The 72,089-nt window shown below is 37.9% G+C and overlaps 3 protein-coding genes, 1 non-coding gene and 1 pseudogene across 4 annotated transcripts; 2 read left to right on the top strand and 3 right to left on the bottom strand.

Moving 5' to 3' along the window:
* The first annotated feature begins 31,701 nt into the window (after positions 1 to 31,701).
* Positions 31,702 to 35,832, top strand: LOC145785683 (dystrophin-like). Its single transcript, XM_082597377.1, has one exon. It carries the CDS (start codon positions 31,702 to 31,704, stop codon positions 33,487 to 33,489), a length of 1,788 nt encoding a protein of 595 aa, XP_082453503.1. The 3' UTR covers positions 33,490 to 35,832.
* LOC145764660 (BSD domain-containing protein 1-like) lies at positions 35,830 to 45,592 on the top strand. The gene is made up of 12 exons (XM_082576306.1): positions 35,830 to 35,949; positions 36,201 to 36,282; positions 36,766 to 36,888; positions 37,398 to 37,506; positions 38,079 to 38,143; positions 38,930 to 38,984; positions 42,335 to 42,423; positions 42,842 to 42,934; positions 43,179 to 43,248; positions 43,563 to 44,057; positions 44,374 to 44,477; positions 45,043 to 45,592. The coding sequence occupies exons 1-12, from the start codon at positions 35,936 to 35,938 to the stop codon at positions 45,073 to 45,075; spliced, it is 1,332 nt and encodes a 443-aa protein (XP_082432432.1). The 5' UTR covers positions 35,830 to 35,935; the 3' UTR covers positions 45,076 to 45,592.
* A 627-nt stretch (positions 45,593 to 46,219) lies between these two features.
* LOC145764677 (stromal cell-derived factor 2 pseudogene) lies at positions 46,220 to 48,314 on the bottom strand (annotated as a pseudogene).
* Positions 48,315 to 51,091: 2,777 nt separating this feature from the next.
* Positions 51,092 to 62,828, bottom strand: LOC145764845 (nuclear inhibitor of protein phosphatase 1-like). Its single transcript, XM_082576530.1, has 9 exons — positions 62,694 to 62,828; positions 61,237 to 61,297; positions 60,575 to 60,728; positions 59,088 to 59,198; positions 58,557 to 58,642; positions 54,497 to 54,694; positions 52,596 to 52,695; positions 52,089 to 52,174; positions 51,092 to 51,568 (listed from the first exon to the last, which is right to left on the bottom strand). The coding sequence occupies exons 1-9, from the start codon at positions 62,759 to 62,761 to the stop codon at positions 51,434 to 51,436; spliced, it is 999 nt and encodes a 332-aa protein (XP_082432656.1). The 5' UTR covers positions 62,762 to 62,828; the 3' UTR covers positions 51,092 to 51,433.
* On the bottom strand, positions 53,353 to 53,465 carry LOC145765756 (U5 spliceosomal RNA). Its single transcript, XR_014288632.1, has one exon. It is a non-coding gene; the product is annotated as a U5 spliceosomal RNA (small nuclear RNA).
* Positions 62,829 to 72,089: the final 9,261 nt, after the last annotated feature.

Below are 72,089 nucleotides of genomic sequence, written 5' to 3'. Positions count from 1 at the left end.
TGCCCCAGGGATATCTAGAACAACGGGATTGCTGACTCTGTTTTGAAGTGGACAATAGGAGGGTTACTGCATCATTACTGCACAAACTAAAATGTGGATTTCTCAACATACAACCCATTTCTTGTTTTTAAAATGATGCTTGAAGATGAACTAATTTAAAAAAGTAAAAAAAAACTTTGAAAATGTGGCCGTTTTTCCCCAAACCGCCACCAAGTGGTGAAAAATACACAAATTTTAAACACAAATATTTTTAATACCACTTACTGGATTTGAATTAAATTTTAACAGAATGTTTATAATTATCAAGATTGAAGCTCTATGGAAGGAAATGAAGATATTTGGAGAAAATAAAAAGTTATTCGAATTGTTGCATTTTTTCAAAAATTTTTGATCCTCGGACATGAAACAAATGGGTGCCGACAGCATCATGGACGAAATTTCCAAAATTCATTGACCAGAGGCTTTGCATGTTTACTCTGTCTGACAGTGTTAAAAATTTTAAAGCGATTGGCAAATAAATGAAAGAGATATTTGGGATTAAAATTTGGTACTTGGTCAAAAATCACATTTTACAAAAAGCAACAATAAACATTTTCAACACCTTAAAGCCTCCTTTATCATAAGTAGACCCTTTTTTGCCTCTGTTTGGGTTTGTAATTTTTTCTTAAGTGCTTTTAATGTTTTTCTCCTGGCCTTGGATGTGTCAAAGCTTCTTTTTCTTGATTTGTCACGTCAAAACTTGTCGAGTATTTGGCAGATTTCTGAATATGCAGAGATTTTGCTACTGTCTTGTTTTCCTAATTTTTTTTTGCTGAAGTAGAAGGTTGGCAAAAAGGGCTTTGATCTTCTGTTGTTGGATGGCTTTCTGGTGTTACAGGAAAGGTTACACTTGTGTTACAGTAACAGTTCATCAAGTCTACCACCATTGTTAGACTTACAACCAACCTTATCCAACTTTCTTTGTTTAGCAATACCACGAAATTAATTTTCTTACTTCTTTTCGTGTTTTTTTTTATTTCCTATTTTTGATGAGTAAAACTTGCCTAAAAGTGATGCAATAATCAATTAAATATGAAAACTAAAGCTGTGTTCAAAACTCAATAGTCTTGGATGACTAACAGCAAAAGTTTGCTTTAAAATGATGATCTTAAGTTATACTGTAGACAAGGCCAGCCATTAGTTGTTGCTATGGGCGTTGCTAGGGAAGATGCCTAGGAGTGCCCACTTTCAAGACCTTATTTTAGCTTCACAGCAGGGATATCTAGAAAAGGCGACTTCTCAACAGCGTAATTGACACGCGCTTTCGCCTTTTTCATTTTCGGGCGTTAACAGCGCTGACCCTTCTAGTGTCCATTGCTTTATCGAAATTTGAAAAGTCAGCAATCCCGTTGTTCTAGATATCCCTGATGTGCCCATTCTTGGTCCTGGTTTTTATATTTACATTTTTATCAGACTTTGCTATAAGTATAGTCTCACTGCCAGTTGTGTAATTTGGGGCCACTAGCCCATAGCTACAGCACAAAACCATCGTGGCCGGTACTACACAACAGCACGACCTTTTGTAATTTCTCATTTTCCAATCAAATATAAAAGTATTACTTCAAAACTTTCTGTTACATTATGCACAGATGTTCTGTGAATGTTTAAGGTTTCAACCATTTTTCTACCCACACTAGCTTCAACACTGTAACTTATTTGCGTTCAAGCAAAAACCTCAATTAATACACTATACTTTGACTAATTTTCAAATATCAACGAAAATGTTTTTGGCAAATATCTTCCAAACCATTGACACTAGACAAAAACTAGCACCCAATTCGGCATCAGCGACCCTAAAACATATAAAACACTGAATAAGATAGATAAACAAAAAATTGCTGTCTTGTGTTATTGTTGATTTTACAATGATGTCGGAATGATGATTCTAATTTTACTTGCCGGCTTTTGTCTGTGAGAAAATAATGTCAATTATTATTATTTTTTTTAAATGCCAGTTTAATTGGCATGATTTAATGTTATTTACTTTTGCGTGATCATTGGACTGAGATTAAATGAGGTTGAAATTCCTAGTCGTTTTCAAGTGCCTACAGACAGTATTGTGTCCGCAAATAGAAATACATGAGATTGTGAGTGTGGACAATTTGTCTAAAATATATTGCAAGGCAGAAACTTGTAGTTAACATAAAAATCTCAATTTATAGTAATACCAATATAGCAGTGCAGTAGCACCAACGTCCAACATGCCAATGAAAGGCCAAACATGTTTATACCAGTCAATTTGTCATTCATTAGAAATGTTCCAGTCGCAAACAAGGAAATAACCAGTGCTGTATTCGAAGGTATACGGCGGTATACGCAGTATACCCTCTGCTTTTTCGAGCAACTAATAGTATACCCTCTGGTTTTCCAAAGAGAGTGCCTATGCTATCCTTACTGATTCCTAATGCATGATGTTCTGCAAGAATTATCCATGTTATCCATTCAACTTCAGTGTCGAAGTACAACTTTACCTAGAGCCAAACTTTTAAAAAGGACAATACGAATTATTGAGAGTTTCAAGGAAAATCCGGGAGAAAAAACACAGTTGGCTTTAGCAGCGAAGGATAATTCATGTTATGGTAAAGTAAAGATTAGTATTTTGCAAGTTGTGTATTATTTATCATTTTGGCAAATCTGACAGTATACCTTGTGCTTTTTTTTACGAATACAGCACTGGAAATAACGCAAGAAAAGTTTGTTTTGGCTTCACAATACCAAAAGTCAAAATAACTGTTAGAAAGCAAATAGATTGTGCATTATAGCGTTCAGCTGACATTGTCGTTTGTCTCCATTGTTTCAGATCATTACGTTTCAAAGAAGTAAAGATGTATTCCTTTGTTTTGTTGAGTATTCCAACGTTTGATATCTGATTAATCATGTGTCGCTTATTTTTTATTCTTCTTTATGACGAAACAGAAACAAAACGACGACAATGTAAAATCTCGTCATCACGCGTTTCGGATGACGTCATTGCTTAGGTGATCATTGAAGAACGCATGCATTTAATTGTACGGTAGTTTATTATAGTAAATAATTATTACGATAGTTGAAACGTAACTTTTGCTCAGTAACTTTATGAAACTAAATTACGATATTTGAGTAAAAGAATTTCAGTTGAATGTTATTAAATAATGTTGAAAATTTGAAAAGTTAGTTATTCTGTTTACAATAAGTCTTTACAACTATCTGGAGAGAACACTTTGTTTTACTTTTTATATTCTATAATAAAATCTACGAACTCAATTGGTTAGCGCGTCACTTCTGGAACGAAGAAGCTTCAAGATCAAGCGGCGCTGGTTCGACTCTCGGAGTGTGCGCTTGAGCAACGCACGTTAAGGACTGCTCTCCATTCAGCGGCATCTAATGGATGGAATAATTCCTGGCAACAAGACTTCAACAATCGGAAACTTCACTCTGTCAATCTCGGTGACCGGGCCTGCGTCAGTGATTCAAAGCCTCTACAAGTATGCGAAACTGCCAGGATTAAGCTCTGCAAGAAGCTTTCCCAGTCCGAGGATAAAGATTCAATTAATCAAAAAAAATGAACTTCACTGTGTATTCCAGAAGAATTACCCTACTGCGATATGTTGAATTGCACTTGGAACGATGGTCAAACAAACATGATACTACATGACCGATGTGGTTATCATTGCGGGCCACCTCTTCGGTATGCATGCGATAAAAAGGCAGACTGCGACGACAAAAGTGATGAAATGTTTTGTCCTCTGAAGCATTGTGACAAAAACGATTCTTCATCACCAGTTTATCATGATCATTGTACAGGAGACAGGTGAATTGAATAATAATTGAATTGTGTGTAAACAAATTAAGGTTTCATAATTATAAACAAACAATAGCATTTATTGCCTCACATGCACTGCATTGTATTGTTGTAGGCAGAGATGTACGTATAGGCCGCAAATTCTACGTCGTAGACTTGCGGCGCAGACTTTTCGTTTACGCTAACGATTACGGCCACATTTTTTTGGATAGTTGTCGCTTGGGGCTACGCCGTAAAGTTTTCGCGGTTTTTTAGCGCATAGCGTCAACGGATACTTTTTAATGTCTTTTTTCGCTACAACACGCCAATACCTTCCAGCGCTGCAGTTGAAAGAATGTTTTCAATGGGCAAAGACATATTGAAACCAAAACACAGCAAAATGTCAGATGAACACTTTCAGATGCTTGTGTTTCTTCGTGGAAATTCAAAATAAAACTTGTTTGTTTCAAGTGGTTTATACCGTGTGAATGTTTGGCACCTAGCAAACAAAATTAGTTTACGCTGGTGTATGCGCTGACGTCGCCAACTTTTTCTACAAGTTGCGTTGACGCATACGCGTCAATATTTTTTGTATACGCGTACATCACTGGTTGTAGGTGAGGTCAAAGTTGCCAGTTCCGCGGTTTTTCCGCGAATTAGGCTAGTTTTGTTTCGCAGTTGCAGGAAAAATATAGCAGCCGCGAGTTGTGTTTTTTGTGCTAGTCTTGATTTGGTTACGGTTTTTGGGCTAGTCTTTTATATTTCGTATGTTTTTATGGCTTTTCATTGAAAGTGATGAGCTTACATTTCACTGCGTCATAAGCAAAGCTATTATTCTGTGTGATGCAACTTTTTGCTTTGCGCGTAGTCATGCGCATGACAAAAATCACATCGTTCACTGAGCACTGATTGCCTTACTCAGTGTATCTATAATAATAAATAGTTTTTGTAAAGCAAGTTACTCAAAATTTTGATATATTGCTAAAAAGAGTTTACAAATTCAAAACCTTTGCCCTAGTATAATTTTGCATTTGTTTAGGACAATGTAGTTATAGTAGGCTATACCATGGCCACCTTGAGATGCGGCCTGATTTGTCACATTTTGCAGATTTTGATTACAGCTACTGCTAGTGCTTGACTGACATTTTTTGAGATGTTTTTACTTTTTGCGGTTTCCTAATGACAAAAAACTTTTTTGTTGCCTTGGGGAAGCAGTAGCAAATGAGAAAAAGTGAGTTGAAAAACGCAAAATCAGACTGTTATTGAAAATTAACAGTCTGACTAAAATCTACAAAATCAAATTTTCTTTGTTTTTTAACATGTGAGGATGTTAAAACCTATTGTGTCATCTGGGAAAAAGAATAAAGAAAGCGTAAAAATCTAATTTTTAGAAAAATTTATTTAAACGTTCGCCCAAAGTTAGAAAAACCTGAAAATTTCTGCAAAATGTGACAAATCAGGCCGTATCTTTAGGTGGCCATGGCTATACTTATAACTAAACAATCTTAGAATAGTTAGAGAAGCTTTGGCGAAGGTTGGTCAGAGCAAGTGAGTTAAATGTAGCAAAGTTGTTAACAAAGTTAGAAAATTAATTGAATTTTGATAAATAATTTGAATGACAATGTTCTGGCAGAACATTGACTGGTTTGATGGGTTTGATGGCAAATATGACGTCAATGACGATCAACATAAACAATACCAAGGTCGATGAGACCTGAAAAAGCTTTCTTGAGACCTTGATCCTGGCAGTTTCGCATAGGCTATACTTGTACAGGCTTTAAATCACTGACGCAGGGACTGTCACCGAGATCGACAGAGTAAAGTTTCCAATTGTTGTTGAAGTGTCTTGAAATGGAAACAAGGAAATAATCGTGGACAATTCTGAGTAATTCTGGTTATGGCTTTCCTACACATCTCATCAATTTAATCCGAAGCTTGCTGTATACTGCCAGTGCCGGTCTTTGGGGTGTGCGAACCGTGCGATCGCACAGGGCCCGCAAATTAGGGGGCCCGCAATTTACTCAGAAAATGCAGTAATTTTTGTCATTTCCAATGAAAAAATTCAACAAGTGAATTCAACGAAGGAATTAGCAACAAGAAAACACAGAAAAACAACCTATTTCGTCTCCTGAACATTTCGTACCCTGAAAAGATCGAGAAAAAAACAAACTTTTAGCCGAAGTCCCTGATCGGAATTGCCGCAAACATTTCAAAATTTCTCCCGATCTTTTCAGGGGACGAAATAGGTCGAAATGCGATTTTGTTGACAGCGGACAAACGTGTCCAGTCTGAGCAGCTATCTCGGCGGACACACGAGATTTAACTTCGATCGTCATGCTTAATCACTTTATGTTGATAATTCTTCACTCTGAAAGGCCTTCATTAGACTAGACCATTGAAGAGTCAAAGCGGCCTGTAGCTGCCCAATACATAAAATAACTGATTAACTTCCACCGAACGAGGTCGTTTGGCTTCTTGCGTCACAATGCTCTGGGCAGGAGTCGGAAAACTGCTGCACTAAGGTTACTGTTTTCTGCTGTGCAAAGTTGCACTAGGCTTTTATCCTTAGGTTTATTTTTGCGTGTCATGTGAGCGAAAGTGATGGAGAGCAAGTACTGTAGGTTCATCGTATTCATTCTCACTTATAGAATTTTTCCTGAGCCTTTTCTTTCTTACTGTAATACCAAAACTTAGCCTACTCGTATAATTTAATTTTGTAACCAACCTTGCCTTATTATCAATATTACTCGGAGATCAAAGCCAGACATTGTGATGTAACACTTTAACTAAATTGCGCTGATTAGTGTAGAAGTAAGTACTCCACAATGGATGGGAGTCTCCCATCCATTCTTAGCGAAGAATTCACCGTTATATGCTGATTCAATGTCATCAAACGTTGAAGCAACCTAAAAATCCAAAGCTTTTCTGCTTAAATGGCAGCTAAGGGATACAGTATTAACATTTGGCCAGCTGTGGCCGAGTGGTTATAGCGCTTTGGGCTCGCAGTCGAGAGTCTGCATGTTCGATTCCAGCCACCCGAACTTGCTGTTGTTTCTCTGGGCAAGAAACTTTACAATAATTGCCTCTACCCGGTGATCGATTTCGAGTAATGGGTAGTAGCCTACCAAATTTAAGTCATAAGTAGAGTAGACAACCGGAAACAGACATTGTCGTCGGCTGCAGCGTGGGTCAGGTGTACGTCGGAAGGCGTACACCGATGCATAGCGCTCAAGTCCGCTTTCCGGCAATGCAGGATAAAGATAATAAAACAAACAAAACAAACATTTTCTACATGAGCCTTAGAATGTGCTGGAAATTATATTCTCTCAACAACTGTTCGTGCTATGCAATCACGGTTAGAAATGCTTAAGGATTCAACCTATTTGGGACCAGGGTTAGGGTACGAAATCGGGGTGCGAATTGTTCAGGAGACGAAATAGGTTGCATCCAGACTCAACATAGAGACATAGCTTTATTTTCGAAAAATGCCAAAGAAAACATGATCTTATCTTTTTGCTATGCCACCGGACAGCACCATTTTACAGTAATATTCATACCCAATTTTTTGTTAAACATGCTCTCAGAATGCCCCAAATTCAAAGTAATTTTTCAAAATTTTCTGGGGGAGGCCCCCCAGACCCTCCGCTGTTAGGTGTCGCCTTCGGCAAACACACCGCCAGGCTTCGTCCGTCGACTGTCAAAGCACCCCCTTTTCCCCTTTCAAAATATCTAGCTACCTACTGAATTGGATCATTGTCATTGGGGCCCGCAAAGCATATTCCGCACAGGGCCCGCAATACCCTAAGACCGGCACTGATACTGCTCATAAAGGAGCAGTAAGAACTGGAAGTGAATTCACCGAGTGGTTTTCTATTGGAAAAGGTGTCAGACAGGATGCATACTGTCACCACATCTTTTCAATCTATATACTGAACACATAATGAGAAAAGTTTTAGAGAATTTTGATGGCTCTGTGAAAATTGGAGGAAAAATGGTAACCAACTTTCGATATGCTGACGACATAGTGTTGGTCGATGGAAGTGTAACGGACAGGGTTGGAAGTAACGACTAGCTGTCACTATTCGATAGCGTTATTAGTTGCTTTCTGAATATCGAATGCTTATACTCATTCCTTTTAAAAATTCATATCGAATGTTTTTGTGTTGATTTGCCTGTTTTGGGCTTGTTTTTTAGATTCACTTGCTTGTTTTAAAAAACAATCTGGCATCACTGGTCCTTAAATACGCAAATACCATACTTTTAGTAGTTGCTATTCATTGCTTTTTTCAAGTATCGATAGCGGAAAGTCATTGCTTTTTTGGGCACTATCGAATAGTGAAATAGCCATTGCTTGTTGATTAACGTCTTCCAACCCTGGTAACGGAACTGCAAGAACTTTTGAATAGGGTCAAGTCAAATAGTGAAGAATATGGTTTGAAATTACATCCCACAAGAATGAAAGTGATGGCCATAAGTCATCATCATCATGTTCCTTCTTCGTATTGAGGGTTGGATACAATGCGCCATTGTTCTCGACTATGAGCTGTGCGTACTGCATTTTCATAACTTAATTTTGTCCATTTAGTGATGTTTGATGTCCAAATCATTCTTGGTCTGCCTTTATTTCTTTTACCATTTATCTTCCGTTCTATTAATGATCTTTGTAACGAGTTTTGCCTTATTGTGTGTCCGAAATACTTCAATTTTCTTCTTTTGACTATTTGTAAGAGAATTTTACTTGAATTGAATTTGGCCATAAGTAAAAAAGATGAAACGATAAGTCCGCCCCGTTATCTCTGTGGTTGCGCGCCCGGCTCAAGATCACGCGGCGCTGGTTCGACTCTTGGGGTGTGCGCTTGAGCAACGCATTCTAAGGACTGCCCTCCATTCAGCGGAACTTAGTAAATGGAATAATTCCCCGGCAACAACACTTCAACAATCGGAAAGCTTCACTCTGCCAATCTCGGTAACCGGCCCTGCGTCAAAAGCCTCTACAAGTATGCGAAACTATCAGGAATAACCAATCAAGGTTTTGTCAGTCCGAGGATAAAGATTCAAAACCAACGAACCATAAACGATGTTTGACTTCATTCAGCAGTTGTTTTCAAACAAACTGTTTATTTTAAACATTAAATATTTTCCCTTGGAATGTTATTTTTGTACTCCTAAAATATTTGTTCTGGCTACGTCACTGCTTTCAACTCTGTACCATCCTATTATATAACTTAATACAAATTAAATTCAAAAGATAATTTCTACTTGCTACCTTATGCTTACAGATGCAATTTAGTGAAGAATTGCGACAATATCGCCGATGAGTTGAATTGTTCATCTCTGACACATTTTTACTGTGACAACGACAAAACATTTCTTCCAACTCATAAAGTGTTCGATGGAGCTTTTGATTGTGACGATTACACGGACGAATGTCTCGTCACAAGCTCAAGTATATCATCACAAACCGAACTTATTGGAAACATATTTTTTCGAGTCGCTATGTGGATCATAATGATATTAGCGGTAGTGGGAAACTTGATTGTTATCATCAAAACATCTGTGGATATTGGTGAAGCCTTTCGAAACGCAAATGCTTCCTCAAGTACAGCTGGTCTCTGTTTCAACATCATGCTCCTAAACTTAGCAGTGTCAGATTTCCTAATGGGTTTCTATCTTTTATTTATTGCCTCAAAGTCAGTTGAATTCTCCGGAAGGTATTGCGAGCAGAAACGAAATTGGTTACTCAGCAATCAATGTGTGTTCGCTGGTGTCCTTGCTGTAGTTTCAAGTCAAATGTCAGTTTGCATGTTGATTGTGATGTCATCCTATCGATTGTATGTAGTTTCGAAACCCTTCAAAGCAAAGTTCATGAGTTGGAGGCGTCTCAGTTCCATAATCGCATGCTTATGGGCCTTGTCAATACTTCTTGCTGTCATTCCAACTTTCCCATCAATCTCCTACAACCTGGCAACTGAAATTATCATAGATCAACCTTACATACCACAGTCCGTCAGTGCAAAGCAATTAAAGAATTTGATTGAAACTGCAAACGAGCTTCCAGGTGAAAGACAAACTATTCAAGAAGTCACTTCTCTGTCCATTTCGAGCTTTTGCGATATATTCAACAAGTCTTCAGTTGTTCCTTATTATTGTGAGGAGTCCTCCCAAACCACATTAAGATCATTTGGATATTACAGCACAGATGGAGTCTGCTTGCCAAGGTAAGTGGCAAATTTTAAACACCCTTCCTGAGCAGCAGAAGGTGTTTGAAACCAAAATAACCGACCTTGAATCAGGGCCGCAACTATCGCCAATGCAAAGTATCGGGTCCCCAGCGCAAGGGGTCCCTCATTGCTACATTTTATTGTAAAATATTTATATTAAACCTAAAGTAAACTTGTTGTTATTTTGTTATGAATCTAGATGCATGCTATAGTTTGTTTCGTCCAAAATTTTTGTTTATTACTTTAGGTTTTTGTCCTGGCTAACTTAAGGCCCCACTTTAGTCATAGGCTACTTCTTCTGTTTGGCTCGGCTCATTTTGTTCTTATGGAACTTATATGTTGATAGCAAATCAAACAGCATTTTAATTATTTGTAATCATTATTTTGTGACGAACTAGTTACAATCACAAGTTTTCAATTCTTGGAACACGCTCGCTTTCATTTCGAATCTGACAGCAGCCTGGTTGGAACAATTGAGTTAAAGTTATTGTTTTCAATTTGCGATAAAGGAATGAAATCAGTGGTGACAACAAATCAAGCCTTGGAAGCACGTTTTCTATCAACTGCTTCTTATTTGAATATTGAGGTTAAAGCACAAAAATGTTTACACACATTTGCTGATGACGTTTCTCTTTTGTTTCCAAGACAAATGTTTTCTACAAATATCATAACGTCGTTTAAAGAAAAGGTCGAACATATAAAATCTATCAAAGAAATGGCTTCTTTTTTGAAAGTAGAAAATGCATCGCTTACAGCATCTTATTCACGTTCTTGTGTATTACTTTAGGTTTATTACTTGTTTATTATTGTAGGCTGTACCTGTACTGGACAAAAGCAGCTCAATTGAATAATATGAGTAGAAAATTAAGGGCCTCATAACGGATGCTTGCACCGGGCCCGATTGACCAAGTTACGGCACTGCCTTGAATTTTTGTTTCGTTAGCTGCAAAGGTTCATGGTTTCAATTGATTTTGTTTTTTCTTAGGGTCGAATGCAGAAAGGTAGCTCAAAACTACTGTAGTTTTAAGCAAGCGGGGCTTGGATAGTGGCTTGAGCCGAGTTTTGCGCTTCAGAAACTATTCTTACTTTGAGCCTAGCAACTCGTTTCATTCCAGGTTTTGAGCCACCAATTTAAGTCGCCAAAAATGGCGACTTAACAGCGGCTGATCATGACCTAAGCATTTTTGCAAACTGGATTTCAAAGGATTCCGGTGAAGTTGTGTGTTCGGTACCTCTAGAATATGTTCGGTATTCATTTCGTGAATGCAACTCTCCAGAATACAACATTGAAATCTAACAAGTTAATAAACAAGATCGATGCTTGGGCAAACAATGGATCGACCACGCAGCATAATCAGTCCATCGTGCAAGGCAGTTTTTGAAGCTTGCTAAAATGTGCATTCTCCGTCTGTAGAACTGTAGGCCTTTCTGGAAATGCTGAAGCTTACTAGCAGCATTTCATTCGACCAGGTTAAAGAGAAAATTTTGACCAGATTTATTTGAGTTACAGACAGGTGGAATACATACAACTGTAGACTAATAATATGAATGGTTTATGAGAGATAGTAACATTGTGCAGACAGGCCACTGCCACAATGATAACCAATTTATTTTCTAATTTGGTCCGCAGTGGCGTTCTCATGCAGCGTAATCTTTGTTTAAGAACACCGAAAGCACTTTCCACAATTCCTCGTGTCTTGATATGGCTTCTATTATAGCGCACTTGTGCTGCACCTAATGGGTTTTGCAGCGGAGTCAGTAAATAACTTCGGCAAGCGTAACCACCATCTCCTAGCAGTATTCCATTAACGTTGCCTTGTTAAAATTGGGAACAAATCCGGCTATTATCAAAGATCCGTGCATCATCATGTTCCTGGCCATGATGCGACAATATTTGTAATGCGTAATTTTGCATCAACAATGCACTGGGTGTTTATTGAGAAATAGCCTTTCCTGTTCCGGAAAATTTCAGCGTTTTCATCACCAGGTGAAACTATATGTAGGCTACATACGTGCAATCAATTGCACGTATTACACAAGGAAAATTGGCAATACCAGAAACTTCTGTTTGGTATGTAGAATTTCTGCTGGCGGTGATGGAAACTTTATGTTTCAAACTTTAATTGTGATGTAACAAAAGGTATTATGATGTCATTAATAAAGCATCCCTAATTACACGAACAACTTTCGAAACTGACAATTACTTTATTTGTCGGGTAGGTTTCAAAAATCACCATGGCAAGTCGAGTGACGTCACACTTTGCGTCAAAAACGTGGCTTAAAACCAGTTTTATTGCGAAGCGCAGCTCAATGGGTAGCTTGGCCAAGCGACCTTGCAAATTAGTTTCTGCAGCGCGCTCAAGTTTTAAACCAAGCTTGACTGAAACTCCGCTTGCCTGAGAAGAGCTTGGCGTTAAGCTAGGTTTATTTTGAGCTACCTTTCTGCATTCGACCCTTAGTGTTGAAACTGTTGATATATTCACGAAAGTCACGGATTGATGTGAAGTTGTGTAACAAATATTGTAAAAGAAAGACTCACCCTAACGGAAATTTTTGTCCAACAATGTTTTTAGTTTACCACATTGAGAAACAGATGGCGCACGCATAAACACTCCATACCAATAGATATCTATCGATGAAATCGGTGAAGACAAAAGGAAATGAACTAACGCTTGCAATGAGTGTACTGGTGTCATGACACAAGATAGCCTAGCTTCAACTTAAAATTAAATAAAATTTAGCTTCATCTGGAATTAAGCACGATTTGTTAAAGTTGCTTCATGATAAAGATTCTAGAAACCGACAACGGTACACACAACCTCATTGTAAAGTCTTTTTATCCATATACAAGTGCCGATGAACGTTAAAGCAGAAGGAACGTGAAACGCACTTAATATGCTTGTCTTTTTGGTGAGCGTTTGACGTCTTTAAACATCGAATCGACACAAAAAAGATCATTACTAAGTCACATTTTTTTGATATTTTGCTCCCCGGCCCTTGTCAAACGTAATAATCCGTAATAATCGCTACTTTGTTTTGTTTGTCCAAGGTTCAACAAAGCAAACTCTCTACCAAAGCTTTATCATGTATAAGATGTAAAACAATGTTAACGAGATAACGACTTGTTCGCTCTGCTTCTCTTATGTAGGTTCACAATTTTAAAGTTGTTGGTATGATTCGACTTGGATTCGAACCCAAGCCCACTCGTATTATTTTTGATCATAATCGCACGGTTGATATGTAATTAAGATTATGGTTTGTTCGACAACATAAAAATAAAGTCCAAGCTTGCTTTTACTATTTACTTGGCAGTTTTGAATGCGGGTGAATGACAAAAAGCAGAAATTCGGTGTTAAAAAGAAAGAAAAAAAAGCGCACATTAGTGAAATGAAAAATCTTGACTGTGAAACTTTTTGTTTTGTTCGTGGAACATCGCCAGGATGTATGTTTCTTGATTAAAAAGGTTGTCTTCTATAGGCTACACCTAAATAGCCTACTTTTGTTTTGTTTGCTATTTGCTGAAAACAAATGAAACGGACAACGATCACAAAACTCTGGAATCGACGGAACAGCTGAAAGCACGTGACCTGGCGACATGACGACCATATACATCACTGTTCAATTTTCTGACCTACAGGATATGTAGACCTAATAGATCCCAACACTGATACAGTGCATTGGTTGCAGCAGTTGAGATATGTTGCTTGCATTACTGCCTCAAGAGTGCCTCACTAGTAAGAACAAGATGACGACCAAAATTCAAGGATTGACAATTTTTTAACGTTTATTAATTTATTGGCGAGAACAATAGCAATCGGGTATAGTGGGATCAGGGATTTCTAAAAGTACGGGATGAGAAACTACCTTCTTAAAGTAGGGTGCGTTAAATAATAAGGTTGCCAGTCTTTTATTTCAGCATAGATCTTATTCTTGACCTTCTCAAAAGTAAATTAATGCTTGTTTGTTAAATCATTTCAGCAGATTTGCAAACACAAGATTTCAAAAATATTACAATTTAATTTGACAACTCATCATTGCAGCAGTGTTGAAAATTTTAAGAATGATGTTCAAAGCAGTTACGCTACAACCTGAAAAAAATGAATTTATCAACTAAGCTGCTGTTGTGCAACATCATCAGCTTATCTAAGGGTAGCATTGCTGGATGAATCAAATAATGAGTGTAAAGTTTACATTTTTCATTTCTTTTTGAGTTGTTATTTCTGCAATGATAATTGGTTTAAATGTATCAGCACCAATATTTTGATTAGTTATTTTTTGGTATCCTAGCGTACACTTGATTGATGAGTTGACAATAGATCATTCTAGAAATTCAGATAAATCCTACAGTTCCTGCAAATTTTAGTCGAGGCTTGACTAGACAAAATTGGCTGATTTTTAGCTAGTTAATTAAGCATAGCCTTTTTGCCTGAAAATATGCAGGAAATTTGGCAACACTTTTGCATAACACACCTTACTCTAAGAATCAAGATGGCGTAACTTTTGCTTCCCAATACGTTCTTGAATTCTCTGAATGGGATGGTATTCCCGACAATGGTTTACCAAATCAAACGTCATATAATTTTGAATAGGCGTTTTCAAAAGAGTGTTTCTTTCGGTCATTACATACAAACGAACGGATCCGAGAATCCTATGTTACAATTTTCCCACGAAGAGATTATGGTTTACCGCTGTGACCAGATGGTTGGCGTTTTCAAGATAAACTACAACTGATCCCTTGCCATGTTTGCTTCTGTCGCACTTGAACTTTATAACCGATTCATATTGCTACAATTTCACACTTGTTACAAATTGCTTTGCCTCAATACAAATACAGTCTCATTTCGCAATTTCGCCTTCATCTTCACTTCTAGGTTCAGATAATTTTAATTGACAACTCGATACGTGTGAGTGAAGAGCCCGTTTCGATTTTAAGGGGGTAATGTGCCTTAATTTTGACATATTTCAATGGCATAATTTTGAGACTATAACAAAATGGACATTCGTTTGCTAAGCATATTATTATAACACAAGGTAAGTACATTTGAAAAATATCGTTCATAATCATTTGGTTGCCATGGTAACCAACGGGGGGGCCATAGTAACAAAAAACAATAACAAGCATAACTCAAAAAACAATTAAGCAAAATGCATCAAACTTGCAGAATATGTTCTAATGTTAATTGGGCACAAAACTATGTTTTTGTATTTAATTTTAATTGCCATGGCAACTTAGCAACAGCCAATCAAATTATTTTTATCAATATCTCCATTTTGCATAAATAATATAAAAAACGCTCTCATGATTTTGTAGATATAGTTGTTCTTAATATATATTCCCAATTTCACACCAATGTGATGTTTGGTCATGGAGTTATGCTTGTTCCCGTGGGGCCACATGCACCAAAACACTAATTGGAGATATTGGCCTCCAAAGTTTACAATTCAAAATAGCCAAAAGGTTAACACTTTTGAGAAACTATGTGAAGTATATACGACTGGAAATACATAACAAGTGAACATGCACAGTCAGCTTTTCTGTATAAACACATTCAGTGCATTATGGGAAATTTTATTAAACTTTATTCTTTTTGAAAGGGGACAAATAACGATAAAACAACATGCAAACTTAGCAACAAAATGCTAACCAAACACAATAATTCGGTTGTCAAAGTAAGAGTGGCCTTTGTAAAAATTGAATTTCAATGTCTTATAGGCCACATATTCCAAGTTTTATGGGTTTATTTTATAGAAGAAGACTTAACCTATCCAAAACCAACAAAAACAGAAAATTGAAAAAAATATATTTTTTTAAAAATATTTGAGCACATTACCCCCTTAAAGGTCACGTGATAAAAATTTTGAGGGAATTTTGTACTTTTCCTCCGACATGTTCTCTTTGGAAACTAACTGTTGCAATTTATACCTAATTATGTCTAACTACCTATTGCTTATACTTCCGGTGTGTTATTGTAAGCCTATGCACCTTTATTTCTATATTTATCAGATATTACGGCGATTCAAAGGAACCTGCATTCATCTTCTCGTTTGGGATCTTGATGATGAATTTTGCAGCATTCTTTTACATGTTCATTGTTTATGTGATACTTTACTATTCTGCAAGTTACCAAAAGAAACAAGGTACCGCTAATGGTAAATACTAATGAAGGTATTGCTTATTTATTGTCGGCGCGAAATTGCTGTTGTTGTTCACGACTGTCTCTTTTTCCATTGGATCATATTTAAGATAGACAAACAAAACAAAAAACTTTTAAGGGTTTAACAGTCATGTTTTATTATAAAAATATATAACATTATTAAAAATATCAACTCAAACGTTTTCGACACGTACATGTGTCCTCATCAGGAATTACTTAAATCTGCAATATACTGTACATAAATAAAAATTAGAAGATAAATCTGACTATGCGCTATAGTTGTAACAACACTCCAGACTGAAAAGCACAAATTGAACAAGTGATACAAGAATGATAACGAGTAAATTATACGGCGGGAAACAGATCACATGAGGTGTAAAGTTAGGCTTGCCATTTTTTAGAGATGCAAATGCGGGACACATATTACAAACTGCAAATTAACTTAATGTAGGCCTAATGCAAAAGATTTTAATGCAACTAATTAATTAATATGGGCAAATTACCAATATATGTAGGCCTATTTCACCAACGCAAACAAAAGAACCTATTAATATTTATGAGCAAATGAAGCAGGCCTAATGATATTTTTCTGTGCTAAGTACCTTTTTCAAAAGTACAGTGTTCGATTTGATCGTTTCTTAAAATTCACTATAGTGAAATATATGAAAAGACATGTAGGCCTACTGGTCTATACATTAATTTGCAAGTGATGAGAGATTTGAAATTCTGTTCTAGCATTCGGCCTCCGTCATCAGACCGCATATTGTTCATAATGGAAAAAAATTGCTTAACTGGGGCTGATGTCCCAGGCAAATAAAACAAAAACTCAACAAGTTTTTGAAAGTTTAGAATAGTTATGCTTTTGTTGATAAAAGTTTAGAACAGTTGGATCCACTTTTGTTACGATTCTTTCGTAGCATTTTGCAACGATTCTTTCCTCTCACTCTTAGACGTGTGTTTCTTTACCAAAACGTGCTCTTTGAAAAGGAAGTCGATGTTGATCATTTGCTCTTGAAACGTTTTGTTAATATTTTCTGCAGACCCACTTGGGAAAGAATTGCTAATATGGCTAACTCAAGAATTATTTTTTTGCAAATCTCAGATTGAAAATTCCGGAACAAACTGGTTAACCGGGCGGGACAACGGGACAAGGCCTTAAAATCAGGACTGTCCCGGCTAAACCGGGACGTATGGCAAGCCTATGTAAAGTACAGGCATGTGACAAACAATTAGAACACACATAAAAGGAACGATGAGCCACAGGCAAATAACTGCCTGTTGAGATATGGATTGTTACGTTTATTGAGTTCCAGGATAGGGGATGTCCTGACTACGAAGCAGCAGGCCAGCGATTCTCCATCAAATATCAGTTCAGTTTTTTTATTAAAAATGCATGGAGAATTAGAAGAGCCCTATTTATGGCATAGGCCTATGCATTTCGCTCTACTACTGTACTACTGGCACTAATGATGCTCTACAGTAGTAGAGCGAAATGCATATGCCATAAATAGGGCTCTGCTGATTCTCCATGCATTTTTAATAAAAAATACAGATGGATTATTATTTTTGATTCTTAGGCTTCCATGACCTTAATCTGAAAATCAGATCTGCCTCGAGAGATAATTTTAAATTGGTCGATCGAGACATTGTCAGTTCATGTTTCACAAGAGGCGATGTGCTCTTTAATTGCACTTCTGGCTGTTAAGTTTGGGTTTAAGTGCTCCCCCGGCCCTTGTCAAACGTAATAATTTGTCTCAACCGGCAGTTATTCGCCTGTGGCTCATCTTTCCTTTTGTGTGTGTTCTAATTGTTTGTCACATGCCTATAGTCCACACCTGATGTGATCTGTTTCCCGCCGTATAATTTATTCGTAATCATTTTGTATCACTTGTTCAGTTTGTGCTTTTCAGTCCGGAGTGTCGTTACAGTTATAGTGCATAGTCAGATTCAACGTATAATTTTTGTGATGAACCTTTACTTTATGGAAAGCTTTAATCTACTTAGCAGTGAAGCATCTAAAAACAGAATGAGTTAGTGAAAATAAAGCACATATCTGAGAATAGAATTAGGCATCTGACTGGCACCTAAACACTTGTACAATTAATAATAATGTTATGGTTTTATTTATTGTCGCTCTACAACAGCTAAGGTCTTTTAGCGACAGGGCTCATTTTTTAATTTATATCAGGTTTACGATGTTATCACATTATTACCCGACTCATTCTCACTGCGATTTGCAGGATAGAACACAATCGGTACCGTTTTTAAAGTTTTCGGTTTGACCCGACCTGGAATCGATCTCAGATCTACCAGCGCCAGAGCCGAAGGCGAAACCACTCGGCGACTTAGCTGGTTCACTTGTACAATTGATCGGGTTTGCAACTAACTGATTAGTCAACGCAAAAGGAACACAAGCACAGTACAGAGCGAGTGAAACAAACGTGTCAATCAACGAATACAAATGAACTCAGGCAAGTTTTAGGGCAATTCACAACAACTTTCGTTTTATGTATAGGCCTATTGCAGATTTAAGTAATTCTTGACGAAACCAGCTCAGTGGCCGAGTGGTTTCGCCTTCGGCTCTGATAGATCTGAGATCGATTCCAGGTCGAGTTTAACCGAAGACTTAAAAACGGTACCGATTGTTTTATTTCTTGCGTAACGCAGTGAGAATAAATCGGGTAATAATGTGATAACATCGTAAAACCTGATATAAAATTAAACATGAGCCCTGTCGCAAAAAGACCTTAGCTGTTGTAGAGCGGCAATAAATAAAGCCATAACATTATTATTATCTTATTCCTGATGACTATTTTTTCCACTGTAGATATCTTATTATTCTGTTTATTATATATTCTGTTGATGAGATATCTTATTCCTTATTTATTATCTTATTCCTAATGAGGACACACGTACAAGTCGTACATGTCGAAAACGTTTGAGTTGATGTTTTTAATTATGATATATCTCTTTATAATAAAACACGTTAAACCCGCTAAAGCAGTAGTTCTCAACCGGGGTGCCGCGGCACCCTGGGGTGCCAATTGGAATGCTCAAGGGTGCCGCGAGATATTGCAATACTGCGGCCTATTCTTTATTTTAACTTTAACCCGTTAAGTGCAGAATTTATTTATTTCTAACCGAGTTTCAGAGCGTATTAAGTTGCGCGTCTCGCAGTTATTCCCAGCTCCTTTCTAGAGGGTCGCTTAGTGGGAAGTCGCTGGCGGTAAGTAGATATAATCTGCGGTAAGCCTTTGTTTTCTCGCCCAGGAAAAACAGCGTGGAAGAGATTTTAACTCGTTGCTGCTCTTTCCATAAAAACGTTTGAAACGCATCATTATTGCCAGGTTTCATGATTTTATTTTGCGAAGAATTTGAGAAATCCAGTTTTACTGGACTCTCATATTGTTTTGAATCTTAAAAAAGAATAAATTGACATTCGTAGCGATGGAAGTTTTAAGCTTATGCACAAGCAGATGCCTCTCCACGACTTCTGGATAAAAATTCAAAACAAATATCCTTGAGTTGGAAAGAAAGCTATTGTGCTTTTGCTGCAGTTTTCCACGTCATAGCCTACCTATGTGAGAGTGGATTTTCCGTAACGAACTTAAAAAACGAGAACGACTCCTTTAGTCGACGAAGAAATGCGAGTGGCTTTATCGAATGTGCCCCCACATATTAAGGGACTTTGTGCAAGAAGTCAAGCCCAAATTTCACACTGACTTTTGAATAACAACATTTATTTGCGCGCGCTATACTGTACAACTCATTCTCTGTTATTTCATACAGTTATTTGAAATACAGAAACCTCATAGAATTGATCCAGCTTTGCCAGGGTGCCGCAAACTATTTATCTCTTTGGTCTAAGGTCTAAAAGGTTGCGAACCACTGCGCTAAAGTTACCGTGTTTTGTTTGTCTATGGTTCAACAAAGCAAACTGTCTACCAAAGATTTATCATATTTAAGATGTAAAACAATGTTAAGGAGATAACGATTCGTTCGCTTTGCTTCTCTTAAGAAGGTGCACAATTGGTACCGATTTTAAGTTTGTTGGTATTATGATCCGACTTGGAATCGAACCCTGGTGACTAGTTTTGTTTTTGATCATAGTTTAGTTATTTAATATTATTTTAATTCCACAAACAATCTTACAATTTTGGTAAAGAGGCCACTTTCTTCAACCACAGACATATACAACCAAGCAACCACACGGCATTTAACATAATCCATTAAAATTGAACATAAACTATAAGCTACAAACGTTTTCGGCCATACACACGTTAGCCCTTATCAAGTAACAAAAAAAATAGCTGCTTATCATATCTACACTGAAAATGAACTACACTACACTGAATATTTTTTTTGTTACTTGATAAGGGCTAACGTGTGTATGGCCGAAAACGTTTGTAGCTTATAGTTTATGTTCAATTTTAATGGATTATGAAAAATGCCGTGTGGTTGCTTGGTTGTACAAACAATCTTCCTACCAAAGACTGCGTTGAATGTTGTTGTTTTGCTTGGCTTTGCTTACTAGTTTAATTCACATTGATAAACAAAGTAATATAGGCTAGGACTCAACCTCCACTTATTACTATTATTATAGCTTTAGCTAGACAAGGCAATGTCAGCATCGTCAGTCAAGCACAAGCCAAAAGAAGCAAAGACTTATCCGGAACAATCATGCAAATTATGATCACCGACTTCTTGTGTTGGATTCCTATTTGCATTATGTCCTTCCTGTCGTTTGGTGGAGTTGAAATACCAGGCATAGCGTACCCGATAACTGCCATCTTTCTCATCCCGATCAACAGCGCAGTGAATCCATGGATATTCTCGTCATTTCTAGCAAGAAAGATAAAGGAGATTCCGTCATTGATACGCATCCAAATGCAGCAAAGACGAAGTTCATGAGCAACAAATCACATGAACATGTTAATCACCTCCAGTCAACATTTAAAGTGTTTTTCATGGATATTGACAAAACGAGAGTGATTAACAACGTTTTCTGACGCTACACTGATGTTTTACATGCAGATGCAAATATATCTTCGGGATTGCTTGTGATTTATGTGATCAACAAATCACATGAACATGTTGATCATCGATCACTAAAACTTAAGATTTTGTTCACGCTTATTGACAAATGATGCTTGATAACTAACATTTTATGACGTAATATTGATGCTTGTAGCCTACGCATGTTTATTAATTGCTTCGAGATGGCGTGTTCTATATTAGTTTTCTTTACATTGTTGTAATGTATATACATTGGTGATCGACAACCTTTCCAATTCAAAGTGCCAGTTTACAAATGACGTCAAACCAATACTGACTTTCGATGCAAAATATCTTGTTCTGCGTAGGCTATAGGTTCGTGGCAACTGATTTGAACAGAAATTGGGAAGCAGCTTCACTTGGTTTGTTATTTATCGTCAAAATCTTCATTGAAGTGAAGTAAATAAGTGACGCTTGCTTTCCTCTGCCTTCAATTTGTTGATGTAAGCTCACTCAACAATTATACCTTATTTAAGTCAAAGTTTTATAATTCAGCAAAACCTAGCTGTCAAATACAATTGTGTTTCAATGGTATTCCTGATGCAATTCAAGTTCAGTCCAACGTTAGTTTTTTTCACTCATCTTATGTTGCACAAGAATGGAACAGTCATTTTTGTCATTGCTACCCCCCGAATCAAACCTGCGCGGAAAAAGTCTTACCAATCATTCCAGAAAATGACAATTCCACAGAGCTTCAGGCGCTATTGTCGACCTCAGAACCTTTCGGACATGTGAGATGCTCCATATCTTGTACTGCTGTATTACCGTAGGCCTACAGTGTCATTCGGTTTGCTTTGTTGCTTTTATTAATATTCGTCTATCGTTTCAATGCGTGCATATTATCCTGGAGGTGTTACAGTTAATTTTCTATTGGATTTAAATTCACCTGTGTTTTTGTATTTACATTTTGAATCATGGCCAGTGTTTGAACACTTTGATCTTCAAGCATTTCTTTAAGTGTCTCGCTAGGACACTGCCACGTGCTTTAGACTTGCATTGAATCAAAGCCTTGTTGGACTCCATCTAATAACTTCATTGAAATGCACAGCAGCCAGACCACCTGTAGTCAAACAAGATTGCAAGAATCGATTTACTTCTTTAGTACTGTGTTTGAATGCTTTGACCTAAACACCAGGTATCAACATTAGATATAGGACATAAGAACACTAGAACAGAAGATTAAATACAATGACATTCACAATTTACATCTTCGATGACAACCATGTGAATTAAAACAATCAAAACATAATTATTGTTCCCTTTTCAAAAGCTATGAATTCTTCATGTAAAAAATTCCAACCTTGTACTGTAAGATAGAGAAACATCTTGCTTTTTAATGGATCATCTTACTTTTTTCAATTCTGTTTTGTGCTATAATTTACTTGAAGGATTTTTGAATGATTGTTTACTTCAGTATTGATGCTCATTCGTACCAAGTGCATCCAAGTGTGCCTTGATCACAGACACCACAGTTAAAGCTATCGCCTGGTTTGGAACCAGAACATTTCGAATGTCAATTCAACAACATTCAGCAAACGTTAAGTTGATCGTCATAAATATTTGTGTTTCAAATATTGACGCTTTGTGAACAACTTTTCAATGATTGATCATTGTTTAGCTATGAAGTTTCAAATTTGTTTGTGACTGTAAAAAAAAGAGTGAATTTTCCGCGCCGAAACCCAGCTTGCTCTTTTGGAACTAGCAGGTCGATGATTGGGTTGACGTGGGCATACATCAGCCTTTCGTGGATTTTAAAAGGAACAAATAGGAGGGATATCGGATGATAACTCCTTGGGTGTCCTTTGGTGGCTTGTGAGGCTTAGGAATTTCAACTACTAAAGCTCTTCTCCAAATTTTTGGAGTTGTGAGGTGGTGCAGGCAGGAAGAGTGGAATCTAACGACGACGACTAATCACTAGTCCCTAGTCACGAAATAAACACCCGTTTAAATACGTGAGAACTATCTCTGATAACGTGTCATCTTTCGCTTATTTGTTTGGTCGTTCAATTGCAGGAATAACATTAGGTAAGGCGTCAAAGCGGTGGGATGGTGCAGCGGATAAGGCGCTCGCTTTCCAATCATGCAATCATGGTTCGACTCCCGGCTTAAGCTGGTTGTTGAAAAACACCGCTCAACTCTACCCAGGGCGTAATAAATTGGGTGGGCGTAGTTGCTGAAGGAAAGGCGGCCGAGAGAAAGGAACTGGCCATCCTACTCTCGTTAGTGCCGAAGTCTTAGTATGATGAGAACCTTATCTTCTCATCTCCCGATGCTTGGATTCAAGTATAGGACTCACCCTAACCTTTAGGGGGTCAACGCACTGTATCCAAATAATACGCTGTGTTTTTGTTTTTTTTTCTGAGCCCCATGAAAAGGTTTGAGTACCCCTAAAATTATCCATAGACTCAGCTCAAAAGTGCCTCCTGGACCCACATGTCAACGCTACGGACTAGACAGACTAGACCACACACCTAACAACGATAGCAAAGAACAGGCATGCTTAAATATGGTTACCAAGCATTTATTTATTTATTGAACTCAAGTTTGATATTTTCTCGGTCCTCTTCTATACGACCGTCAGGGCTCTGTGGATAGAGTCTTTCCAAGAAGATTTTTCTGAGGATATAATTCTTGGCTTCCTTGTTTTGTTTATAAATTGGCTTTCGGACTCGTCTAGGCACAGTTGGGAGGTTTTGAATATTCTGTTCAGTGCAGTTTGTTTTTATTTCTGACCATCACAGCGAAAAAAAGCAATATATGACAAACATCGCAGAGGTCTAGAAAAACGTAGACAAAACGCGGACGTTATAGCGTGGATGACACCAAAGCAGGACAATCACTTTAAAATATGGCACGGTCGAAAACACCTTAATATTTGAATGATTGAATCAGTTCTAGGCTACACTACCCTTTTGTTGCACACGTTTCTCCAGTCTTGCGGTTCCTTATTGACCTCTGTACCCGAGTCTTTCAGCTTTTTTAGTGAACGTGACTACGTTTTCACCCGGATGAAGGCCAGCATTCTCTTTGGAAACATATTAGACTAGATAGGCTATGAATTTCAATGGCAATATAAGACCTTGGGTTAGTTGGTTTTGAATCTTTATCCTCGGACTGACAAAGCCTTGATAGGTTATTTCCAATAGTTTCGCATAGCCTACTTCTAGACTTGTTGAGGCTTTTGACCCAGGGCCGGTTACCGAGATTGGCAGAGTGAAGTTTTGCGTTTCTTGAAGTGTTGTTGCCGGGGAATTATTTCATTCAGTAAGTGCCTCTGAATGGAGAGCAGTCCTGAAATGCGTTGCTCAAGCGCACACCCCGAGAGTCGAACCAGCAGCGCCGCGTGATCTTGAGCCGGGCGCGTAACCACTGAGCTAACGGGGCGGACCTTTGCAAAGCTTTTTCGCTGTTTCAAATTTATCTTCGGAAAACTTAGAATTTCACCTAAGTCTATGGTTTTCATCGCCATCATTATTTCTTTGCGTAGCTTGCAGAAGCAGAAAATCATCTTGAAGAAGCTATTTCTCCGAATGATGCAATCAATGAAAAAAAGCCTTCTTTTTTCCGAAGGCTGTAATATTCTTAATATGTAAACTGCCATTGCACGCAGCGGGTATCATGAGCAGCTTCACTGTCTTGTGGACTTTTACAAGGATTGCCTTAATCTCCGGAGCTAGCCTAATAGGTAGGCTATATATAGGCTTACGTGTTCCCACGCGTATTTGTTTAATTGTTTCTGAGCACGCGTCACCTAGCCTAATTCGTTAGCGCTTTATCTGCGAGAAGGCTCCTTCTCAAAGGAAGAGCCAGTATCGTTGCATTGTTTTATTTCAATCACTTCACTTTTTTATTACCGATATAATGCCGTCCGGATGGCTGAGATCTTTTGGTGCTATTGCATGGTGTTTGTAAAGAACTATTTTTAATCCTTTAAAAAGAAAATCAAATAGGCTAAGCTTGAAAAAGTTGTGTGTTTAAAAAAAGTCTTAGAAAAGGATAGGGAGACTTGTGGTACAAGCTTCCTAAATTTGAAAGCCTCATTAAGTACGGTAACCTTGAGGGACGATCCAATTAAATACGATACAACCTTTAGCCTGCAATTGCGTGTCCTACAGTATTTTTTCAACACTTTAAAGCCGTATCGTAAAATTGGTCTATCGTTATTCTGCATTTTGAAGAAAGCGGGATGTAAATATACTTTCATGGATCAAGTAAGTTTTGATGTGAATGTAGGCTACATTTTATATTATGATTGTAAAATCGAGTTTTATATACTTTTTAGTTGATACAAGCAATATTTTATTTTGTTAATCCTTCTGTAGTCGCAGTAATGTGATGACCCTACTGATGCATGGCACTGAGTAGAGTTTCTAATCCCGTAGTTATAGATATCCCTGGGCCTGTTGCTGTTACAGCGTAAAGTTTCCCATTATTGAAATGTTGTTGCCGGGAAATTTTCCCTCCATTGGATGTCGCTGAATGGAGAGCAGTCCTTAGAATCTGTGGTTCAAGAGTACACCCCGAGAGTCGAACCAATGCCACTTGATCTTGAAGTTTCTTAGTTCACGAAGTCACCCACCAATTATCAACTGAGCTATGAGGGGCGGACTACGTTTATTATTGATGTGAACGCCAACGACCAAATAAAATCATTTGATCTCTTTGTTGAATCGCCTCAAGATTGTCGTCGAGTAGATTAAGTGATAGCACGCATTTTATCAACTGCAGAGATCTTTTTTATAAGACGAAAAGAAGAAGTTAAAGAGCAATAATGCAAACCAAAAAAAAAGATTAAATGTATGGACTTATGCTTCCATTTAATCGTGATTTATAGTTTAATCCCTTTCCTTTTTTTCACCCCTTTGACAATATTGGTCTGATCCAACGCAAATAAACAAAGCAATTTTCTACTATTTCAGTAGGCTAGACTATTTCTATGATATTTTTCATCTGATAGAAATTCTATCAGATGAAAAAAATATTTGAATCAATTTTAAGATATTAACGTCTACCCTTTAAAGTACGTGTTAATTTGAAGAGAAGGAAATTAACATTAATTTAAATTCAAATTAACACGTACTTTAAAGGGTAGACGTTAATATCTTAAAATTGATTCAAATATTTTTTTCACTATATTTAGATGCTTTAAGTATCTGCTTTACGTGGATCCCTTGTGGATTTTACGCCCATTCAAGGTTAAAAAGTGTCGCAAACCCCCCCCCCTTTTTTAATTTTCTATCAGATGACTTGATTTGTTGATTAGTTGATTGGGGAGCTGTCTTTGTTGAGATTAATCCAAGCGGTTACTCATGGCATACTTATAGAAACTTTGAAGTACTAACGCGGGCTTAGTTATCGAGTTTGACAGAGTGAAGTTTCCACTTGTTGAAGTGATTGTTGGAATGTTTGTCTTCTGACTGAGAAGTTTTTATGAGAGCTCAAATCTGTCAGTTTCATATACCGTACTTTGGTGGAGGCTTTGAACCAATAATGCAGGTCCTGTTTAATGAATCAGTCAGTCAGTCAGTTCATTTATTTGTCACAAACACAAACATGAAAAGAATACAAAGTATACAATAATTGGTTGTGTGTCATATGACGAGGAGACTGCGAAAAGACCAAACGGTCATTTAGTCAGCAGCCACCTCAAGCTAGGTGATGTAGGCCTAAATAACATATACGTATACAGTAAATACACAAACACATATACAAAAAATCAAGCATTTGGTGATACAGATACACATGTTTTCATTATGCAAAAAAGAAAAAAAAAAAAAAGAAGTTAACAAACTAAGCAGGTTTACCATGCTGCTGAATGAATTAATTGTGAGTGGAGTTTAAGAGATATTAATCGACAATTTTAATCAGTAAAAAAAGATAAAAAGCAACATATATATATATACCAAAGAGATGAGCAAATAGAATAGAATAATGTAATTATATAGACAAAACAGTTATTATTCAACAGTGTCGTTTAAATCAAGAAGGTAGTTTTTAAAGTTTCTTTTAAAAGAAGTTGGAGAAAGACTTTTGAGATCACCTGGGACCTCATGCCACACTTTAGGACCCCTTATTAACATCTGCCTTTTACCTAATTCAGTACTCACCCTTGAAACAAAATAGTTACTGCTGGATGATTGGCGCGTATTGTGTGAGTGGCATTCAGATAGTCTGTGGAAGATATTACATTCCGTTTCTGGTAATAAATTTAAATGGACTCTGTGCATGTATTTTGCTATCTCCAGTTTATAAATTTCTTGTATATTTAACAACTGTAGTTTTTGGAAGAGTTGCAATGTGTGAGCTGTATAGTTGCTGAATGTCATGGTTCTAACAACTCTTTTATGCAGCTTAAATAAATGATCCAGCGCATTGTCACAAGCTCCACCCCAGCTGGATATGCAGTATTGAAGATGAGAATATATAAGACTGTAATACACAGTCTTCAGTGTGTTAGTATCCACATAATTTCTAAGTTGAAGAATGGCCCAGGTCCCAGGAGCCTCTAGCAAGTTTTTTACAAACATTTTGAATGTGACATTTCCAGTTGAGAGAGTCATCAATTAATACACCAAGATATTTAATACACTTTTTTCTTTGCAATTTAATTCCGTTTATCGTAACGTGCATCCTTACATCGAGCTTTTGTTTAGTTAGTATCATGTACTCAGTTTTGTTGTAGTTAATGGAGAGCTTGTTCATTTTCATCCAGTTGTCAATTTTGATCAATTCTGTATTGACGTTTTGTTCTAGAGAAGAAAGATTTTTGTTGGACATAGTTAAATTGGTGTCATCCGCAAAAAGGCTCACTTGGAAAGAAGAAATGGAAGGAAGATCGTTTATGTAAATAATGAATAACAACGGTCCAAGAGTGGAACCCTGTGGAACACCACATGTTATACTGCGCAGACCTGATGCCATACCATTAATTATTGTGTATTGCTTTCTGTGTGTGAGATAACTTTCTAATAGTTTCAAAGGTAGTCCACGTATTCCATATCTTTGTAATTTCTTGATTAGGATATCATGATTTACTGTATCGAATGCTTTTGCAAGGTCAAGAAATATTGAACAAGTTATGTTTTTTTTATCTATATTTGAAATAAATTCATCGTATATGTGAGAGACAGCGAGTGAGGTAGAATGACCACTCCTGAAACCATGTTGACATGAAGTCAGAAGATCTGATTTGTCAAAATAACTGTAAATCCGTTCATAGAGGCATTTTTCAAATATTTTAGAAATTGGGGAGAGAAGTGATATAGGTCTATAATTTTTACAGGTTTCAAATGAACCAGACTTGTGAACTGGTACAATTTGAGCTACTTTAAGCTGGTCTGGATACGTGGTTTGTACAATACATTCATTAAATAAGGTAGTTATGATTGGAGAAATAATTGGAGAGGACATTTTTAAAAACTTAATTGGTATTCCATGCATCCCAGTGCTTTTATTTGCATTCAAGTTTTTTAAATGTTTTGATACTTCTTCAGTGGTAATAGGTTTAAGAAAAAATGTTTTAGGGTGGTTAGGAATAACTGAGACAGGGTCATAACAATAATCCTGAGGTGGAGCAGAAATTTTTGATGCCATTTTATTGCCTATGTTAGCAAAGTATTCATTAAACGAATTAGCAATAGCAGTAGAGTCGGAGATGATTTCATCATCTTCCTTTTTGATACTTGTAGGGGTATGTAGTTTACAACTTTTTTTAAATGTTGTTATGTCATTTATTGTTTGCCATAGCTTAGATGTGTTATGATGAGTGCTTTGAATTAATCTGCTATAATGCATTTTTTTAGCTTGTTCTTTAATATGTGTTAGTTTGTTTCTGTACACTCTGTATTCATTTAATGTTTCGATAGTGTTTACTTTTAACCTTGACTGAAATAGTTTGTTTTTGTGCTTAATAGACACCAAGATTGCTTTAGTAATCCAAGGTTTTCGTGTTAATTTTTTTTCTTTACGGGTACGTTTCCTTAGTGGTGCATGCTTTTGTAAGATTGTTTCAAATATGCTAATGAATTTGCTTATAGAGGTATTTACAGAAGTGCAATTAATATCAGTCATTTTTTTCAGATTTTCATCAAGGTCACACAGAAACTGTTCAGGATTAAACTTTTTTATATCACGAATGAGACTAGTGTGTGCATTACATTTTGGTTTAGTCAAGTTTATTAGTGTAATAATTGGAAGATGATCGGATATGTCACTTAGCAGTATACGAGCTTTCTTTTTATGAACAACATCGTTTGTGTAGATGTGATCAATGAGAGTGGAGCTGTGAGATGAAATTCTTGTTGGTTTGTTAATTAGGGAGCTACAACCAGCACTTTCCAAGCACTGCCAGTAATTTTTAACTTTTAAGTTGTGTTCTATCTTTAGTAAATCTATATTCATGTCACCACATATGTAATAAGTGCTGTTGTTTTGATTCAAATTATCTATTGATGCTAACAGGTGACGTTGATATTCACTAAAGTCATAAGTTGGATGTCTGTATATTACACCACAGACCAACTTTTTTTGATTTGCCAGTTGTATCTCAACCCATAGGTTTTCACAACCAGTTACATCAAACCTAATATCATTGTTTATATTAAAGACAAAATTTTTATTAATAAACAAACCTACCCCTCCAGCTGAGGTTGGGGAATCATTATGCAAAAAGTTATATCCAGGTAGCGAAATTTGAAAGAATGTAGATTGCTGAAGTTTTGTTTCTGATATTGCAATCACGTCAGGCATTACTTGCAGCTGAAGCAATAATTCCTCCAGACTAGCAAAGTTTTTTGAAAGGCTTCGAATGTTTATATGCAGTAGTGTAAAAGCTTTTTCCAAATTTAAATCAACTGTTTTTATTAGACAATCTGGTTTGCAGTAATTAGAGTCAAATTTTTGGGGTAATCTTTTGAATGAATCAATTACATCGGGATGAGATTGATCAGAAAATAAGCTAGTTAGTTCACAGGTAGGTACTGAAGTAAAAGGAAACATATTTGGATAGCATTGACAGCAAAAATATGGATCAGTGGAAGCCCCAAGGGACACAAAGTCTTCATATTTCATATAGGTACATTTTAAGTGTATCCATTCATTACAGACATCACAGCATAAAGAGTTTTGGTTAGATTTACAGGGTTTGAAACATTTACTACATGGGTACTTTAAGGGCATGGCACCTTCAACAGGACTGGTCAAGGCAATTTCATCAAAACTTGTACCATCATTTAACTTTTAAAACAGTACATAATTATACGAAGATTAAATGTAGCATACAGTAACAGTATTAAAGTTAATTGAGAGCAAGGGTTTGAAAAGGCAACAAAGAATACCTTTTGCTTCTGTCTTCACCTTTTGAATAGAAAATATTACCGTCCATTGTCCAATATGCATATATATTTCCTTTCATTTTTTCATTCTGTAGTTGATTGATTATTTTCATTCGTTCCTGGGTCAACGATTCCGTAATTAGTAGTTGTTTTTCTTTAAGAGCTTTCTTTCTTCTAAAGATTTCATGTTTCACATTATGAGATGTGAATTTTACAATTATTGGGCGAGGTTTTCCAACTTTTTTTGGTGTGCCTTTTAGACGGTGGCTTCTGTCTATCTCATGATTACGAACATCAAAACCAAGATGGTTGCTGCAAAAGTCTTCAATTTTTTTATCCGTGTCTTCGTTTTCGCTGACTTGAATACCATGAAAAAGGAGACAGTTTCTTCTAGAATATTGCTCAATCTTTTCTTGCTCTTCTTTCAGTTTGTTGATGTCAATTTTGACGTCATTTGCAGTTTTATTAATTTGTTGACTTTGTTTTTCCACGTCTTTCTGAAAATCTATTTTTACAGCTTCATATATTGATTGTTTAAACTTGTCATCCTGAGAAAGGAGCTGATATAATTTCTTTACAATTGAGTCTATGAAAGTACAATTGTCAGCTAAATTTTTTATTGTCAACACATTTTCATCCTTTAGTGTTGTTTTGACAATGTTCTTCAGTTGTTCTTGTGTCATTTTATTTAAACAGGTGGTCAGATGCAGATAATTATAAAGTTATTAATGGTAAATGTATTTAGGTACAAGTTTATCGAAATCCTATTGATCCATAAACCTTGATTACAAATAGAATGAAATAAAATAGAAATAAAAAAATAGAATGAAATAAAATTTTTGCTCGTTTTTGTGAATTGTTCCATCTACTTGGTAAACCAAATAGAGCACGTTCTGAAGACGCGTTGCTTAGGCGCACACCCCGAGAGTCGAACTAGTTCTGCTTGTCACCGGTAGTATGATTTCTTCATGTACAAAGTTAAACGCTTAACTACCGTAACTTAGCTTATTGGGGCAGATTGTGATTATCTCAGATGTTATTATCTCGGGTGATTATGTAAGTGACGTTGTTGGTTTGTGAAAATTCTGTTGATTGATAATTTTTTTCACAATTATTTAGCTATATTAATTATTTTGAAGATGGAACGAATAGGAACTCTCAGACGTGACCTTAGTAATGTTATTTTAAAAATTAACTCGGACAATTGTGATGTGAGGTATAGTGTATATCGCACTTCATTAAAACTATGCCAGTTACAAGAAATATTCCATCTCCATGAAATTAGCTGCTCTTCCGTATTTAGTTCCACAAAGAATTACATCAACAAGGAAGAAGAGTATGGCCACATGATAAGTTCAGAAGTTGTCACATTCAAACAGCTGCATGATATAACAAGTGGTGTGTTAAAGTTATCTGGCATTCAAAACTTTCCTGAAAGTGCAAAAATAAGCAAGTTCTTGACACTGTTAATCTTTGATGCATTCAAGGATGCAAAGGAAAACACGGTTGCTCTAATAGCTGTGGTTTTGTTTTTTCTGGTTTTAGGAAAAGATGAGCTTCAAACAAAATATCGGCAATTGTTTGCTTTGTATGCCGGAACACTTGGAATGCTAACTCGCAGCAGAACAGGCTTGTTGCTTGCTCACATGGTCCATGTCACTGAAATTGTTGGAGAATCAGGGAGTTTTGGAAAGATCAATCCAGCGGTTGAAAGTTGCTTTGAAGGGGTGCTGGGAGCAATGGTTTCAATGCATCACTTTTTAAAATGGTTATTTCGAGAGCCACAATCAATTGTCTGGCTTCCAACTATGCATCGCTTAATTTTGGCTAAATCGTCTGTTCATCAAATTGAATGTGCAACTTGCAAAATGCGACCAATTGTTGGCCTTCGTTTTCAATGTTTGAAATGTCTTGACTATGATTCATGTCAAACATGTTTTTTAACACAAAAAACTGCAGTTCGATCTCATAAGCTTCATCATCCTCGACAAGAATATTGCTTTCCTGCTGGAAGTAAAGAAAAAATGAATGCCTTAGCTCGGACAATTCGTAATATTGTTACAAAACGATACAAGCATAAAAATGCAACCTCAAGTTTTCTGCCAATCAGCCAAGAAGGCACAGATCTCTACCATCCCCAAGAGTTGTCAAAATTTCATAAAAAGGAAGCAAAGCGTGATGATGATCCTACTGATTGCATGATAAGTGCAGCAGAAAACTTGAATGAATCTGCTGACTTGGGAGAAGTGAGTCATCTTGCTGCAGAAGAAAAAGTAAATTTAGAAAAACTTGTAAAAAAGTTAAAAAGAGAGAATAAGAAAATTTCTGGAACTGTTCACCTTCTTGAAACTTCTCAAAATGAAAAAGCAAGAAGTGGAGATGAGGATCGAGCTATGCTTCAGAGTCAGCTAGATACAGTCACACTTCATAATCAAAGCCTGAAAGCTGAACTTGAAAACCTAAAATGTGTTGTCTTTGCTGACAACTTCATCAACCCTGCCCCCACTCTTGAAGATTATGATGACCAATCCTCCTTGGGTTCAACCTATGTCTCAAATGAAAATGTAGAGGATCCTTCAGCTTTCAATGTTCAAGCCATGCATACTTCTACTCCTCGCGAATCACAACAGAAAACACGGGAGAAACCTTCAAGAAGTCAAGACAGACTACCTGCTAATGTGCGGGTGTCACCAGAGGGAAGCCTTCCTGATACAAATGCAGCAAGGTTTGAAAAAGATTTGGATTCCCAAAGTAATTCGCCAGAGAATCAGCTACGTAAAGTTGTGGATCGTCTTGGAGCAGCAATGAGTAAAAATTTGAATTTGAAACTGGATAATTTGTCCCCTGCGTTATTGGAGGTTTGTCATTCTGCTGAGAAAGTTCAAGAAAAATTGCATGATTTGATAGATCAAGCTGTCTTAATTTAAACTTAACACTTGTTGGTAACATGCACACTTTGCACAGTTTGTGGATATTATACTTCATCTTGTGACGCGTATTGTTGCTTTCAATTTGCATTTATTAATTTTATCTTACTGTGTCGTTGATACAAGTTACTGTTGATCAAATAATTTGTTTTTTTGCCATTGTAAAATACCATGTTATTGTCAGAAAAGTTTAGAAACAATTTCGAATAGTATATACAATAGGTGCTAAAGAAGGTTTTATATTTTAGAGACTGTACTACTCATGCTCGTTATTCTATCTTATTAAAGACGTATATAGTATGGTATTTGGTTACCCATCAGCATCATCCAATTTCTACTAGCACTACACTGAGAGTGACTATTTTTTTCACTTAGCAGTTGCCTTTAACCTTTCTTATTATTTCATTCTATCCCAGTGGTTCCCAACCTTTTTTGTTGCGTTCCTCCCTTTGCCTATTTTGGAACTATTCATTCCTCCCCATATTACTAAAAACAAAAAAGGGAGTCCTAAATTTTAGAAACCCTAGAATTTTAACTAAAATGGTTTCTCTACAATTCCCCCAGATTGTAATAGACACCATTATGTTAGGGTTCTAAGACTCTTTCCTCATTCCGATCGGAAGTAAAAACGGGATCAGGGACCGCACAGCCGGCGGTCTATAAAAATTACCGGATAAGCCAGTTTTTGGTTTGGCTTCTCAAAACCATCGTGTCGATCATCCTCATTTTGCGCGAGCGGAACCCAAGGTATGTGAAGGTTTTTTAGTAGGGTGTTGGCCAGTGGCGTAGCTAGAAATGTTTTTTTGGGGGGGGCCAAATATTTGATGGATCGAAGAGAACGACAAAGTGTTTGATAAAAGACATCGCTACCTTATGTGCAGTGGCGTATCCTGGTGGGTTGAGCAAGGGAAGCAATAAAACTGGTGGGGGGTTAGAGCGTGCCAAAGGCACGCGTATTGTAGGGGGGTCCGGGGGCATGCTCCCCCGTAAAATTTTTGCAAAATTACACTAAAATAATGGATTATAGCGCTTTCTGGAAACACTTTTAGGGTAATATTTGTATGAATTTTATTAGCAAATAAACAGCTATTAACTTATTAAAGGTAGCTCTTGCACACGAACGGGCAATAACTGAAATTCCTCCCCTGAACTCATGAAATTCCTCCCTAGGGAGGAATTCCTCCCCGGTTGGGAACCACTGTTCTATCCAATTGTCCAATCTTGTGGCAATGAGTATTTTTATTAATTTTATTTGTCTGAAGGGGAACTTGTTATGACTTGAATTTATTTCAAAGTAGGAATGTATTGGCAAAACATTTATTGCTCAATAAACTACTTAAGGATAAAATCAAAATCTATGTTCTTGCGAATTCAGATGATTACATCTTCTTTGTTAAACTTTCTTATTTCCATTTTGTTGGTTTTCTTTAGTAATTTTATTAGTTTTTTTTTTCTTTATCATATCTATCGGTATCTATCATATCTCTACTATCATATATATTAATAAAGAAACTTTATTAAACATTTATTTTTCACAAATTGCACTCTCCACCATTTATTGTTTAGTAGAATTAATTTAATAATTTTTCATCAATTTTTCAATGCTTTGTGTTCATAACAACTTAACATATTTGGAGTGCTTCACCATTGCTTTTGATAATATTTTGGTGCATCGCCATGATAATTTGCACTACTGTATGTATATATAATTGTATAATGTATATACTACATTCATGTGCATAATAACTTCTTCTACAGATGATTTTTTTTAATCGCGAAATATATATATTTATATATACAATTACAATATATACATAAATCTTCAAATTTTTACTTCGTTGACATGCAAAATTCTCATCATGTTATTCTTGCACATTTCTACAATTCTTTACAGTTCAAACTTTGCTGCTGACGTTTCGTAAAGGAACAATTTTTTAATTTTGTATTAACAAAATATAAATCTAGTTATTTTTGCAAATGCTTGTTTTTGTATATATATGTATACTGTGGACCAGCTTGATTGTGAAAAAGTACTTGATTACATTTACATCATCCAACATTAGTTTTTAATATTGTTGTTGTCCACTTGGACTGAAAATTTAACCGCACTGTGTTGTGCCAATGTCCGAACTTTGCAATAGCCCACTTCAAAACTAATGTTATGCTACATTTTTTGCTAAACTGTGCTTCACAGATGTATTTCCAACTATCTGTACCAAACTTTGCAAGGAGGCTATATTGTGCTTTGCTAGAATAGCTGAGGGTTGTTCATTTCCATGCGCTTTATATTCGCTTAGAATGTTTTCTCTAATATTTTCATCAAATGATGTGTTTTGTTGTAGATTTGTGTTATGTGTTTGTCATACGTTGATATGTCTTTATTGCTTACAAACCTATCAGGATATCTGTAAACTGGAAAGTACAAAGCTTAATTCCATCAATCATCATGGCTGAGAAAGGGTATGAAAAAATATTGTAGTTTTTATATTGTATGATAGATGAAAGTCATACATATTGGTACACATTTAATAATGCTTGTCTTAAATGGTAGCTTACTTGAACAGTATACTGTAACTTAAATTTACTCAACGCTTGCTGCCTGCTTTATGTTATCTAACAGATTTTGAAAAGTTTATCCTAAAGTATTTTTACTGATTAGCCTACTTGCAATAATATTTTGTTAGTTCAACTCACAATGTAATATATTTCAGTGATGAAGAAGAGGACTCAGTAGCGGCCCCAAGTGGGTTATCGACATGGTGGGGGTCCTTTTATGACACTGCCAAACAAAAAGTAAGATGCATTATTATGAACACCTTGTATCAAGTTGCGTAGATTTTCAGTAAAAATATTTTTTTAGTAGTAGCAATGATTGTCATGTGGAAAAGAAAATACACAACATCATTGCTTTCCTGGGATTTGTGTGACTTACCAGCCTGCGTCTGTGGGTAACCTCAAACAGCACATCATGAATCATTGTCCAGTGTTCGACCTGAAGAGCATGTGGATCTCATAGACCTTGATATGAAGACACTGCACTGGTTGCAACAATTGGGGGATGTTGCCTGAATTGCTGCCTCATAAGCAAGAAGAAGAACACCATTAGACTTTTATTTTGACAATATCACACTCAGTCTCCATTTCTTTCATGGCAACTTCTATCTATATTGTTGTATCTCCACCTGAGCTTCGGCGTAATGTTGCGTGATTGTTTGACGCTCACATATGATCATTCATATGATATACGTTCACATATAATTATCCCGGTTTTTGCAGCTTGCTGAAACGAATGAATTCATCGTTCGTGATATGAAGGAGTTCACACAGACCGTGAAGAACGACACCTCCAAGTTAGTTGCCGACACTGCCACCTCCATGAAAGACCAACTCAATATTCAGGTTGCCATTGACGTTTCTAGTTTGTGTATTTGGGACCTGACTGGTCAGCAGCAAACAACTTGTTTAGTATTTTTTATGGATCTGGAAAAAGTGCCCAGATATCAATCAGTGACCCACAATTCTAATTTTGTAAAGGGCATTAAAATTCCGCTCATCTTGGCACTAAAGTCGTCAACTTTAGCTATTTCATTTGAACGTTTCACTCTGATGCCAAAATTTTATCGTCTTCCACCTCAGCGACAGCGTGTCAGCGTTTGTTCGGATTGTACGGAGAAGCTGCTGGGGAGCGGCCAATTTTTGTTGTCATGTCAATACACAGACCTTGTGTATTTTCGATAAAAGATACTTTGCCCAAGTTATGTTAGCCTGGTAATAGAGCAGAGCATCTAAGCCTAAGGGTAACTTCACAAACTACATAATAATGGTATGAGTTTGTGAGGAGTGCTTCTTCAAACAGCACCATTCCTAGCCACAGTGCGTTTGTGTTACGTGACAATGCGCATTGACAGGTGAACATGGACGAGGCATCGAGCGCGACGAAGGCGGTGACCAGCTCCATCAGCGGATTCCTCGGCAAGGTGGTCCACCACGTCACCCCCATCCCCCCGGAAGATGACGGTCAGTGCACAGGAACCTCTGTTACGTCACAAAAGTGACTCACACGTAGCAGTTTAATGTTTACATACTATCATCAACAATCGATGGTCTTTTATGTCCAGCAAGTTTTTGCTAAAGCATAGCCAGCAGGTTTTGTTAGAATAACTGAACTAACTATGCAGCATGTCCGCTTATAAAAGGCGGTAGACGATGGTTCAAGATTGCATTGTTTAAAATGTATCTTTCAAATCAACACCGTTCAATGCGCATCTTGCATTGTAAAAACTCGTCTCATCTGTGAGCGACATTACTTGAGCTCGCACTGACCAGCACTAACTTGCCTAACAAATTTATCTGTTTTAAGTTGAGTTGTAACTCCAGCTTTTCGTGACTGGCTTGAGTTTAATGAAATATTGAGACGTGGTTTAAATTCTGATTTTACCACACTCCTGCTTCAGTCTAAAGCTACTGACTGCGGAAAACAACACTGGTGTAGTAAAACATAATCCACTCAAGAAATAACTTTTAAGTTTACATATTTTGGATTAAGCTCAAACTGGAGCGACCGCTTATAGTTTTAATTTCTCTTTTAGAAAACCGGGATGCCACCATGTACCTTGGGACGTCATCCGGCGTAAAGGTGATGTCACCTTCAGAGGTAAGTCTTGTGCGTAACGACATTGTAACAAACCCCTCGTAATGAACATTGGTTTGAAGCAGACTGGACAGCGGACATATCACAGCTCTGTTTTCGGAGTTTCATGTTCCCGCTAAGATAGCGCTGGTGTAATGGTTCAAAAGTTTCCAACAGTGCAAGGTTAATGTTGTGGAAGTGCAGCAAAGACTGCAAAATCAACTCCATGCATCAGTTTTATGTGCAGTAGAATTAGGTTCATTGTCATTAATTTTCTTGATTTAGTCGAGGGTTGGAGGCAATGAAGCGCCAAGTTTGAGATTTTTCGATTAATACATCACCGTACACTTATTATTTTACTATTAGTTTGCTTAGATGTAGCTGCTTCGCTTATGCGGGCCTGGGGCCTCATCAGTACCATGGTCATTTAGACACCGTTGTCAGCTATTGCTATTCAGTGATTAAATGTCTTCTATAGTCAATGAAACAGAGCAACGTCACCCCTAGCTCACCACCAGTTGATCCATGAACCCAACAACGTGTTGACTTTGTTAAAAACTGAAACTGCTCTTAACCTATTTGATGTTAGTGCCGTTCTTCGCCGTGGAATAATTTTATTGAAGAGCTTTAAATTTTCTTCTACAATTTTATAAAATAATGTATCTTCTGCCAGGAATAATTTTATAATATCAGGAGTAGTAATATCTAATACAGTATCATGAATAATATAAATATTTCTATAAGAAATAATTTTCTCTTTGCGAACCTACTACAGTGATTACAAACTATTAACTTGCTTTTCATTTCCAGGCTCGGCTGTTCACACTGCAGACGTCCCCCGCCACCTATTGTAACGAACCCGACAGTAAGTTGACAGAATATTAATACAAACCGAAAGGTAATGTCGCTTTACCGTAATGTGTTACAGTAAATCTTGTGTGTCAAGCCAAGCCGCCTCGGCCTCATGCTTACCGCCACCGTGGCAAGTATGGGTGGTGTGGTGACATACTTCTTCTTCGATATGGTGGTAATGGTAACTTCGATAGGCATTACCACCCTTTGCATGGGCAAACTCGATCAGGTTCATATAAATTTGATGCATTTCATTGGTTGCAATGCCTTGAGAATCTCTACCATCTATTGGTTCGTTGGAACTGGAAAGTAGCGTTGCCATCCGCATGTCGTGCGCTTAGTTTTCTTGAAGTCTCCCGCCGCTAGTGATGTTGAAAGTATTTCCGCCATATTCTTAACTCAATCCTCCTCTCAACAAAATACGCATGTGCCGATGACAAGACTGATTGTCTTTGAATCCACGGTGTCTGGTCTGTCATTTGGCATTTTAGCAAGCATCGCAGTTAGATTTACCGTTATTGAGAAGAATCTTCCTGGGCACTGCCTGACTACTTTCAATTTGTTGGATTTTTTATTCGTTTCAAACTACATGATCCGAGTCAGCATTAATGTTTAATCTGCTTCATATGAAAATAAGATGCTTTGATGAGTTTACGGCATTTTTCAACTATCGCTGCGTATAATATTCAACTACTGTATTTTCAATGGGTAGTAATTGGGCTGGAAATTTGAAAAACTTTCAACAACACAAGCCATGCACGAGCAGACTAAGGCTGCAGGGTAGGGTGATTCAAAATCCATGAAAAAAAATTTTTTTTTGAAATTTTTAACTCTCACCCCCTAAAAGTGTGATGAGTAAAGCAATAATATGATACATAAAAAATTTTATGTCCTACCTAAAGGATTAGTGGTGGCACATCCAGTTTCAATTTTTGCAAATTGGATGAAATTTATTAAAAAATAACATAAAATATTATTATGTCATTGAAATGGTGGATTTACTGATTCACAATATTTCACAAAGGAAGAACAACACCTAAAACACAAATACATGCTAAAAAAACTATATAAAGCTTGAATACAGCCTGACAAGTTAACACACACAAAACAAACAACAAAAAATTCGCATTTTTGTTGCATCAATAATACTTGATAAATATCAAAAACACTGTCTTTAAAAGTCATCAAATATTTACAAAGATTCAATGAATGCAGAAATGTTATTTTGTAATGTAGAATGTGTTCAGTGGTTATCACAAAGTTTATGCACATTAGGGTTTTTCAATCTGTCTCACAATGGTTTTCTTCCACTATCTGGAAAGTTTTTTTGTTGCTCAGTCACTGAAGAAGAAACTGAAATTGCTCTTCAGTATTCGAAAGCAGCTTGTTAAACCGCTGTACCAGGGTCACACCTCGTTCGACATGATCGTTACCGTAACCACTTTTAGAGCCAGCACCTGTGTTTTAGCTTTGGCATAATCATCTCTGTCACCCCAACTAGTCGGATCTAATGAAAGGAGCTCATGTGGAATGTCAAGCTTATGGAAAATTTCCATAGTGTCTTTTGACACAAAGTCCTGCAGCTCTTTTTCAGCAATTCTGGACGGAGGTTGTTTTGTGCCCTCCAGGTTTTGTTGCATTCTGAGAGAGCTCATCATTTTCCTCTTGGTTTCCAAGCTCACCGAGGTATCAAAAAAGCCAGAACCACTAATTCTTCTGACATGTAACATATGTGGTGTGAAAGTTTATTTGAAGTAGCTTTTGAAAGAACTGAGCAGATATGTTTATACCCTTAGACTAAGAGCTATTTCATTAAATTAAGATCTTGTCGTGGAGCCTCACCTGGCAAAATTCAAGTAATCCATGCTTTCACATGTATGTACTAATGAAGCAAAGAGACATAGATCTGGAAGTCCAGTATCTTCTTTCTTAGGCAGCTTAAATTGGCTGTAAAAAAGCCAAATCTTGTAACAGTACAATACCTTGGGCTTGACATCCATCGAGCATGGTGGAATGCACCTGAACAGCGGAAGGCAACCCCATTGTGAAGTTGTTCTCCTAAAAAAGTTATAAGCAATTCCAGCAGGTCTCGGTAATCATCTCGTGGGTGTCTTTTAGACAATTGTTCATTTGCAAATGTCAACAGATCTGCACAAACTGGCTAGATGAAGTTATTGACATGTGCATCAGTTGGGCCTGGTTGGTAATTGGATTGATCAATAAAGTTCCATTTTTCGTGAAACCGCTTGAAGAGGCTTATGTCTGGAGCAGAGGACATGCCAGATTTTGTTCCAAATGTGTCTTTCAAAATAAGTTTCATAATGTGATATCTGCAAGCAAAGTGAAGCAAACTTTTCCCAAGTTTCTGCTCCAAAAGAATGCATGCACCAGCGACCAGCGTGTTGGCCGGTGTTGGAGGCAGTGGTGTCAAAGCACATGGCCCTCACTTTCGCACTAACTTCCCATTCTTCAAATGCATTAAAAACAGCAGTTGCCATCATGTCTCCAGTTCCTGAAGCAAGTTTCGGTACCCAGAGAAGCTTGGAAATGCTGTGACCGGAAACTGGTATTGGTAAACGTTTCACATGCTGCTTGCCTATCAGATCTTCGAGGAGCTTGCCATCCCATAGCACTGTTTTAGAATCATTAGAATGGAACTGATCTTTTATTTCATTCATAATGTCTAGTCGATACTTTTGTCGATATGGTAGAAGAACTTAGCCTGAATTGAGTAGGGTCTTCACCCACCCCCGCCACTGTTTCTGCTGATATATACACGGATCTCCTGTCAGTGACCCATGTGCGATCTAACGCAACTGCAAGACCAGGTGATGACTTTTTCAGGCACTCTTTCTTCTGGTTTATGAAATTACTGCCATGTACTTGTAATACTTACCCAGTTTTTGACATACCGTATTCTACACTTAGCATCTTGATTAACAATTTCTCTGGTCCTGGTCAAGACGATGGTAGTGTATCGCATATAGGAAAACTATGAAAATTTTGCATGGGCTGTGCCACCTCTAAATGTTGTCTGATTTCAAAAATCTTTTGGAATACATGTTTTTGCATGATGCATCACATATCTAAGGGGTGAGAATGATGAAAAAAAAAAATTTTTTTTTTTGAATCACCCTACTGCAGGGTCGATGCTGGCAAACCAACATAGACTGGCGATTTGTTAGTTTTTGTTAGGACAGGATCTCTCATGCAAAGTTAGAGTCTTAAATATGTCGAACCCTCGCAATGGGGGGCAAAGACGGTAAGATCGTGTAATAATTAACTAACCATGTGAGTAAGTTTTGACGAGAGGTGTTTCCAATGCTGTTTCCACGTGTTTAACCCGTTTCTTTATTTCCTTAGATTTAGTTGAATTCAGCCACTGGTTGGAATCTTTCAACTTGGACAGGAAGAAGGAAGAACTATCCCTCCTCATGCTCGATTTCAAGGAGGTAAGTTCCTTTGTGGCAACACAACGATGAATTTTTTTTTTTATTCAGTTTAGTGAAGAGCAACTAAATAAAATGACAGTTCCATACCAGTTAGTCTTCATAGTTTGTCGTGTGATGTCTGTTTGAAAACGACAAATTGGGGCACGCTGCTGTATGGGAAGCTTGTAGAGTAGCAGCCTGAAACCTTCTCCCGATCTCAACTTCAGGCCGTTGTTGCATTTGTTCTGTTACACGCCGTTGCGTCCACCGAACGCTCAGAGTGCGGCACCGACATGTGTTTTCCTGATGGGAATGCAACCGTGATGTGACGTCACAGACAGGAGGGGGTACGAGTACGCTGGTCATATCACGATCTCGCCTTCGCGAAGTTGCTTAGTGATTTGTTCAGCATGTACATTTTCACGTGATGTCCTTGCAGGTGAGGTCGCTCTACACAAAGCTGGTGCCAGAAGCCGTCTCTCACGTTGACTTTTGGACGAGATACTTTTACAAGAAAGCTGAACTAGAAAAGGTGGGTATCTGTTCTGATTGACCGGGCTGGTGACAATATTGTTCAAAACGATCCGAATTGTGATTAAGCTTCCAAAGCAGTTTCTTTAGCTGAGGATATCAACATGGCCTTGATTCCGGACACACGGGAAGAATGATAATTTTATTATGAGGATAAACAATAAACATTCCTATCACACGTTGGAGGAGCCGCGTAGGTTCTTGCTCCGATAACAATCATGTTAAATTATGCATCCTCTTCCCAGGCGGAGGAGCGACGAGCGAGATTGATGGAGCGCGCTCAGGAAGATACGGAACTGGTTTGGGACGATGACGGTTTGATTATTGTTGCACTTTACCGTTGGTTGCCTTCTCAGTTTGTTTGTTTGGTTTATTGCGCTCCTCAATGTCTCCCATGCAAGCTATGACAGCCTGTCGAAAACCATGTCTGTTGAAATACACGTTGTAAAACATGCTTTGAGTTTAGAGGCCATTGAAGTCAGCGGCGTAGCTGGAAAATTTTAGTAGAAAAACATTTTTTGAGACGCAAGATAAAATTTTGAGGGGTCGATTGCCCACCCAAGCTCCACCTAGCCTACGTCCCTGGTTGAACAACGCTTTAAAAACTAATCTCGCTGTTGTTTTGATAGATGATTATGACGTCAGCGATCAGACGTTGCCCGCTTCTACCGGAAAGGATACATTACCAAAAGCCAGTGTAACTTCTGATGATGCAGCAGACACGTCACCGAATAGCGCTCATGTTGATGACGTAACACAGACGGCGCCAAAATGCGACGAATCTAAACCAAGCGATCCAATTACGTGCAACGCGCCCGGGGACGAAGCTTCGCGAACGAACGATTCTGCACCAGAGGTTGAAACCCAAGTCGTCGGGATAAACGCAAACGGCTCCCAGGAAGTGGGTGAAGGGGCTCAATCTAAAGACATGTCACCCTCTTGCCAACCCTCAACCGATGAGGCCGCTCCACTTACATCTGACCCCCCAACTCCTGATGGTGGGGTAGTTATTCCCAACTCTCCAGCTACTGAAGACAGGTTACCCCCAGCAAATTCTGCTACGAAAGAAGATCCCTCCCCAGCATCAGCCTCCCCTCCAAAAGAGAGCATCCCTCCCAGTAAAGGTAAGTGATCCAATGGATTAGAATTTTGAAATTTAAGGTTTAAATTAAACTTTCATACAACTAGAATATGCAGAGACTGGTCTTGCTTGACTTCTGGCATTTATGAAAAAGCTGTGAAATCTTTCCGAAAAATGTCAACAAATTTCAAACATTGTTTATACAAGCTAGAGTGGGTTGTTGCATCATAACAAAGGGATTGCCATTTTGCACTATTAACGCATAGATGCGTGTCTTTATTGTAAGTGTTGCTAAGCCGCACAGTGGGTACCTACTTTAATTTGGACGCGCCACGTTCATGTATTAACTGACTCTTTAGAGCCATCTAGCGGCACGAGTTCTGATAGTTGGGAGAAGGAATTCGATCTGGACATGACTGAAGATGAGATCAATGAGGCGCTTCAGGAGACCGATGCTAACCCGGTGAGTTTGATGACGTGTCAAATTGGCACAAGCAGCTTTTAATCATCACGTCATCAATGTCAATAATGCATGGCCATTGAAAGAGCTCGTTGGTATGAATCTGCATTTGTTTTAACGATGAAGCAAGTGATGAGTGCGGTAATTCGCAGATATGGGTCAAGAACGAAAGGGTGGTATTCACCGATACCCATTGCCGTCCTTCAAGCGATCTCCCCTGTGAGATCACCTCGCTGGTTTGCATTTAACCTTGAGCAGCAGCAGTGAATTGTGATGCTCATGTGGGGTCCATGGGGTACTTTTGAACTAATTTTAAAGGCCGGAAACTTACCGTCCGGAATCGGGGTGTAGGACTGGCAAAGCACGGTCTCAAGTGGACAGTTTGCTGGGTGGTTCACTAAAAGCAGAAAAGTTTTATTAGTTAATGGCAAAGCACGGGGCCGAATTATCCCCTTTAACAACCCTTGTGGTGCTCATGAGCTACCTCTCTTGTCTCCGGACGGCTGAAAGAGGCCCACCATCCATGGCCATCGGAAGCAGCATCTCTCATCCGGATCTTTATTTTCAGGAGGAGATTGATGGCTGGGAGGAGTGGGAGTGAATTATGACGTCACAGTCCCAATCAGCGTTGGCGTTGGATGGCTTTGTCATTTTGTTTTTAATTCAAGAACTGCCGCTATTTTGTAGTTGTGGCAACGCATCTAAACGTCACATCAACTGGAAATAACAGCAGCTTTATGTTGGTGATTTACTTTTTGTATTTGTTCTTTTCTTTGCTGCCTCTACCTGTGGTTCTGCATCATCTCCCACACAAGGAAATCTTTCAAGGTAAACCTACTTCCCGTTATGTCTTGAACCTGGCCACGAAAACGCAGATGTCTGGCTCAGTGCTAAAATAAATCCAGCAACAATCTGTAGCTTAGAAAGCAACGAGAAGCGGGTCTCGATGCATGGCCCGTGTATCGAGACCAAGCGCTTTGTTTTTCCAGGAAAGAAACCGCCACGAGAGATGACCAGCAATTCTTACGAAGATTATTGTACTGTATGTTTGTTTTGTAAAGATATTTACTTGTGATGTAATAAATAACGCGAACTTGCTTATCAAATGAAATAACAAACGTGATATCATTGCACAGAAGTCCAACGTTGGTTAGCAGTCCAGACCTGTAGCCTAGTCTGCAAGTGTTTTCCAAGAGCCTGATTTTCGAAAAAAATTGAAAAATGCGCATTGCAATACTCAGTTGCGAGAAAAAATTAACAATTTTCTCATGCGAAAAACGTCAGTTTGTAACTTTGTGTGGGTTGACATATCGATTGTAATGACAATAACGTTGACGGGGTCCAAAGGGTACTTTTGGACCCGGGAACAAGCGAGGAAACCACGCATTCGTTGGATATGGTGCGTTTTTTTTAGAAGAGTCTGAATTTGGAGCTCATTGGTAGCCTACGGGCCCAAATTATCCTCTCAACGGCCCCGACAGTAGCCGCAACGCTGAATTTCTGTAGATGTTAGGTCTACGCTGGACAAAATAAATTCTTTTGCATATGGTAAAAAAACATTTGCATTTGGTACTTAATTTCAAATAACGTTAGACAAGACAAATAACGCATCTAGTGGTGTTCCTGGGGGAGACAATGGAATACTATTTTCATCATCCATTTTATGACAAAGAATCATGCTCTTCATCCCGAAAATACTATTTTGTAATTTATAAATCCAAACGAAGTCCAAACCAAAACTCGGTGTACAGCGAACGTGGCTTTATTCTTTCATTGTAAAAGTGAAGAAATCTTTGCTTGCGTCATAAACAACACATCAAATGGCATCCCGGTAGTTATTGTTCACAGTAGAACGTGATTCAACAATCAACGTTTTCATGATTCACACTCAACATTCATAGTGATTATGACGAAATGGATTGTAGGAAACCATTTTGTGGTTTATGTTTTTTTAATGAAGGGCAAGATAACCAGATATTGTTGTATTCTAACGCTATGGCCAAGGTTGGCAAACCATCAACGAGAAACCACAAATACTGGCACATCAGTTACCTCAACAGTAGCACATTATGTGCACAATTTAAAACAGCAGTTACAATGACAAAATGCACAACGTCAACGCTGAGAAAACTCATTGAAATCCAAATAGACTGAAACACCAAAGTGGAGTAACTCAGATTTCATTGTGTGAGAACGCAATTTCTTCACATCAAATGAAATCTTTTCTACCACAACAAGATTACGTAAGGCAAATGAAATATATCTGTTGCGCTATGAACTAGTAAGTATGTCCGGTCGTCGTCGTGTGAGCCTCTGGGGCGAGGGTCTATCCTTTTACCAACCCAGATTCACGATGTTCCCGGACTACACTGGAAGGCTACTAGAGAGCAGCCAGTCTTTGGTTTCATTATCCATGACACGCAGACCTTCCACTCCGTTAGGTGGCTTGATGATGTGGTCTGAGGTCTGTTTCTCAGCACCCTGTTCCGATGTAAAACATATAATTATTTTTGCCTTTATATCTGCAAGTGGACAGATGAAAGCAATTACATAGGAATAATGTTAAACATTATATTGTTTGTGCGACAGAAGGCTAAAAATACATTCAAAATAATACGTTTTATCATTAGCCGTATTTCCGTAATCCTTTTATAAGTATATACTCAAACCTCTGTGTATCTTTAGAAAATTTGCTTCACAAGCTATACTTAAGGGTGAAAAAGTAATTACCCTGTAACTCCTAGCAGCCGTATCTCAGGTCATTATCTTTGGTTCAAGCCAAAGGACATTCCACACCACATACAGCATGGTACTGTATCTTTAAAATAAAACCTTATAAAGGTCTTGCTTATAATCTTAGAGTGATATTATGAGATGTGAAGCTCGATTATTAGTTGTAAACAACATCAATAAAAAAACATTTTGAATGAAAACTATATTATCAAGGAGAGATATCACAATTCACTTCAATATGTCACAAATTTCCTAATATTATTGAAAACATGCTACTAAAATTTATTGTCAGCACACTATATGCAGTGGTTAGAAAAATATAAACAAAAGTCAATAAGCAAACAATCATGTGATTTGTGCAATAGTTGGAACCACAACTGCACTTAAATTATTTTCCTTCGCATTAAAAAGTTATCGTTTTCTATCGCATGAATGCTGCAGTAGTAATTTTATAACTGCATATTGTCATTGGGCATTACAAACACGCCTTCCATCGCTTTCCAGTATTTTCCTGCATTTCCCTCTGAACTATAAGATGCCATAACCTCATATTGTCCATGGATTGGCCGACTGTAGGTTCTTCCTGAACATCCCAAGTAAGCTTTGGTTTCCTTATGCTGGAAGCGAACATATTGGTCCCGACTCCAAAACTTCCCATTACAAACAACAATCCAATCATCAAGATGGTCACCTTCTCCGTCTGATCCATAAGCGCTTACTTCTTGTTCATTAGACAGAGGAGAGTTCACATGATGACTGTGAAGATTAGTAGATGTTTGGATGTGAGTTAATCTAACAGCTTGGCCACATTTTATTGGTGAACCCCTCTCATAGACTTTATCAGTTGGGCTGCGTACTTGCCAGTAGCTATTAGCATCCACTTCTGAGTTCATCCCAGTGACAGATTGTTGACCACTTCCAGAGCCATATTTTATATCGTGAGAATGTAAACGAACACCGTATCCTTTATTTAAAAGTTTCATTGTTGATCCAACTGTCACATCTTCAAGTTCAAGCTTAACTGAGTAGCACAATTCAAAAAGAACAAAACAAAATATAATTTGAGTTATGCTCTGCATGTTTTTCCAATTTAGTTAACTGGCACACCAAATCTGAAAAAACAACACTTCATAAAAAGAAGCTATAATAATGCAACTCTATAGCTTTTACATCAAAAATGAGCATTCCAATACATTGAGTGACTTAGATTCTAGGCTCAGCCATAATAAAAGATAAACAAGCATGAAGCTCTGTACATTCAGTCTGAACCAATGGTGTTCAACCGAGAAAAATTGCTCTTTAGCAAAAATTTCATTACTTCAAGGGATGAATTTTCACTGTTAAATTTAGTAGCTATAGCACACCTTAAGTATTTTTTGTTTTCAAGTTGGCATTGGCTTCAGCTCTGACCTCTGTACTTCAAGTTTATACTGTAAGCAACATACATGAAAACTGTGCAATAATAACCAAGTACGGTAGCCTACTAACCAAGTAGCCTATTGTATTTAAAATAAGTAAAGCACTAGCAATATTACAACCCTGACATCCATTTTTCCTAAGGTGATAGTCCAGGTCCCAGGACATTGGTGACGTGTTGTTGAAGCAAGTTGAAAACGGTGCTGCCAGATGGTCACCGGTGAATTTCCCAAACTTCAATCAATCAATAAGAAAATAAATCAATAGCTTTTTTTCCTTGGTCTGAACCTTAAAACATTTGACCAGGCTAACACACACAATAGTATTTCAATAAGATAAATTTATGTTATGGAACCGGTTTTCTTCCATTAGGAATCGTCAGCATAACTGAGTCGAAATAAAAATTAGCCTACATCAATAGATGTCAGCACAACTGAGTCGAAATAAGAATTAGCCTACAATATCAATAGATGTCAGCATAAATGGACCAAAAACAAACGAAAAATTACAAATTAATTAAATAAATAAAACTGTTCATGACCTCCAATCCTTCATATTCATTTCTTTATTTCTGCCTTTTCTTCTCTTTATAGTTTAAGCAAAACGCAACTATCGAATATTGTAATTTCAATTTGACTTAGCTTGAGCAAGTATAATGGCAAACACTTGAAAATGTTTGCCATGCCAAATGTTTGCCATTATACTTGCTCAAACTAAGTCAAATTGAAATTACAATATTCGATAGTTGCGTTTTGCTTAAACTATGAAGAGAAGAAAAGGCAGAAATAAAGAAATGAATATGAAGGATTGGAGGTCATGAACAGTTTTATTTATTTAATTAATTTGTAATTTTTCGTTTGTTTCTGGTCCATTTATGCTGACATCTATTGATATTGTAGGCTAATTCTTATTTCGACTCAGTTGTGCTGACATCTATTGATGTAGGCTAATTTTTATTTCGACTCAGTTATGCTGACGATTCTTAATGGAAGAAAACCGGTTCCATAACATAAATTTATCTTATTGAAATACTATTGTGTGTGTTAGCCTGGTCAAATGTTTTAAGGTTCAGACCAAGGAAAAAAGCTATTGATTTATTTTCTTAGTGATATTGCTTTCTGTATTAGGTAGATCGCCCATTTGAGGAAGGGTCATAGTACCAGATCACCTTTTTCAGTTGGTTTTTCCCATTTTTGTTCAATCAATCAATAGTTGATTTATCAAAGAAACTTGTGCGATTGATCAAATTTCATTTTTACTCATATTTCAAATGATATTTTTCTAAAAGACTGTATTTTTCTATAAAAAAGCTTGTTTATTGAAAACGGGTCCATCTGTTTTTGTTTCAAATAACAACGGTTTCGGTCATTGACTCATTGTACAGTTTACAATAAGCATGAAACCAATTAAAATACGCCAAACAAGCACTTTAAAAACAATTAAAAAATTTAATTAAATATAAATTACTTTTTTTATTTAAACATTTTTTTATATTAAATATAATTTTTTTTTACAAAAACTTAGTGCTTGTTTGGCGTATTTAAATTGGTTTTATGCTGATTGTAAACTGTGCAGTGGTGCGTGTAGAATTTGACTCTTCATGACTCATGCCATCACTTTCCTTCTTTGCTCTTATTTAAGTTTTTTGTTGATTGATATCATCCAAATCCCCCTTTTTTCTAGTTTTATACTTTGCACACGACAATTTATTTTCAAAGATAGGTTTCATTTTACATGTTTAGTTGATTTACAGCAACGCCAACATGGTCCTGTGTTCTGCTATGGTTGTTTGGCTTTGAATCTTTATCCTCGGACTGACAAAGCCTTAATAGGTTATTCTTGGTAGTTTCGCATACTTGTAGAGGCTCTTGACGCAGGGCCGGTTACCAAGCTTGGCAGAGTGAAGTTTTCCGATTGTTGATGTGTTGTTGCCGGGTAATTATTCCATTCACTAGGTGCCGCTGAATGAAGAGCAGTCCTAAAAGTGTCTTGCTCAAACGCACACTCCGAGAGTCGAACTTGCGCCGCGTGATCTTGAGCCGGCGCGTAACCACTGAGCTAACGGGGCTGCCATGCTGGACATGTAGCCTAGTTAACAGATTGGTGGACACCAACAATGTCAAAAGCTTGAAAATTGTTCTAGCCATTAAACTTAGAGCTATAGCCAGCTGCAATTGGACTTCTATGGCAAGAAGAAGAGCAGAGATTAGGCCTATACTAAAAATGGAGAGATTTCATGTTATGACTCCCATTTCTGGTTGTATGTTGACTGTCCGCTAGCTTACACCGATTACTTGTGCGCCTATTTACTTTGCCTACAACACCTACGGTAACAACACAGCCAGGTGTTAGCTGGGCTCCCCAAATAAAATGCTGAACACCGTGCACATGAAGCTCCTAGCCTACCCAGTACCCTATCAGGAGCTCCAGTAATCCGTAACAGACTGACAAGCAGTTAGCATTGAGAGTAAAAAGCTATCTTTTATTATATGAACATCAACACCATCTGCAAACGACGTTGCTGGACAATAAACAGGACGTGGTCATTAGCAACCAAGGACGTAAGTCACAAACGGTCGATGACAAACTTCATTTTGTAATGACGAAGCCTGCCAGACAAATCCGAGAGTCGATGGTCGGTCGTTTGTATTGTGCGGCAACAATTAGAATCGTTAATGCGGGAAGTGCCACAACTGAAGGGCAGCAAGAGATAAACATCGCTCAGTCGCGCCCTTCATTGTCTTTCATTCAACAATAGCAGCTCATGGTAGAGGCCGTCAGCCTCGTCACGCTCCATCGACATTATGACGTCACACGAGTAGTGCAGGAGCCGGTCGCTTGCCAGGCCAGGCCTCCTTCATGTATTTCTTGCGGGTTCGTACTTCCTTGACGGTCTCTGTCGTCACTTCCGGTCGGTTAACGCTGAGTGACGTCTTGATGGGGACCTGGGGAATAAAAATGAAGTAAAAGTTTATTTAATGTTAGTTTAGTTGCTATTTAACTATTTCTTCGAAACAACGAAAACTGGTGAGATCGAACAACGTGGTGTTGAAACAATTTGTAAGTTCTGAATTCATGATTAAAAGTACAGCAAAAGTATAACATGGAGATTGTATAACTAAGAAGTGTCCAAAACAAAAATTCCATTTCTGCTTCCGATGTAACAGAATTGGTTTGCAGGCGACAACTCTGCAGTGCAACCACCAAGCTCGGCGGAGGGGAAAGTGACTCAAACACCCCTGAACCAGGGATACCCAGGGTTTTGTAGTGACGGGTTACACTTTGGGCACCTTTGCACTATAAACCATGCATACAAAAGTTCTCAATTTGAAGGAAATTTGTTCAATCAACATAACAACTTTAGGTCGTAGATTTTAGTAAATGTACAAAGAACGCGATAAGCAGCACTATGAAAACATTATGACGTATCAATGGACTATCGAAACTTAAGTTTGATGAACTCACAGAAGTCTCCGCTTCAACGTCAGGAGCAAGGTTCGGGACAAAACTATTGATGCGTGACGAAACAGTTTCCATGCTTGATTTCTTTTCTGTAGATGAAATGTCACAATTAAGTTTTAATTTTACTTCGAATATACAAAATATTCAGAGCTGAAAAGCACTAGAAGTTCAAAACTTTAAACAGTTAAAACTCCGAAGCTCCAGTGCCACGCTCTTTTCCGGGACTGGAATTTCCTGTTGAACAAGTTAGAAACTGAATGTTCAGAAACTCGTTGTATGCGAGGAACATTCAGAAAGCAAAATCAACCTTGCAGCAATTCCCATTGATTTTTTTGTGATAAAAAAGAACTTATTGATGAAATCAAGTTTAAATTGTAATACTTTCTTGAACAATAGGTTTAATATAAGAAGAGTTGTTGTTTTACTCTCAATACGGCGGTAAGTATAGTGTTTGAATGAAGCATAAAACACGCGTTTCCCACAATTAGGTTAGACACGTCCCAACTTCACCTTCCAGGTTCTCGTAGAGGCCTTGGTTGTAGAATTCCTGCACGTGCTTCTTCACTTCCTGATTGGCTGATACGAGCCCTGTGGATTCCCCGCGATGACGCTGCAGCAACAGTGTCGTCACAATTAGTGTTCTCTTGCAAGAAACGATCATTTAAGATTATCACACAAAACATAAACAAAACATCAACTTGTGGTGGCGATGGGTGCTATAAATCCTTTCGTAATGACAACGCTATGGTGAGGTAGATATGCTCAAAGCGGCTGGAGGATAGAGTAATAAGTGATGAATTAGGAAGAAGGCTTGGCATCCACCAAGTAGAAGAGATCGTACGGTAGAGAGGACTCTGATGGTACGCCGCGTGCAATGAATGGAAGAGGACTCCTGGCCTAAGAAGGTTTAATGGCTGGAAGTAAAAAGGCGTAATTCACGTGGACGACCAAAGAAGAGGTATGCGATAGCGACCTCCGAAAGGGGAACCTTGTGGCGGTCAATGTTCAAAATAGGAGTTCCTGGTAAAGCCGCCATCAAACCGGATCGAAATTTACCGACGTCCAACCCTGGAAATACGAGGAACAAAAGACGTAAAACCGCGCATTACCAATTGCGAATCAACCTACGAAAGGACTTAGAAACGAACTGAAATAAGTGATCGCTGAAAGATAATTAGGAACACCACTAGCCGATATCGAAGATAGGCACCATCCCAATGAAAATAAAATGCAAACACTTCTTGTCAGATTGTAATTAGTAAAGAAAAATCTTGCCAAAACAAGGTTGAAAAATAAGTAAAGACTCATTGTAGTGCTCCTTCTCAAGGAAATTTTTAGTAAAAGGCGAAAATTTTATGCTGTGTGGAGAAGCCAGAGTGAATTAGTAAACGAGATTGTCAGGGATATATGTTGGAATTTTTTTTATTTGTGGTAACTGGTAACTAAGCAGCAAATATGAGTCGGTGGAAGTGTAGCGGAACTGCAAAAACTTTTGAAGAGTGTCAAATCAAGAAGTGAAAAATATGGTTTGTATTTAAATACCACAAAAACATAAGTGATGGCCATAATTAAAAAAGATAAAATTTGTCTTATACATTGGTGGAAATGCTGTTGAAAATGGAAGTAGTTTCCGCTATCTGCAGTGTCATAACTGACACTTATGATGATAGCACGGAAATTAGAAGCCGAATTGCAATGGCAAAAACAGCTGTGACATCACTTACAACGGTGTGGAAACATAGGTTAATTGATAAGAACACAAAGTTAAAATTACTGCGAACTCTCGTATTCCCAATTGCCAGGTATGGATGTGAAGTTTGGACATGCATAAAAATTAATTTACTACCCAACAAATAGACGATGACTGAAGTCTGATTAACAATATTAACCTCAGAAAATTAAGATATTTCGAACAAATAACAAGAAGCAACTCGTTGGAAAATTTAATGTTGACTGAGACGGTGCAAGGAAAATTCCCTGCTTTTTCATTACTAGAAATCAAATTTGCCGCTATACCTTCCCAGCCTATAGAATCTTCAAAAACCGAGAGCATTGTTGTTTGTCTAACAACGTAAGTGCAAATTTCGTTTTCGATCGACATAACTTGAAAAAGAAAAACTAGAACTAAATTGTATTACATGGAATTATATATATATAATTTATTGACAAGAAAGCTTTAACACTGACGCTATTCCCAGGTACTGCTGTTAAGAAACTCAGGAAAGCATTGACCACAGGGTACTACGACAGTTTATCAAACGAAAATTAATCGAACGACTAACCCTAAACCTAGATAAAACTTGTTTCGGGAGATTCGTCGTCCGATAAACTGTCGATCGATAAATTGTCGCGTCACGGACCACAGAGACCTAGTGATGAAACCTGAAACAACAGTTGATCACAATCCTCACTTTATTTGGGATGATTTCAACAGCCACCATGTTCCTGAACCTCCCGACACTGGAATCCACATCTTCAGGGTTTATAACTTCTTCATCTTCCGAGAAGATCACTGACTTCCTCTTCCTCCTCATCAGCTTGGTTGGAGGCTCCTCCACAGGAAGAGTAGACATCCTCTTGTTGTGAGCGGTGTTGAACTCAGTCAGGTTCTAAAGTTTACACGTCATCATTACATTAGTATGACGTCACTGCATGACAACATGTATTTACAGAAAGCAAAACCAAAGAGCTGAAAAGTAAACCATGAACAACTACAAATTGAAGAAGATTCGTCACCTTAAAATCAAATGAATTATTATTCGGCAAAATTTGACCGATACCACAGCAATCTATAGATAGGTCGCCATCGCCGATAGTTACTACAACGTTTGTCAAAAGAAAATTCGGTAATATTTAGCACTGAGTATTTTTCAACACTCAACGATGATAAAATCGATTATCTTTTGAAGTAGTGACATCACGCTGATATGAACAAAAACATAGTCAGACAAGATAAAAAAATTAGTTTATCGTTTTTACATTGATTCAACGTCAGGAGGCTTTGCCTACATTTTGAACGGTGTGGGTTGCATTGTTTTTATAGCGCAATCTTTTCAAGTCAACGTCTTTAATGATTCCCTTTATCGAAATAAAAACGCATTTGTGTTTTTTTTGCTTTTAATAACAGTCATAGTCATGAACCAGTGTGATTCCAAACCCCGGAATGGCCCGTTTCGGCGAGTCCGATTCAGCTAATCCGATTCGGCGAGTTCCCTATTCGGCGAGTTTTTGAAATTTTATTTTTGAAAGGGAATTATCGGGTACCGTAGCCTAACTGTTATCACATCGTTTTAACGTCGCTAAACGTTGAAAACGTGCAGAAAGGAATAAAAATAAAATGTTTGAACTATTAAATTAAAACTTCAAGGAGAAGTTCTATAGCCAAGTTGACGGTCTACCAATGGGAAACGCCACATCTGGAGTCCTCGTCATCCTCTTCATGAACACCCTTGAAAAGCAGACATTGCGGAACCAGACAAACCTCACTCTCTACAGACGATACGTTGACGACACATTCTTGCTGACAGCCAACAATAAGGAAGCCTTAGCCATCCAAAATGCTCTCAACCAAACCATCAACTTTGAAATAGAATTACCAACAGCAGACAACACCATCTCACTTCTGGACTTCACCATAAAAATCGACAAAGACGGCACAGTCCACCACGAGTTCTACCAGAAAAAAGCAAGGGCAAAACTACTCCCACACTTCGACTCGGCCCTACCCACAAGCAGTAAGAAGACCATGCTCTTAAACGAAATACAGAGAAGAAAAGATAGATGTTCCTCGCCCAATAAAGCAACACCACACCTGACGGAATTTGAGAAGACAATCAGGGAAAACGGATACCCAAAGGACTTTCTTATGCAACCAACCAGACGACGACGACACCGACAAAGCAGACAACCCCCACCTCAGACACCATACAGCCCAATACATTTCGAATTTCCTTATATGAGCGACGACGCGGATCGTAAAATAAAGAAAGTCTTCAAAGACCTGGACTTGCCAGTCCGCCTCTATCGACACTCACGAACTCTCCGAAACGCACTTAAAAAACCACAAAAATCCGAACCTTGCCGGCTGCAAAACTGCCAACTACGGAACGACGACATGTGTACCACCAAGAACTGTGTCTACAAGATCACATGCAAAAAATGCAGGAAAAGCTATATAGGCAGCACGATCCGCCCACTCCACTCATGCATCAAAGCACACCTTAGCTCAGATAAAAGTTCGGTCTTTGATCATCAACAACAGTGCCACGCCGACTTTGAATTTAAAATTATTGCCAGAGAAAATGACGCGGTACAATTACGTTTCAAAGAGGCCATATTCATCAGCAGGCAAAATCCAAAAATCAACAACCGTGCCGAAAGGGAAGAACTACGTCACATAATCTACTAACAACTGATTCAACAAAACCTCACAGCAATAACGCCTAACAGCACAAAAACTCAACAGCCGGCAGCCTCAAGCTAAACCAAAGAGCCACATGAAAGAAGCACTCACTGAGTTCAACACCATTTGTCATAGCAAATGACTAGGGAACTGTGTTCCGAAAGCTCGTATAATTCGATATTACCACAACTAATTCGCAGTATCAGGCTTAAACAGATCGTTAGAACCTACACTGTGAAGTAAGCAACGATCATGCTGCTAAAAGCGAAACTCAATCAATTATTAAATTAAAATTCGTTATGTCAGTTCAGTTGTTTTTATTTCTGACCATCATATGAAAAACAATACACGTCAACATAGCAAAGGTAGAAGCGACAAAACGCGAACGCTAAAACGTGCTCAAATTCGTCATGTCAGTTCAGTTGTTTTTAAGGTAGAAACGACAAAACGCGAATGTTAAAACGTGCTTGTGACCGAAGTAAGTTATTGAGTTGAAAGAAATTTGGCACGGTTGCAACACCTTCAGAAAAATTTAAGATATGAAGGGAAAATAAAAAAAAGAAAATGTTACAAACAAAAAAATCATGTTTATATCTGTATAAGTTAGTTTTTGAATAGTTAAAAGTACTAACTTATAGACATAAACATGATTTTTTTTTTTGTAACATTTTCTTTTTTTTAGTTTCCCTTCATATCTTAAATTTTTCTGAAGGCATTGCGACCGTGCCAAATTTCTTTCAACTCAATAACTTACTTCGGTCACAAGCACGTTTTAACGTTCGCGTTTTGTCGCTTCTACCTTTGCTATGTTGACGTGTATTGTTTTTCATGGAATGGCCCGATTCGGAGAGTTCCCTATTCGGAGACAGCCTTTTTCGGAGAGTTCCCTATTCGGAGATTTTTTGAATTTTTTTTTGAAAATTATCGGGTGCCGTAACCTAATTATCATTACCGTTTTTACATCGTTAAACGTTGAAATCGTGCAGAAAAAAATAGAAAATTATCGGGTATCTTAGCCTATTTATCATTGCCGTTTTTACATCGCTAAACGTTGAAATCGTGCAGAGAAAATAGAAATAAAAAGTTTGAACAATTAAATGAAAATTCGTCATGTCAGTTCAGTTGAGTTGTTTTTATTTGTGACCATCATATCAAAAACCATACTCGTCAACATAGCAAAGGTCGAGAAAAAGGTAGAAGCGACAAAACACGAACGTTAAAACGTGCTTGTGACCGAAGTAAGTGACTGAGTCTGCAGACGTTCGAATCAATGTAAAAATGACGCATTTTGTTGTCTGGGTTCGTTCAAAATATGTGTTTTAAATCAAAACAACAGTTTTCATGATTAACAATAGAAGTTAATGAGATAAAGTCTCAGCGAAAACGTGTCAACTAAAAAAGACAGTTGCCAAATAGCGTTTGCTATAAAAGATGAAGTTAAAACCTAAGTGGCAGTTTAGAGTAAATCTATAATTTTTAAAATTAATGACAATTACTAATAATTTTAAAATAAAATTCAAAAAATCTCCGAATAGGGAACTCTCCGAAAAAGGCTGTCTCCGAATAGGGAACTCTCCGAATCGGAATCGCCGAATCGGACTCTCCGAATAGTAGCAGACCCTGTTTTCATATGATGGTCAGAAATCAAAACAACTGAACTGACATAACGAATTTTAATTTATTACGGTAGTTCAAACATTTTATTTTTATTCCTTTCTGCACGATTTCAATGTTTAGCGATGTTAAAACGATGTAAAAACGGCAATTATAATTAGGCTACGATACCCGATAATTTCCTTTCAAAAATTTCAAAAACTCGCCGAATAGGGCACTTGCCGAAAAAAGGCTCTCGCCGAATAGGGAACTCGCCGAATCGGACTAGCCGAATTGGACTCGCCGAATCGGACTCGCCGAATAGTAGCAGACCCCCCAAACCCAAACATAAAAGAACTTAACTGAAAAGGCATTAAAACATTTACATCGACCTAAAAAGTAATATAGGTAACAGTAGAAATATTGCTAAAACTACATCCCTAGTTACAAACGCAACAATAAACTTATAGTCGTACGTCAAGCTCCTCTTCTTCCTGAGGAAGATCAACTGTGACATCTTCATCTTGTTTCATGTCTTCTCGTTGTGCCAAGTTTGGTCGCTCTGGAATAACGAAATGTTTTTGCAGTAAATGTAAATGTTTCAAGTCTAACAAATTGAATTAATATAAGATGGTTGAATGTATTTTAAATCATAACTGTAATTAATTATAATGATTAAATTATTATTAACAATTCAATAATTTGCAATTCATAAAATTTTTCAACCAAGATTACCTCAACAAAAATCATTGCATAATTGACATCACGTATCCGAAGTCCAGCCACTGATTCCAGGACGAGTCATATCGAAGACTTTAAAAGCGATACAAGTTTGCAGGAAACTTTACATCCAACCCCACATTTGAAACAGGAAGGAGCTTATGACGTCACAACGACCAGCTTTCGACGAAAAATAAAACAAACGAAACGCTCCAAGCAATGCGGTAGTTGTGACTTAATGATGTCGCAAAGAAGTATTTTTAAGAGTTTTCTACAGGTCAATTTACCTTTCAACACATAGGAACGAGTGGACGCGCCGAAGTGGAACGTCGTATCGAATGGAACTGGGGTTGGCTTCTTGGACTCAAGTCGGAGGTTGCGAATATAAGAGCCATGCACTGGATGAAAGAAAATGTTTCACATTAGCAACAACTGGATAAATTGTAGTGAAAGAAATAATTTCTTAGGCGAGTTGACAACAAAAAATAGCAATGATACTCTACAGGGCAAGAATGTTGCTATGCACCAGGGATGGCAATCCTTTTATATTGCATGAGTCAAGAAGAAGACTTTAATTCTTAAATAACAAAAGTGGGTCATACATTTCGTTACATGTTAAGATTAATAGGAAATTTGCTGCTGCATCTTCTTTGGAAATCTTATGACACTTGGGAATGCGTTGGTTGGAAATGGTTGGGAATGCGTAAATTTTAGCTTCACACATGCGTCAATTGCGTCATTCATACCTGAGCTGAGACGATTCTGATTGATTCATTGATCGTGTAAAATTCATGTGCGAAAACAAGGATTTGCATGGAATAAATAACCAAACAACACGGTAGGAAGTTCCACGTAGTAAGAAATAATAAGTGTGAATTTCAAAAACAATAAAGCCATATCCCCATTTTCATTTCAATCTTATTTCCACACCAGTACACCACATTAACCCTAAACAGCCAATAAGCATGCAGTCACTGATTGTACAAACTATACCGATCCATCTGTTATAATGACAAGGCCGATGTAATTTTGACTTTTAACTCAGGTTAAATCAGCTTTATATCTATATATTTGAAAATTTTGAGAATCCAAATTGCCACTAAATATTAAATCGCTACAAAACTGCAAATTGCAGGTTAAAAGAGGGATCACTTTTTTCTGATACCAGTGTTACCAGATGCTCTTTGGATTTTCAGCACAGATGTAGCTCAAAATCACACAAAATATATGCGCAAACGCTATCAATAAACTAGAACTCAAACTATCAACTTATATATACTAGCAATTTTAAAAGCTATCAAGCGTAGTAGATCAGCCTCCATTCAAAATTATCCTGTGTATATAGGTCGCCATGACTACAAACAATTAAAATGATTTCTTGAAATTTTAATTTAATTTTAATGCATATAATGCACTACAACGGCCTTAGTCAAACTGCTCCATGGAAAATCAGTACGGTACCGTACTTGCTTAAAATAATGTGGGACTTGTTACAAATATTTTTATAAAAACAAGTGGGTCACTGAAAATTTGTGATGAGTCACTTCGTGACCTGGGGATCAGTGGTTTGCCATCCCTGACAGCCTATATGGAAAATATACATTAAAATTACATTAAAATTTTCTCGCCATACCAGCACAAAGAATACCAATATACTACAGACTTATAAGATGATGGCACTAGGAAGACAGTGCCATATGTGTAAAGTAGCTCTATACAGTATACACCACAGTTATTTAATGTACCTAAAGTTTATTTAATAAATAACACCCACTGCTGCCCAAGTCTATAATGAACATCCGTTTCAAGTGCTTGTGGTAAAGAAGAGCAGCATGAACGCGAGAACACGATGCATGTTCTGTCAGGAAATCACACGAGTCCGCATTGCGACCAAAAAAGTAGCACTTTTTTTCATCAATAATAAGTTTCTGAAAAAGCATTGGAAGGTCAATGTTGTGAAAGTGATATATACAATTGTTACTGTGATTGCAACAATTGTAATAATACAACTGTGAAAAATGATACAATTGTACAATTGTTACTCTTTAAATACTGTGTATATCCAATCCACTAATTCCAAATCCCTTTTGCAGAGTGGTAAACATTAACCACATAAACACCAGAATGGTGATCAAGTTTGTGGCTTGACACTGGAAAGGACGTTGATTCGACAAGGCTTAACAGACATAAATATGTGACTATGTCTTTCGCAACACTTATAAATATTATATATGCTTGGAAATGAAAACAAAGAATGACTGAACTTTCTATTACGTTCATCTAATCGAAATCTTCAACTTCCAGTAGAATGACTTTTTGATATGACAAAAACAAGATTACAACATGATATACGGTAATACTAGTGATAAATTATAATTACTATTGGTGCATCTTGAAATAAACAACTTTAAAAACATGCATACCAAGACCACCAACCTCAACCAGTTTGTCACCTTTCATGACATCTAGATGGGTCCCTGATGGACATACTCCAGCCCTGCAAACCAAATTAAATTTAAAAAAGTTACAAAAAATGCATAGGAAATGTGCAAGGTTCGTACTAGGATAAACCATTAAAATTTTACTTTATTATGGGAAGAAAATGAGAGGGTTGTACGTCAAACATTTGTCAGATTGGCCCATGAGGCAAGAGGAGGATCCACAAGAATACAAACTGATTCAACAAGTGAAAACAAAAATCAGCAACCTCTCTCTCAAACACATGCAACTCCACACAAAGTAAAAATTACATGACTTTTAAAACGCTTTTTTATGATTTAAAAGAAAATGCCCAACAAGCCAGACAGCAAAATCTGCCTTTGTCGGAGTTTACGCAAACATTTTAAAATGTTTCACAAAATAAGTGTGATTTTTTTCTTTGTAATTTTGTCTATAAATGTTAGTTGGAAGTGAATGGATCATTGCACTGTGGCAGCTCGTGAACATTTGTAATGGAGGGGCTACCTTTAAGTGTCTTGCCAAAGACACAGTCGCATGCTCTTGAGCGTAGTCGAACCGGCGCCCTTTCGAACGTCATTTCAGGGTTCTCACCACTCGGCAATGCAACCAGGCTCTCACCACTTCGAATAGCGAAAGAAGGAAAACATAGTTAGAGTAAGACAAACAACAATAATATATATAACTGCAGTCTAGTGTTGAGGGGAGAAAGTGAAGTTTTGTTAATTTTGAAATGTTTGCGGCAACTCTGACCAGCAACTTCGGCTTTTTGAAATGTTTGTGAAAACTTCAATCAGCGACTTGTAGGTGCTGATAGTTAACGATAAAAAAGCTCAAAGAGTAGCCTATCAGTCCACATTAGCAAATTACACTACAATCAACTCTAATAATTAGAGTTAATAATTAATTTAATTAGATTTAGTGATAATGATATAACTGCAGTCTAGCATTGAGAGACGTGAAATGTTTGAGGCAACTCTGACCAGCAAATTTTCGATCTTTTCAGGGTATGAAGTGTTCAGGGTGCGAAATAGGTTGTATGGGTATGAAATGCGGGTATGAAGTGTTCAGGGTACGAAATAGGTTGCACCCATGTGACGTGACTTATGAATATTGAATATATATTGATAATTAATGAAAGCCATAAATACTTCTGGCAAAAAATCTTTACAACACTAGTGTCCAAGCAAAATTCAAGTTGGCATTTAAGGAAAGTGATCATCATATTCTTGCAACACAAAAGGTATCAATAAAGCAAATAATTGATTTCACAACAGTAAAGGTTGTGACTAATTATTTGTATTTGTAAAACTTTAGTTTTGATGTAGCCTATTGCTTAATGCAAAAAACAACATAACTTAACTTACAACATTTGCATAAAATGAAATAATGAATTCGGTGTTGCAAAGATAAATAAACCAGCTAATAATACAAACCATGATGGGATTTCAAAGTCAATCTGTGGTGCCTGAGTTGGTATTTGTGATCTTCGTAGTTTTGACATCACAATATTAAGGTTTCAGAATATTTTTCTTTTAAACACTGTTTATGTAACATAAGCTAGCATACCTAGATTGAAGTAAACTAAATCTTTAGCTCACAAAAAATACTTCATAACATAGCCTATCATTTATCATAGACATTTTATGAGTCTTTGAAAATTACAGTAGCCTACTTAAGATTGTTTGCTTCAATAGCTCATTTGGTTAAGCACCTTACCTTATGAACAGAGAAAAGGCAAGATCAAGTAGGGCTGGTTTGACTTGACTTAGCAGAGTGAGCACTTGAGCAATGCATTCAAAGGACAACCTTCCATTTACCTGCATTACCGGTAGGTGATGAAACAATCCGCAGATACCAACAACAATATGTGGAAACTTCCCTCAATCTCGCTGATTTGGCTTACATCAGTGACTGGGCAGTGGTTCAAAGCCTCTACAAGTATGCAAAACTGCTAGGGTTAAGCTCTCATTAAAGCTTTCTCAGTCTGATGACAAAGATTTCTACAGCCAACAGGTTTCGGTGTTCTGGTCGCCCAGATCTTGAAGTCAGCACAGATTACGAGGCCGAAGTACACCAGTTGATAGAATTCACGCAAGATGTAATACTCCACCAATTATAAACAAATTGCAAAAGAAAACTAATTTGCCTGGATGTTGAAAAGAAAATATAGAAAGGCAATTTTCACCCAACATTCCAACAACTCCACCATGATCAAAAAACAATTATTATGCTACGCTAATCAGTGTTGCCAAAAAACCACGAGTCAATGTTCCCAAAACCTCTCCAATTCAATGAGTATTTTTCTAACCTTCACCTCAGCAAGGCGTAGGTAAAAAAATTCTTCACCAGCATAAAGCAGTCGTTTTTAATAAGGAAAAAAATCGGTTTTTCTGCTTTGACAGAAATAACAAGTAGTGTGGTTTTTCTTTTCTAGCGTCCAAATGATAATTTGGACATCAAACATCACTGTAAGATCATATAGCGGTGCGGGTTGACTGATGTTAAAACAGTACCCGATCTACACTGAGATGATTCCACTCGAATTTGTCTGCTCGCATACCACCAACAAGCTGAAATGATTGTTTTATGTTGGAAAAACGAGCAATTGTCTTCGAAGTACTCAATTTGTCCTCGTCAGGTCGCGGTTATTTTCCCCAGAGAAAAACTGCGACCTGACGAGGACAAATTGAGTAGGCTACTTCGAAGACAATTGCGCGTTTTTCCAACATAGAACAATCATTCCAGCTTGTTGGTGGTATGCGAGCAGACAATTGGAGTGGAATCATCTCAGTGTAGATCAGGTGTTTTAACATCAGCCAACCCGCACCGCTATACGATGTTACATTGAAAGTTTTTCTCGGTTGTTGACAACCCTTTTTCCAGAATTCATTTACAAAGTGATAGCCTACGCCTATAGCCTTGGTCACAGCGGTAAACCATAATCTCTTCGTGGGAAAATTGTAACATAAAATTCCCAAATCCGTTCGTCTGTATGTACTGACCGAAAAATAAACACACTTTCGAAACGTCTATTCAAAAGTGTATTCCAGTAAAAACTAGCCCACGGCTATCGAAATAATAGGTGCAACGCCTACACCTCTAAAAAACTGTCACTACAATACAGATTAATTGGATAAAAGACGGAACTTTTGTCCAGCTAGCAAGCACTAAGCCAACAGTTAAATGAGCGGCCAACTTTCAAGCAATCATTTTACGAATGACCAGAATAGATATCAATATCTCAAATTCACGTATGCAGTACTGTGACGCAATAAATGAAAACCATTGTCACGCAATTCAAAACAGGTGTGAAAGCTAGTGATCCAAAGTTTCATGTTTAAACAGGTTTCTAACTGAAACAGGCCCAAACAGGTCCAAACAGGTCTTATGAACAATGGTGCAATTTTGTCACATTTTCTAGCAACTTGCATGACGTAATATTCAGTAGACTTGAACTGTTTTTATATGACGTTTGATTTGTACAATGTACAGAGATTGGCCGTAACATAGCGGCCCCTAGTTATGACAGCTAACATGGCATAACTAAAAAAGAATTGAAGGACAATCGTGAGCCGATGAATAAAAACACATGATACACAAATTGTTTGAATCACTCACGTTTAAGTTAATACGTAAATACAAAGGGCATGCAAAGAATGAACAACAATACGGAATAATACACGACGATACATGAAATTGGTACCATAGGTACACGCTAAAATGACGTTATATACAATAGTTGCGATAATAACCGACTGTTCCGGGCTCAGACAAGGGTCGGCCACCGCAGACAAAACCAGGCTCAAACCCTAACATTTAGGTGTTCTTTACGGGGGCGAGGCACGAAATATCCCTCAAAACGTAGTCTACTTTCACTTTCCCTGTACTCTCATCATAGTTGCAGACGGCAACTTTGGCTCTACGAACCACAGGCTTCCCTTTCCTAATTTGTGGAACTACCTCATGCACCCTCCCAAGTTGATACTTCCCACGTTTACCAATGTCTTGGAGAGAACCTACCACTACAAGTTGACCAGGCTCCAAATTCTCGGCCATTTTTAGCCATTTTTTCCGGCCCTGAAGCCCTGGCAAGTAAAAATCGATCCATTTACTCCAAAACTGCTGAGAAAGTGACAAATTGAACCGATAATCCCTTCTTAATTGGTCACGATCATGTGGTTGCCCAACAGCACAGTATGGGTCTAAGTATGGGGTCAAAAGTGAGGCAGGGGTGATGACAGTAAAATCCCTAGGGTCGTCACTCAAAGGTACCAAAGGGCGTTCGTTCACGATCCGAACGGCACTACTGGTGTACGTAAGCAGTTCAATAAAACTGGGCTTACGTACTGAAGAGTCCAAAATGTGAAAAAATGCGATTTTAAATTGTTTTACCATTGCCTCCCAGGCGCCACCTTGCGCCGGAGCATACGGAGGTATAAATTCCCAGTTTATCTCTCTCTGTCTCAAAGCGTTGTGAAATTCAGCTGATTCTATCAACTCGGGTAACTTCTTAGATGCTGCCTGAAAGGTACTTCCATTATCGGAATAGATTGCATTAACCTGCCCACGTAAATCTGTAAATCTTGTAAAGGCAAGTAAAAAATCACTCAGTGACAATGACGTAACCAGCTCAACATGAATAGCTCGAGATGCCATACATGTGAACAAGAGTCCCCAAGCTTTTTTGTGACTTCTACCTTCAACAAATGTTAAAGGTCCAAGATAGTCTAAGCCGCAATCAAAAAAGGGTTTCCTATGCGCAGTTGTGCGAGACAAAGGTAAATCAGACATGAGCTGCCTTATAGGCCGTGCTTTCTCAATCGCACATACACCACAATCATTAAGATACCTCTTCACGGAAGCATTACCATTAGCGATCCAAAACTTCTGTCGCGTAGACAACAAAGTGTGCTGTACTCCACAGTGCGCATTTCGATTATGATGCGACAGTACAACAAGCCTAGTGAAGGGGTGTTTCGAAGGCAAAACAATCGGATGCTTTGCTTCAAGAGAGATCTCGGGAGAATTACTTAAGCGCCCTTCAATGCGGATTACACCAGCGTCATCTACACAAGGTCTGTACTTTTTAAGTGAACGCAATTCTTTTAAGCGTTCCTTCTCACGTTGCGAAGCGCCAACACTACCCCGCTTTATCACTTCCTCAAGGGCATCCGGCGATCGCTTGGTCATTAAATGTACCACATCGCCATACACGCTCTTCTGAACAAGCTTCACAGTCAAGTCTAAGGCACTGTTAAGATAAGAGGCGTCCAGTTTTGGCTTCACAAAGCTACGCTTTCTCGTTTTACAGCACAAAAATTCAACAAAGGCGACTAAATAAGCGATTCTCTTTTTCATAACATACAAAGAGGCCTCGATCAATTTGTGAAGGCCACCCTGTCCAACGTCAAGCGACTCCTCTTCGTTACGAAGATATAGGCTATGGACAGGTACTGAAGTGGCATTTTCTACAGATGGAATTTCCTCACACTGGTAGAGAAGACTAGAACCATTTAACCACAACTCTCGAAATTCTTTCTTTGTAATAAGATTTGGCCTTGTGCCAACATCAGCTGGGTTCATATCGGTAGGGCAAAAACGCCAATCCTGGGCTCCAGACAACAATAAAATATGCTCAACTCGACGCGTAATAAACTTATTCAAACGTAAATCAGGGTTTTTAACCCACTGCAACACAGTACGAGAATCACACCAAAAATACTTAAGGCAGTCGGGCATCTTCAATGCCTCGTAGGCCTGCTTCACGAGTCTTGCTGTATTCAAAGCGGCAACAAGCTCTTTCCTAGCTATCGGCCAAGAAAACTGATTTTTTACAACAATGGTAGATTTACCCAGAACGAAAGACACACTCGGAACTCCGTTAACCAGTCTACGTAAGTAAACAACAGAAGAGAAAGCTTGATTCGAAGCATCACTAAACCCATGCAATTGATATGAAACAATATCATCCGGACTGCACACACCAGAGTTTGCAAAATACCATCTCGGTAACGAAAAATCCTTAAGCAGGTCCAAAGAGCGAAGCCACGACTCCCACTCTTTAACAAAGCTATCAGGGACCTCGGTGTCCCAATCAAACTTGTCTATCGCCAATTGCTGAAGTATAAGGCGTGCTTTTAGAAAAAATGGCGCTCCAAAGCCTAGCGGATCAAAATTTTGTCCAAGCTGACTGAGCATACTTCTGCGCGTGTGTTTAGCTAAGGGCTTTAAGGAACATGCGATACGCATCTCGTCAGACTCGGTTTGCCACACACAGCCCAATGTCTTCGCTGATGGCAAAGTCATATTTTAAGTCTGAAAGTCAATGTCACGAATCAAAGGTGAAAGCATCTCATTATCCAAATTTGACAAGACAATCATAGCCTCCTTGTTAGCACTCCACTTAACAAGTTTAAACCCACGACTATCAAACAAAGCAATTGATTCATGAGTGATTTGCTGAGCTTCCTCTAAGCTATCAGCCGAAAATATAAAATCATCCATGTACATATTCTTTGCAATATTGCAGAGAGTCAATTCACCAGCACTGCTGGGATTCTGCTCGATCATTTTCTTTATAGCCAAGCAAGCGATATACGGGCTACTCTTTATTCCCCAAGGGTGTACACAAAAACGAAATGGTACCATCCCACCATTTTCAAGGTCATCATCCTCAAACCACAATATACGAAACAAATCCCTTTGCGACTCAGGTAACATTATTTGAAAGAAGCATTTAGTCACATCAGCCATGAGACCAAATCTACCAAGCCGAAATCTAGCCAAGACATCTACCAGAGGGCTTAACAAGTCAGGACCAGAAAACATTACATCATTAACACAAGTTCCTCGAAATTCAGATTTTCCATCGTAAACAATGCGCTTTTTTAATTGTGACGTCACAAAGTATGGTAAATACCATTCAAATCCCTTGACATTTCCTGCTTCACCAGCACGCTCAATATAGCCATTAGATTTAAGATCTTTCATGGTGTCAGTAAGGAAATCACGAAGTTCAGGTTGTTTTAAAGCTTTCTTTCTTAAAGCAGCAGCTCTATCTAACGCCAACACAAAATTGTTAGGTAGATCAATATCTTCCTTCAACGGAACAGGTATCTCAAATCGACCATCTTTCAACTCAATATTCGGTTCGACACGTTCTCTAGCCAAAATATCATTGCGAGACAAATCACATTTTTCATTTTGCAAAGTCAAATCCTGAATGACTTTATTCAGGTCTGCTATTTCCATATCACGAGACTCAATTTTACGCTGAAAGCTAGAGATGACATCCGACTCTGAAGACGTCTGCACTCTGCACACTTTAGCAACGCTTTCAACTAAGGGTGACTTACCACCACAAGCCAACCAACCGAGAGGAGTGAGTAAAGCATGCGGTTCACTACGATTTTCACCAACACGTTCTTCTTTTGTCCACATCAAATAAGCGTTGTCATTGCCAATCAGTACATCTACAGTACTACAATCATTCAAATGAAACATATTCACGTCATGAAAATGACGGAAACCACTTAAATCCTGTTTATGCGGTAAAGTTTTAACATCGTCAGCCCAAGCTGGGTTAACCACCGAAGTTATATCACAAAACAGTTCATTCGTCTCTAACGACTGAATGTTGAGTTTAACAAGTTCAGCACAAGTAGCTTTCTGACCAGCCAGGGTATCCATTTTAAACGACGCTTTATCGTACGGTTTAAGATCAAGTTCGCACACCAAATCATTCGAAACAAACGTCAACTGCGAACCAGGATCATGCTGACAATACACCAACTTCGATTTGCCAGTCCTTGGATTCAAAACACGAGCAGCAGTAACGCGGTTAAAGGCTGCTTTAACATTTCCAATCTTAACATTACGGACAGGAACTCTGGCACCAGCATCATCTTTACCGACTGAATCCAGAGAATCACGTGACGTCACATAAAAATCATGCAGAAGAAAATAGTGTTTCCTATCGTTGTTAGGCCCACACTGACGACAGTTGTTTGCATGATTACAGTCCTTAACCATATGCTGGCGCAAACAGTTCAAGCATTTTCCAGCTTTCACAATGACATCTCTGTCACAATCAAGGTGCAAATGCCTCGCGATGGCTTGCTTTGTATCTTCAACGAATGTGCTATTTTCATTATGGAATTCTGGTGCGTTGTGTTATTATCGGTTATGACCTGAAGTAACCTCTGATTGAGAAATTTGTATTATGTAACGTATTTCTAGAATCATCTGTAAGCATGCAAATCTAGAAGGTTCTGTTGTTTTTCATGATTTCTGAGCGTCGTTTGTCATGACGTCATAAGGTTGTTTATCAGTAAATGTCCGATTGCGAAATCGTTATTATGTAAGAATCTTCTTGCGAACGTGACCTTCTAGAGACTTCTGTTGTTTACCTTTTAAATGCTACGTGACCGAACGATGGTTCTTTATGATGTAACCTTCTCGAAGTTACTGGACTGAATAGCCAACTATAAATAGTGGTGTAGTTTGTATTCTGATTATTCTGATGATGATTCTCTGAGATTATTATGGTGATTATTATGAGATTATTATGGGAGTTGTATTATGATGAGTTGGTGATGAGAGATCATTGTTGTAGTAGTAGCAGTTGTTAATAGACGCAAAGATTATTGTTGATCGAGAGTGGAAGTATTGAATACGAGTACTGTAAAGCAAAGTTGATGCTAATATAATTTCTGATTGAAATTAGAATCGTATGAGAAGCTGTGAGTGGATCACGTTAAACTCGATCAATAGTCGCAAGCATTGGAATCTATTGCTGTTTACTATTACTTTGATTAATTGTTGGAAGTGGTGAACCATTCGTTGGAGTCCTTCAAGCGTTTTTATATATCATTTCACCAGTAGAACTATCCGTGAATTTAAATGACTGCTTTTCGGTTATAACCCATTAAACTACGTCATTGAACCTTTCGAAGTCTTTTTCCTGGTAAGAGATAGAAAGAAATCGTGACATTCTGGGGGCTCGTCCGGGAATAACCGAAAAGATTTAACCGAAAAACCGAAGAATACCGAAAGATTTATTGAAAGAATAATAAATTAACAACAAGCTGTCAAAATGGCGGATGCCGTCAAACATGAGATGATTGAAGACTTAGGGAGCATGGCTGAACGAATGGGGCTGACTGGCAATGAGAAGTCTCAGTTTGTGATAGAAGAGTATCACAAGATAATGGACCAAAAAGCTCAGCGAGAAGCTGACGAAAGAGAAGATAGAAGAGCTGCTCGTGAAATAAGGAAAGCAGAACTTGAAGCTGAAGCAGAGGAGAAGCGGGCGCAGCGCGAAGCTGAAGCTGAAGAAAAACAAGCTCAACGAGAAGCTGAAGAGAAACAAGCGCAGCGCGAAGCTGAAGCTGAAGAAAGAAGAGCGCAATATGAATTGGAAAAGTTAAAACTTGAATTAGAAAGACAAAAGCTGGACATTGGTGAGCGATCTAATTCTACTAATGATAATGCTCGAGATGTTATTTTGGCGCAAGTTAGACGTCCAGATTTGCCATCATTTGTTGAAGAAAAAGATGAGTTGGATAGTTATTTGTTAAGATTTGAAAGATATGCTACAATAGCCAAATTAGAGAAGTCGACGTGGGCTACCCAGCTAAGCATGTTATTATCGGGACAAGCTCTTGATGTATATTCAAGACTTTCACAAGAAGAAGCCATGAATTACGACAGATTGAAGTTAGCTCTGTTAAAGCGATACAATTTTACCGAGCATGGATACCGTCAAAGATTCCGTGAGGCAAAGCCTGAACGATACGAAAGCCCAGGTCAATTAATTGAACGTTTAAGAAACCTTTTGTTAAAATGGTTTGAACTTTCGGGGGCCGAACAATCATTGGACGGATTGGCAAACCTTATAGTTAAGGAACAATTCACAGATTCATGTTCAAAAGATCTGTCTGTTTATTTAATGGAGAGAAGTCCAAAGACTCTAGAAGACATAGCCAGTGTGGCAGAACAGTACTTAGTTGCTCATGATGAGAAGTTGTCGACTGAAGAAACGTTGTCATGCGATAATGACGAGGAGCAAACAAATAATTTTAAAGGAGGTGCGGTTCCAAGAGAAGTACGTTGTTTTAATTGTAATGGCTTAGGTCATAAGTCTGTTAACTGCCGGAAGAAGACTAACAGAAATCATCAGGAATCGAGGAAGTGGTGCAATCGTTGCAATAGGCAAGGACACGAAGCGAAGGAATGCAAGGACAAGTCGTTTTCCCTTTCCAATCAGTCTGGAAAGAATGAGAAAAACACAGAGGACGTTTATCGATGCGGTTGTGCGTTAATGATTCCTAAACCAGCGCTTGACGAGGAGAGACCGGATGAAGATGTTTGCGGAAAAGTAATACCTGAAGATCACCTGCCAGTAGTGGATGGAAAAGTTGGAGACAAAAAGGTAAAAGTTTTACGTGATTCTGGTTCTACTGGTATAATAGTGAGGAGAGATTTGGTTAAAGACAGTCAATTAACGGGAAAAACTGGCCATGTGACAAAAATAGATACCACTTCAATCCAAGGACCGTTAGCGATGATATATATCGAAAATCCGTATTGTAGTGGGACTGTGAAAGCGTTATGTTTACAAAACTCTTTAGTTGATCTTATAATCGGAAATGTTATTGAGAAAGATTCTGAAGTTACCTGTTATTCTTGTGGCAAGAATGGTCACTTTGCTCGAGATTGTTCTGCAGATAATCAGCAACGATCTCACGATGACGGATATTACGAACGCGATGAACCGAGGAGAAGAGGCAGGCGACGACCATTTGGAGTTTGCTATAGATGCGGTAGAC

This window comes from Aplidium turbinatum, chromosome 2 (genome assembly GCF_918807975.1).
Source record: "Aplidium turbinatum chromosome 2, kaAplTurb1.1, whole genome shotgun sequence".
NCBI classification, from domain to species: domain Eukaryota; kingdom Metazoa; phylum Chordata; class Ascidiacea; order Aplousobranchia; family Polyclinidae; genus Aplidium; species Aplidium turbinatum.
Note: the sequence above shows the minus strand (reverse complement) of the source record. Positions and strands in the feature narration are given on the sequence as shown.

What these genes read in the sequence shown, in the direction of transcription:
- LOC145764660 (XM_082576306.1), top strand. An exon ending in GAGCATCCCTCCCAGTAAAG is followed by an intron (nt 44,058 to 44,373) that starts GTAAGTGATCCA and finishes CTGACTCTTTAG; the next exon opens with AGCCATCTAGCGGCACGAGT. An exon ending in AGGAGACCGATGCTAACCCG is followed by an intron (nt 44,478 to 45,042) that starts GTGAGTTTGATG and finishes CTTTATTTTCAG; the next exon opens with GAGGAGATTGATGGCTGGGA.
- LOC145764845 (XM_082576530.1), bottom strand. Translation starts at nt 62,761, where the DNA reads ATGTCAAAACTACGAAGATCACAAATACCAACTCAGGCACCACAGATT. An exon ending in AGGAAGAAGAGGAGCTTGAC is followed by an intron (nt 54,695 to 58,556) that starts GTACGACTATAA and finishes TGTAAACTTTAG; the next exon opens with AACCTGACTGAGTTCAACAC. An exon ending in ACGTTGAAGCGGAGACTTCT is followed by an intron (nt 51,569 to 52,088) that starts GTGAGTTCATCA and finishes TTTATTCCCCAG; the next exon opens with GTCCCCATCAAGACGTCACT.
- LOC145785683 (XM_082597377.1), top strand. Translation starts at nt 31,702, where the DNA reads ATGGAACGAATAGGAACTCTCAGACGTGACCTTAGTAATGTTATTTTA.